General features: G+C 37.8%; 4 protein-coding genes and 1 long non-coding RNA gene across 5 annotated transcripts; 3 read left to right on the top strand and 2 right to left on the bottom strand.

Moving 5' to 3' along the window:
• The first annotated feature begins 12,577 nt into the window (after positions 1 to 12,577).
• LOC139193319 (uncharacterized) lies at positions 12,578 to 14,014 on the top strand. Its single transcript, XM_070816310.1, has 3 exons — positions 12,578 to 12,764; positions 13,080 to 13,166; positions 13,593 to 14,014. The coding sequence occupies exons 1-3, from the start codon at positions 12,578 to 12,580 to the stop codon at positions 14,012 to 14,014; spliced, it is 696 nt and encodes a 231-aa protein (XP_070672411.1).
• A 10,392-nt stretch (positions 14,015 to 24,406) lies between these two features.
• On the bottom strand, positions 24,407 to 26,893 carry LOC139193836 (uncharacterized). The gene is made up of 5 exons (XR_011578342.1): positions 26,661 to 26,893; positions 26,418 to 26,577; positions 26,244 to 26,312; positions 25,487 to 25,545; positions 24,407 to 24,595 (listed from the first exon to the last, which is right to left on the bottom strand). It is a non-coding gene; the product is annotated as an uncharacterized lncRNA (long non-coding RNA).
• A 7,551-nt stretch (positions 26,894 to 34,444) lies between these two features.
• Positions 34,445 to 40,290, top strand: LOC103425938 (protein DETOXIFICATION 40-like). Its single transcript, XM_008364035.4, has 7 exons — positions 34,445 to 34,848; positions 35,361 to 35,992; positions 38,769 to 38,825; positions 39,160 to 39,398; positions 39,484 to 39,602; positions 39,800 to 39,886; positions 40,113 to 40,290. Exons 1-7 carry the CDS (start codon positions 34,507 to 34,509, stop codon positions 40,155 to 40,157), a joined length of 1,521 nt encoding a protein of 506 aa, XP_008362257.3. The 5' UTR covers positions 34,445 to 34,506; the 3' UTR covers positions 40,158 to 40,290.
• A 6,366-nt stretch (positions 40,291 to 46,656) lies between these two features.
• LOC103404812 (large ribosomal subunit protein uL6c-like) lies at positions 46,657 to 48,918 on the bottom strand. The gene is made up of 3 exons (XM_008343778.4): positions 48,786 to 48,918; positions 47,544 to 47,846; positions 46,657 to 47,114 (listed from the first exon to the last, which is right to left on the bottom strand). Exons 1-3 carry the CDS (start codon positions 48,821 to 48,823, stop codon positions 46,778 to 46,780), a joined length of 678 nt encoding a protein of 225 aa, XP_008342000.3. The 5' UTR covers positions 48,824 to 48,918; the 3' UTR covers positions 46,657 to 46,777.
• A 673-nt stretch (positions 48,919 to 49,591) lies between these two features.
• On the top strand, positions 49,592 to 54,563 carry LOC103404811 (glutamate receptor 3.7-like). Its single transcript, XM_008343777.4, has 6 exons — positions 49,592 to 50,272; positions 51,076 to 52,421; positions 52,645 to 52,922; positions 53,114 to 53,145; positions 53,410 to 53,816; positions 53,974 to 54,563. The coding sequence occupies exons 1-6, from the start codon at positions 50,017 to 50,019 to the stop codon at positions 54,391 to 54,393; spliced, it is 2,739 nt and encodes a 912-aa protein (XP_008341999.3). The 5' UTR covers positions 49,592 to 50,016; the 3' UTR covers positions 54,394 to 54,563.
• Positions 54,564 to 54,989: the final 426 nt, after the last annotated feature.

Here is a 54,989-nt window from a genome sequence, read left to right as displayed (position 1 = left end):
GATGAGTTCATTTTTCACATTTCATCACTTTATTGGTGATAATAAGAGCAAGGTGTGTAGGCACATTGTAGCAAGTGTCGAATGACACAAAGTACGTTGAACCCTTTCAAAACACAGTTGGCTTATGTATGAATGTGTTGGAATGTATGATTGAACGAATATACTGTGAAGCTGTTCGTTTATTTGTATAGTTTTGTTGACATATACTTAGACTTTGTTTCATGTTGGAAGCATTCATGTTGAAGCTTTGAACCCGAGTGTTTCATTGCTAGGAATGTAAGAGGATTAGGATCGAATGTTTCAAAGCGTCTGCATGACTGTTTGCCGCTTGAGGAATTTGGGTGATCTGGTAGTGGAAGTGCTTGAGAAACAATTGTTTTTCTGCCATATATGCTGCCATGGAGCTATCCTTAGCGTCAAAGTTGTTGGTAACCTGGTTAACCACCAATTAGGAGTCACTGAAGATATTAATTCGTTTAACCCCAAGGTGTTTGTCCAAACGTAAGCCTGCTAGGAGAGCTTTATATTCGACCTCATTGTTCGACTCCTTGAATTTGAAACGAAGAGCATACTCCATCGCCACTTTGTCAGGGGTCATAAGAACTAGTCCTGCTCCACAACCCTGTTGGTTGGACGAGCCATCAACATATAGACTCTATGCTGGGGCTGTTGGTTATATTTTTTGAGCTTCCGAGGGTAATGCAACCATTTCTTTAGGCGTAGAAACAATGTCAACAGGATATGTGAAGTCGGCGATGAAGTCTGCCACTGCTTGACCCTTCTCAGTTGGCTTTGGTTGTTAGGAGATGTTAAACTCACCCAATGCTATCGCCCATTTGATCATTCGCCCGGAAGTGTCAGGACTTTGGAGTATCTGTCGAAAAGGATGATTGGTAAGCACGATGATGGAGTGTGGTTTGAAGTAAGGGCGAAGTCTTCGAGCATACATGACCAATGCTAGAGCCAATTTCAGTAGAGGGGCTTTACTCATGTAGTCTTTAAGGTTCTTGAATGCCTTAGCATATTCATCAGTCCATGTAATGTACTTCTTACTTCCATTAAGTGCTTTAAAGAAAGGAGAACATCTGTCTGTGGCCTTAGAGATGAACCTAGTTAAGGCTGCCACCTTGCCAGTAAGGCTCTGAATGTATTTTGAAGTTACCGATTCCTTTATGTCGAGGATTGCTTTGATCTTCTCGGGATTAGCCTCAATGCTTCATTGGCTTATCATGAAGCCTAAAAATTTGCTAGAGCCTACGCCGAAGGCACATTTGTTGGGGTTCAACCTCATTCGATACCTCTTCAGAATGGTGAAAGTTTCAGATAGGTTGGTGATGTGTTGGTTAACATGTTTGCTCTTGACTAGCATACCATCAACGTAAACTTCCATGCTTTTCCCAATCTATTCGGCGAAGATTGAATTGACCAGTCTCTGATAAGTCGCTCCTGCATTCTTTAGGCCAAAAGGCATGACTTTATAGCAATATAGTCCCCTGTCAGTAGTGAAGGCTGTGTGTTCTTGGTCCGGAGGGTTCATAAGGATTTGGTTGTATCCTGAGTAAGCATCCATGAAGCTCAGGAGTTCACACTCTGCCGTAGAGTCTATAAGTCTGTCTATAAGAGGAAAAGGAAAGTTATCCTTCGGGCATCCTTTGTTTATGTCGGTGTAGTTGACACACATTCTCCATAAGACCTTTTGGAGCATGAGGCTTTCTTTGGTTGGATTTTTCTTAACAAGGACCACATTTGCTACCCATGTTGGGTAATTGACTTCACGGATGAAGCCTATGCCTTTGAGTTTTTCAACTTTTGCCTTCATTGCTTCATATCGTTCATCGTCATAAGATCTTCGCTTCTGTCTCACTGGCTTGGTCTTGGGGTCAATACTCAAGTGATGACATATGATATCGGGAAAGATGCCTGGCATGTCCTCGTATGACCAGACGAAGACCTCAGTGTTCTTTTGCAAAAAAGAGATCAATGCCAACCGAATATGTGGTGACAAGGTGGTGCCAATCTTCACCATGTGATCTGGATAATCTTTTGAGATAGAAACCTTTTCCAACTCTTTAGCGGGTTGTGCTTGCTCGGTGAAAGAGTCGTCTCGAGGATTGTCAGGTTGACTGTTGCCACCGTGAAGATCCAAGTTGGCTTTGTCTGGGCTGGTCTTTATGACTTGGTCATGTATAGAAAATGTTTCCTTGGGCACATGCAGGTGTTGTTGCTTGACCGAAGTGTTGTAACATGACCGTGCACTAAGTTGATCTCCTCTGATGTAACCATTGCCATAGGGGGTTGGAAATTTCATCAACAACATATGTGTGGATACCATGGCCTTGAGATCATTGATGCCTGTGCGTCCAAAGATGACATTGTATGCCATTGGGCAATCAAGCACCAGGAAGTTAGTGGTAATGGTAGCTGTGTAAGGGCCTGTACCAATGGTGAAAGGTAAGTGTATGCTCCCTAAAGGTTGCACGATATCACCGGAAAAGCTTATCAAAGGAGAAATTGAGCGATTGAGCAAGTGTTCAGCTACATTAAATGCCCTGAAAGCTTCACTAAACATGATATTGACCGAAGCCCCTGTGTCTAACAGGATTTGTCGTACTTCAAAGTTGGCTATGTGAGCCTCCACGATTAGTGGGTCGTTGTGAGGGTAGATGATACCTCTTTCTTCCTCAGGGTAGAAACATATTAGATCCCAGTTAAGCTTTTGATACTTGCCTCCCCTGATTTCTTCCACGTGAAACACTTGGTGGCCAGGCCTTAAAGCTCATTCGTTGCTTTTCATGGCCCTATTGGAAGATTCAGATATGACTGTGTCGCCGTTTATGGAATATATCACATTCACTTGTCGTTGGTTACAGTTATCCCTTGAAGGGTGAAGAAAGAATCGATCAATTTTTCCTTCACGCGCCAAAGCTTCAATATGATCACGAAGGATGATACACTTCTCACCGTTATGGCCGTTATGCTCGTGGTAGCAGCATAACGTGCTCATGTTCTTCGTGGGCTTGTAACCCGACTGCCTTGGTATTGGTTTCGGTATCAAGTGTGCTATGCTGGGGTAAATGGCCACGCATGTGGCGTTCAAAGGTGTGTATGTCTCATACCTCGGGGTAGGGCCTGTCCTGACACGTGCTTGGCCCACTAGGTTGACTGCCTGGGGGCGGGCATTATCGTGGTGATACCCTTGGTTATCACGATAGTGTCCCTTACTTCTTTTACTAAAATGAGACTGGTGAGGATGGAAATCTTTCCTTTTGCCCTGAGGTTGATATGTCTATTGACTTGGCGAAGTATTAAGTAAGGCAGGGGGAGGCACCGCTGCCATTTGGAAGGTCGAGGTCTTTTCATTTGGTTGGATTTGGCTTCCACTCCATACTTGTTGATAAGGGGTGGCTGTGGGGGGTTTCCCTTTATATGTCTTTACCTCGGTGGAGGCATGGTTGTAAGCATGTGCCATCACCTCAGAGTAAGTCTTCTAAGTGTTGGCATTGATCATGTACTTGAAGAAACAATCACGTAGGCCTGCCATGAAGGCCTTGAGGGCAGTCTTGTCGTCTGCCTCGACACAACGGGAATACTCTTGGCTGAAACGGCCATTATACATACGTAATGACTCGTCTAGCTTCTGGCGATTAATGTACAAGTCATCCGTAGAGTGCAAGCGATCAGTTTGAAAAATATGTTGAGAAACAAACAGTTTCCTCAATTCCTCAAATGAGTCTACCGTCTCAGGTGGAAGATGGCAATACCAGTTTAAAGCTCCGCTAGAGAGGGTTGAGGGGAAGAGAAGACATCACTCTTCGTCAGTGTGCATCCGGTATGCCATGGTGGACTCAAAGAGGTTAAGGTGTTCAATCGGGTCATCCTTTCCAGTATAGAGTTGCAAGCCAAGCTTCTACTTTGTCTTTGCTTGGAAGGGGTGTCGAGGATTCTCCTTGTAAGAGGGCCAGACCTAGGTTGGTTCCAATCAGGTATCTCAACTTGTCGTTCGACCTTCAACTTGTTTACTTCCTTAAGGAGCTGTAGGACAAGAGGGTCCTGAGTAGAGTCATGTACCATTGGAGCTTTCTTTCGTAAATCTCCATCTCCTATTGGAAGCATAAAGGTTTGATCAAGAGCATGTGATTTTTCCCTGGACTCGTCGTACTAACTTCCAAGGTATGTCTGTCGGAACATCTCTGAGTCCCTTATACCTTCGTGGTCCTCTAGGACTTGTTTCCCCTTCCCCAAATTGGTAGCCGACTTGGGATATGAGAGGGGACCGAGTCTTTCAGAGACCCTTGGGTCATTGATCTTCGAGCTTACGTGGATGAGATTGTCTCGACGTTGCTTTAGGAAGTCTCGACAGTTGTGAAAGATGACTTTCGATCCTTCCACTCTTTCTGTAAGACGATGCCTTCCTTCATTCCTTTTTCTTCGGGTCGAAGTAGCTGGGTTGAGAGAAGTCTCATGTTGGTTGCCATTTTGATGAGTAGCTCGCTCCTCAACGGGAATACCCATGTCGAGGGCAAATGACCCTCCGTGTTGGGGGGCACCCAGTTGATGGTTGACTTCCACAGGGGTGATGAGCTTATGTGTTTTAGTATATCTAGCCTCGTGGAGCATCTCGAAAACCTTCTCATACTGCTCTTGGAGGATCTCATTCTTCATCGTTATCTAGTTATTCTGAGCCTCCTGCTCATCGACTTTAGCCTGAAGAGCAAACTTCTTTTGTTCATTCTTTCATTGCTTCGCACTAGGTGCAAGAGGGGTGTCATTCTGTGTGTTGTGGCTTCCTTCGCTCCCCATGTTGGAAAGGGATGCCTGGTCAAAAGAGAGTGTACAAATGGTGGAAACCAGCTTAACAAAGCTGAAGAGAATGAGAATAAGTGTCGTTCCCACAAACGGTGCCAAATGTTGATGCACAAAATCAGTGAGGACTTTGGTACAACAGAAAGTGTTAAGTTTGTGACCTTCGCTAGATTGCTCCAGTCACTAGTGTGGATAAGTATGTAAATGGATAGAGACAGTGAAGCAAACACAAGATGTACGTGGTTCACCCAGATTGGCTACATCCACGGAGTAGAGGAGTTCTCATTAATTGTGAAGGGTTTACACAAGTACATAGTTTCAAGCTCTCCTTTAGTGATTACTAGTGAATGATTTAATACAAATGGCATTAGGACATATTGTGAAAGAATGATCTCTATTTATAGAAGAGAGTTTCTAGTTTCATTCTGACATTGACACGTGTCGTGTTGTGATTGGCTTCTGATGTTGACACGTGTCGTGCTATGATTGGCTTCTGATATCGACACGTGTCGCGCTGTGATTGGCCTCCTGGTTAGAGGGAAACTCTTCTGGGTCCTTGACGGTATAACGTTGACCGGGGCTCAGTAGTTTCGGGATTTGTCAAGTATGGTACAAACACCTTATATAAATTAGGATCCAAATACCCTAACTCCTCAATTGTCACATTTTTCCTAGTTTGCAAAATCTTTTCCTCATTGGCTTGCTTGGAAGAAGGAGGCAATGTTTTAATAGAATGAGGTTAGCTTGAAAACCTATAATAATTTAAATTGAAGATTGGTAAAATAGGGAGATAAAAATAATTTTTTTTTAAAAGAAAATTTTAACCACACGATGATTCTCATTCTATGAGAATGAATGGACTCACACTGATTTGTACGTATTCAATTCTGGAATGTTGGATCTATAAAGAAAAGTGTTGAACCAGTGCTGTTCAAGATGATGTTGTTTGTGCATTAAACAAAAGTAAAGACATAAAAAGGTAAAAATTATGTAATCTAGCTGAACAAAATTTGTAAACTGTAGGTTATAGAATTTAAGATTGTTCTATAGATTTTAGATATTGTGTATCACAATAAATCATATCTAATTCAAAAAGGACAGGATGAAAATTAAGTTTCTTGTATCAAAAACAACATGTGCAATATGTTTATTATGGTAATAACATCCTTTTTGCAAACATGATGTGGATCTCTCATCAGCTGTATTACTCTTTTATGTGAGAAGCTATCTTTGATTATGATTAACTGAAATATATTTATTAATATCTAGAAAGAAAAACTGCTAATTTATACTTGCAATGATCTTCCAAGAATGAAATTAATAGGAAGACAACAGGTTAGATACACAAATGATAATTTGTGTTAACATAACATCATAAGATAACATTTTTTTGTTGTGCATACGTAGGGAAATGAGACATTAATGCAGTTAATGTTTTAACACACTTCTCATAAAATAAAATCACCTAACATGGTTTTGCAAGCGTAGAGAAACAAAACAAAAGTCAATTTAATAGCTACACAGATTAGAAAGAAAATAGAAAACAAATAATTTTTTTATTAAAGTAAATACCTGCAAACAGTTTAACCCTTAAGCTTGTAAAAACAACAATGATTGGTTGGGGTAGCTGTACTAATGAAAGAGCAGAAAAGTCATGTGCAACATCTGACCATAGTGTAATCTTACCCTCTTCATTTCTGTAAAACAACAAAAGCCAAAAAGAAAAAAAAAATTTAAAACTCACGAAAATCTTAACTTTTTATTTAAAATTCTTGAAACTATTTTTTACAGAAGAATATGACCATTAGACAATTGAGATGGAATTGAGAGGTAAAAAACTTTTAAATTTTATCATGGACATGAAATGACTAGATGTTTTGTATGACCAAATCACATTTGTGATCAATTCTCTGATTGATCTGTATTGATTCTAGAGGCTGGACTACAACTAGGTGCCCAATAACATCTTCAAATTTGAAAAAAACCAAATTGGTAAGTTCATAAGAAAACGTTGAATAAAATAAGCACTAACACATATTAATACGCTTATTATGCATATCATTACCTGTCAATATATCAAGCTTGTTTAACCGAGGATACAATCTGTTATAATCTTGCAAGAAAAATTTGTGTCGTGGAATAGGCGGAAAGACACTTGCAACCTTCTTAAAAACTATCTTGGAAGTGAATATGATGTGGATGTCATGCGGGACAACTATATACTGAGCTCTTGTCTTGTTAGTACGAAAATTCCTGATTTCATAGCAATCACATGCTTCAATCTTTGGAACTATTATTTCATAATCTATTTCATTAGAAGACGCTTTGATAGCTTGTTGCTTGACAATTAAAGAGATCAAAAAATAAGAAGAAAACAAACATTGAAAACATTGTGGATAAGCAAATTGTTCTAACTTTTATAGTTGAAATAACATGGAATTAGGCATACATGACAAATATTAAATAGCAACATGGATAGTAAATAGCAACAGTAAATTAACAACAGTAACTAACAGTATGAAGGAGATGAATACGTGTAAAAAAAAACCGTGCAGTCCATAGAGTAAACGCAAAAACGAATGTATGATTTGACAACATAAAATCGGAGAATAAAGAGTTTAGAAATAAATTGTACACAATGTTTAATACAGAGAGTATAAAAACTATATCATGTGCTTTAAAACAAATAATTCATTCTTAACATAAAAGATCAATGTCTATAAACTAATTTCATCAAAAAATTATCACTAACCTTTTCATCAACCAACATACAATGCATGCCTATATATTTGTCGCCCATGCCTAGATACTTCGGTCTCCATATCCTACAAACACGTACTTTAATTATGAAAACCTTTTTATATGCCACCAATTGATCAAGCAGAGTTGGACCTTTCCATTTAATCTATACAAACGAAATACAAATTCTATAAATTTATAAATGGCGTAGGGAAAAAGTTTAAAATACTAGCCACACTATAATATCCATTTTTATCAATATTATAAACAGATAGAGAAACTATAATTGAAATCTACTGAGAACAGTTATCCAACAATAATAGTCAAATCAAAACACATACAATCACTAAATCAGTTGTCAAGTCTTTTTTGATTAATAGAATAGTCAAAATTTATTGTTCGTGGATCCTATCAAATTTCATTAAACGTTGAGATGATTTTCATGCAAGAAATAATCAACATTAAATAGGCATGTCCAGAACACCATAACCTAGTTAATAAAATGAAAAATACGGATACAAACGTTATATTACGAATAAATCCCTATGAGAAACAAAAACTTGAAAATCATGATATCTAAATACTTGCCAAAAATTATCATTGTGTGCAAAAAATAAAGAGAATTTATTAGCGATGGGCTAACAGAGGAAACACTTGTTAGTTTTTCCTATAACCAAATAACAAGACCATTTAATTATTAGATGGAATTCATTCATGTCATTAAAACCAAGATAAAGAGTATTTTTAGACTTTATCAACAAATTGGCAAAGGGTACTAAATCTTATTAGCTCTTATTCAAGCAAACTAACGAACAAATTATAATTAAAAATTTATGACTCATAAGCTAAACTAATGCATGACTCCATCTAAAGGAACAACGATCATCAGTTGTTTCTAGTTTTATCCAGACACTTTAGTTTACACCACACCAAATTTAATCACCACAATAATATAGTCAGAGAGCCAACTAAAAAACTTACATGCCATATAACAATAGCAAGCTAAACAGCTTGAAAAAAAACAAAGGTCAACACCACCAGTAAATGTAAATATTCACAGCCTAGTGAAATCTAAACCATAATTGATTTATCGATGACATGACATATTAAAGTATGAGTTAATACAAAGAAGCAAAAGACAATTGGGAACCCTCATTAACCTACATTACACTTAATTAAACCGCAATAACAATATAGCTACACGGTCAGTCATAGATTGGATTGGACCAAACATAACTGGATGCGAATAAACCAAAAATAATTAGTTGCCTCTGGTTTTATCTGAAGACTTTAAATTATGCTTTACATGACTTATCCACCACAATAACACAACTGCAAAATAAACATAAAAATGAATCCAGTATACAGTAATAGGAAATTCATGAATTTTCTAAAAAGGAAAGATCAAAGCAAACAACCAAATTTGGAAAAAAAAAGACAAACAAAGAACAATCTCCAATTTATCAGGTGTAGAATAATTTAAACATTCACTCACAAACCACAATTTCAACATTAAAAGCAAGCAAATTGAGATATGTTCACAACAATTCATTCTTGATCATAATGGTTATCATCGATGTAATTAATCTTTTACACGGGAAAAAGAAAAAAGCAAGTGCTTGCCAATCCAAAAAGTGAATGACAATAAAGCAATGCATTAGGAAACGTTAATTATGACTTCTTTTGTGCCCATAGATGTGGAGCCAAAAATAATCACAAGGTGACATGTGGATTCTTGGGTAAAAGAGGACAAAAATACGTTTGAGGCATACTAGGATTCCTACGCACGAGCAACGGGCAATCATCCCTAAACCAAGTCAAAAGTGCCCAAAGGAAGGTAACAAATTCATAGTTATCTCATCCATCCTCATCTTAGGTAATTACTTCATAACCTACAAATTATTTCATATAAATAGAGATTAATTGGCTAATTAATGGATTAATTCCTAATTAATCCATTAATCACCAATTTAATCACCCATTATATCAAATAAACCACCCAAAACCACATCAATGGCCGGCCATCCCCATCTAAAAAGGGATCCATCCTATTTCCTACCTTTCCTTACCCTTTTCTCCCCCTTTTAGCTAATTATTTAGTTATTCTTTATAACCTTTTCATAACCTAATTATCAATTTATTCTAAATAAATATGTAACCACCAATTTATTCTTTAAGGTTTAATTAGCCAATAAATTGGCTAATTAAACCAAAATCTCAACCACAAAAACTCCTTCAGGGGCCGGCCATTCCTTGAAAAAAAATGGCCAAGCCTAGCTCTATAAATAGGCTCCTATTTTCACCAAAAACTGATTCCAACACTTTGGCAAAAATCCCAAAATTCTCTAAACACTCTTTCTCTCTAAATTCTAACTTTGGCATCGGAGGTTCTTCGACCAAAGCCCCCATTCATCGTGGGCGTGTGAGGTCTTGGCCTTAACCTAAGATGTTAATTGTTTTGTAGGTGTAAAATTGTCCAAGATCAAGGAGGAAGAAATTTGCATCCACTATAGATACCTTATGATTGATGGTGAATCAATATGAAAGTAGCTATAGATTAGTCATGGTGATTTCAAAATGGATAACGAAGAGCCATTCATTTGAATGAAAGTAGCTGCTGTTAAATTGCAGTAGGAGAAGTGTAAGATACACTCTTAGGTTTTTTACTATAGCAGAAGAAATCTAATATACACTTATATTACGCTTCTCTTGCTATATTATATTAGGTTTCTCACACTTTAATTTACACTATATAATAAACTGTGCTATTTAAAGCAGTGGCGAAGCCACATGAAGGTAAGGAGTGGCGGCCGCCACTCCCTTTGCCGGAAAAACAAGATTGGAGCGCTGGTTCAGCCCCTCCCCTCGCCGAAAAACCCACTAGTTTTGCTTCTATTGCTCCCTTTCTCCAGTGTGTTTGGTTCTGCTCTGCGCAGCAGAGCCAAGTTTTTATTTTTTTATTTTTAAACATCCAGATCCTGGTGAAAAAAAAAAAACAAAACGAAATGGCTCTGTTTCGTATAAGTTGGAAAAAAAAAGATAAAATTATATAGGGGGATCACATGCCCCCTATTCCGCTCAATCTATCTCCATGTCATTTTCCCTTTTTCAATCTCCAATCAGAGTAGCCGCTGCCCCCCAATTCGAAGTAGAAAACGGAAGGAAATTCCCACCCGTCAGCACCCACCGTTTGGCCTTTTGCTGCCACGCCAGCCACCAACCACTACAACAGCTACTCTTTAACCGCCAGCTTCCCGCCTTCAAAGCTACTGTTTAGGTAAATTTTTTAATTCCTGAAATTTATAATCCCTAACCTTAATTAATTATTTAAAACGAATTTTGTTTAATTGGTAAAGAGTCATATGGTAATGATATGGTTCAATAATCAATAATCATTGATATGATTCTATGATTATTTATATGAAATTATGAAATTATTTTTTAGGGTAAAAATTAAAATTTGAATTCTCGATTATTGATTAATTAATTGAATTATCACATAATGTATTATGTATACAATTATTCATATGATTAGTTGAATTGAATTTTATTTATTGAATAATTTGTATGCTTATTGGTATTGATTAATTGAATTGTTGGTTGGATTAGTTATTATGCATACTAGTATAGTCTACTCTAGGACTAAGAGTCTAAGAACTTTGGTTCTTTCCATTTTACAGTTACGTAATGGAACGATTCTATAAGAAACAATGCTTAAATCCTCCTTCAAAGATTTCGGGTAGTCATTCTCCTTCAAATATTCCGAATAGTCCTCCTTCTCCTTCAAAATATTCCAAGAAATCCATTTTCGAATATTCCGAGTAGGTCACAACAAAGTGAGGCCACTGAGTTGGATGCAATATTGGCTAATCTTCCTGTAGACCCTGGACATAGACATCGAATGCTTGATTATCCACCTAATTATCGTGAACCAATTCGTAGACACTATCTCCAAAATGATCATTGTCAACATAAAGACCACATCATGCCAAGAAAAGTTAGCGACAAACGATGTTTTATCATCGGTTGGTTTGATAAGTTTAAGTGGTTGGAGTATAGTATATCAAAAGATGTTGCATTTTGCCATTATTGCTATCTTTTCAAATGTGATTTTGATCGAATGGGTAGCACTGGAAATGATGTCTTCACTGAGAAATGGTTTACAAATTGGAAGAAAGAACCCGAAAATCTTCGAGTCCATGAGGGAGGTGTTGGAAGTCTTCATAATAAAGCTGTACAACAAGCTAGAGATTTGATGACACAAAAACAACACATTGAAACATTTGTGATTAAGCAAACCGATGAAGTTCGCATTAATTATCATACTTTATTGAGTGCCGCACTTGAGTGCACAAGATGGTTATTGGGACAAGGTTTGCCTTTTCATGGCCACGATGAATTGTTGAAATCAATCAATAAGGGTAATTATTTGAAGCGTATGCGTTTTCTTTCTAAGCATAATGAGAAAGTTAGGAATGTTGTGTTTGAGAATGCTCCCAAGAATCTTAAGTATACTTCATCCGATATTCAAAAAGATCTTGTTTGTGCTTGTGCCATTGAAACTATAGATGCAATCACTACAGTTATGTGTTGATGCACAAAACCGGAGGGGTCTTGGAACAGCGTAAATCCGACAGTGAATCTGCAGGAAAGTAAAGAACACAAGATGTATCATGGTTCACCCCAATGTTTGGGCTACATCCACACTGATGTTGATTGTATTTCTCTGTAACTATATGTATGGCTTACAAGCTCAAGGGGAGTCCCCCTGAGGAAGAGAGTGTTGTTGTGTTTGTGAGGGTATTGCACTCTGTTGGGTTCACAGAGTCCGCTTTGTGAGGGGGGGGAGGAGTCCCCTTTTATAGAATAAGGGGCTCTTCCGTTTACATAATTATGGGCTGGGTAATAAGGCCCAAATGTCGAGGCCCAATGTGTCAAGGTCTGAGGCCCAATATGTGTGGTACCAACAATATGGAAGGTGCATTTTTTTTCTCTTTTGGTTGATGGATCACGTGATGCTTCAACTAAAGAGCAAATGACAGTGGTATTGCATTATGCGAACAAAAAAGGAGAAGCAATTGAAAAGTTTTTGGATGTGCAACATGTCTCCTCTACAACTAGTAGTTCGCTTGAAGAGGCTATTGAGAGATTATTTGCTACAACAAACTTGAGTATGTCCAAGTTACGGGGACAAGGCTATGATGGAGCTAGTAATATGAAAGGTGAGCTAAATGGCCTTAAAACAAAGATTTTGAACAAGTATCCTCAAACATTTTATGTTTATTGTTTTGCACACCAACATCAACTAGCTCTTATAGCCGTTGCAAAGGGAATTGAGGGAAACAACGATGCTAGTATTTTGGTCAATACTATTGGATCATAGTGTAAGTGTCATGATGCATTTAGAGAGAAACAACTAGAACAAATTAAGAAAGCTCTTGATATTGGTGATCTTGAAACAAGTAGAGGGTTAAATCAAGAGAGTAGTCTCATGCATCATTGTGATACACGTTGAAACTCACATTATGGTCCTATAGTTAGTATTATTGCCATGTTTGAAGCCGTGGTGGAGGTGCTTGAATGGATTAAAGATGATACCAACCAAGACAATTTCAATGAAGCAAGTAAGTTATTCCAATACATACAAACTTTTGATTTTGTGTTTCATCTTTTTTTGATGAGACTCATATTGGAAATTACAAATGAGTTATCATAAGCATTGCAAAAGAAAAATCAATATATTGTGAATGTGATGGTGTTAGTGGAAGTATGCAAGCAAAGATTATAATCCTTAAGAGATGATGATCTTGGGGACTTGCTTGATGATGTACAAAAGTTTTGTGAAGAGCATGATATTGTCGTTCCTAACATGGAGGATTTGCATTTCGTACCCGGAAAATCAAGGCGTAAATCTCCAAGACTCACAAACTTCCATTACTATCGTGTACACCTCTATTTTCAAGTCCTTGATATGCAATTAAAGGAATTGAATGATCGCTTCAATGAGGTAAACATCTAGTTGCTTCTTTGTATGGCATGTTTGAGTCCAGTGAACAATTTTGCATCTTTTGACAAAGCAAAAATTGTTCGCCTATCCCAACTTTATCCTCAAGATTTTGATTGTATGGACCTCATGAATCTTCCAATTCAACTTGACAATTACATTCATAATATGAAGATGCATAGTGAGTTTTCATCATTGAGAGAAATTTGTGATCTTGCAAAAGAGTTGGTGAAAACCAGGAGGTGTGCAAGTTATATGTTAGTGTATAAGCTTCTTACATTGGCTTTGGTGTTACCGATTGCAACCGCTTCAGTGGAGAGAGCTTTTTCTGCTATGAAGATTGTGAAAACACCATTGGGTAACAATATGGGAGATCAATGGTTAAGTGATAGCATGCTTGTTTATATTGAGAGAGATGTATTTGCTTTTATTGATAATGAGCCTATATGCGACGTTTTCATGATATGAAACCTCGCTAACAATAATTGTAATTTGTTTGTATTGATAAATTATGGAAGACATTACTATATAAAAGAATTTGGTTTTTTCTATTATTTTGAACCTTGCAATCTTTTAACTTCGCCCTTCCCCCCATCAATTCCTGGCTTCACCATTGTATATAAGTCTAATATATACTATGTTTATACCATATTTAGGGCATCCGTATTTAGATCTCGTACAAATACTCAGGGGACTTAAATGTAATTATGATAAAGGAAGGGGCAAATATGTAATAAGTGAGGGGCCCTTATTTTATAAAAGGGCCTCTTCACCCTCACAAACCCTAAGCCTCTCCTATCTAGAGCAAAGCTCTCACACTCTCTCCCTCACAAATACTTTCAGAGAAATACAATCAGTGTGGACGTAGCCCAAACCTTGGGGTGAACCACGATACATCTTGTGTTATTTACTTTACTTGCAGATTCACGGTCGGATTTATGTTGTTCCAAGACCTCCGGTTTTGTGCATCAACATTTGGCGCCGTCTGTGGGAATCGACACAAAAAGTTATGTTGGTTCTCTCTCAATTTTTCACCTCCACCGTGGATCTGCAAAACCCAAGAGACAACCAAAACTCTCTGCATCTCTTTTGCTTTTGATATCTTTCACCTCTTCAAACAAAACACTACAAACTCTCTCTCTCTCTCTCTCTACCATCATTTGTCAGTTACAATCACACTCTTTCATGACGGAAGAGGAGGGGAGGAAATACCATAATCCAATAAAAAAAAAACCCCCAAAATCAAACTACGCGGTAAACTGGCATAAAAAATATGGAGGGAAGAAGCGACGCCGTAATCGAAACCAAATGATGGTGCTTCGGCAGCCTAGAACAAATGGAGGAGAAGATCCTGATCCACCCCGCCTTGTCCAACGACACGCGTCCATAGTGAACTCAGTGGAAGTCGAGCTCACCAATATGAACCTTAAATCCATCTCTGCCAGATCCGTGCCCGACCCGCACACGCTACTAAGGTCCTCTCACCTCCTCGGCCCCAAAGTTATCTAGGTGATTTTCAATCACTTTACGAAGAATGGCAGAATGAAACTAGGGAGAGACTTGACGGGGTCGAAGCTCTCGACGATGGAGAGGTACTCGAGCCGAAGGTGGCCACTGTGACCGGAGAACCCGACCCGGAACGAGAGCCCATTCGCGGCTTCTACTGGATCCATTTTTGGGCTCCGGGGTTAGAGCGTTTCAAGGGTTCATAAACCATTCGAACACCCGTGGGCCATCAAGATGGGTCGTGTGGGTCATCAAGATGGGTTGCGTTGGCCAACACCAGATCAGAAACAGGGGAGTTGCCAAGGACGTGGAGGCAGTTTTTTCACGGCGGTAGAGCGGTTTATGTTCCTTGAGAACGAGTCTAGGAGCACCAATCTGTGTGGCAATTCTTCTTCAACCAGGTGAACCATCCGCATAACCAGAAGCACCAATATTTGGGCTTATGGGCTTATCTTGTGAGGCAATTCTTCTTCAACAATCTGCACGATCGGTTAAGCACACACCCGTTTCTCAGTCTAATCAAGAAGAAATGGTTAACCTTTCGGTTAATTCTTGCTCTGAAGCAGTACCATGATAAAGGGTATGTCACGGTGATATTAAGTGTGAGAATGTGTTGGTGACTTTTTAGAATTGGCTCTACCTTGCTGACTTTGCATCTTTCAAACCCACCTCTATATTGGCACTTCATGGAGGGGTTAGCCGCCGTCTCCCACTCGTCTTCTTCTTCCTCTTCTTTCACTTGCCCTCCCTGCACCTGCGATTGCTCTTCTCAGCCTCTCATCTCCATTCCCATTAGTCTCAGCAACATTTCATTTGCAGCGTGCTCCGGACGCACCAACTCCAGGAGCACCATGTTTTCCAAGGCAGCAGTTGCCTGCTCTGATGCATAGATTTCCCACCCCACTTGTCCCAGGCTTTCCACCACATGCCATGTACAAAGTTGAACCTGTAGGCATTGCTGCTCCCACTCCTCCATTGCTTTTGTCGGCAAAGCAGAAAAGGAAAAAAGACACTCCACATGATTTCTTGTCTGCCATCTACAAAAGGGAAAAGAATATTTCAGAAACAGAAAAGCAAAAAGAAAAAGGGAAAAAGAAAAGTGAGAATGGAAAGGCACGACCAAAGCAAGTGGGCTTGCAAGCAAAAGATACCTTACAAAACAAGGTGGACAGAGAAGGAGCGGGGAGATCAAGAAAAGCATAAAAAAAACAAAACAAAACAAAAGTAGAAAAGAAAAGAGAAAGCAAAAGCAAGGAATAAACACCACACCAGAATGATGTGATTTACTTTTCTTGTTTTTGTATGATGTGAATTATTTTTCTTATCTTTCGGAGACATCTGTATAAACTCCATCATAGGGTAATAAAAAAAAGGCAAAGCCCAAAATAAATGGGCTGGAATGTTGTGTGGAGGGTGAAGACCCATAAGCACAAAATAGCACCAACCAAGTGATCAAAGTACGCCCAGTACTAAAAAATTATTCGGCAACCTGCCCCTATTACCACCAACCAGGTGATCAAAAGTACGCCCAGTACTTCAAATTATACATGAGCATTACTCATGTCAATCATACATAAACATTCATGAGCATTACTCATATCAATCATACATAAACATTCATGAGCATCACTCATGTCAACATTCATGAGCATCACTCATGTCAACATTCATGAGCATCACTCATGTCAACATCTATGAGCATCACTCATGTCAACATCCATGAGCATCACTCATATCAATCAACATAAACATTCATGAGCATCACTCATGTCAATCAGCTTCAAAAGCTTTATTTACAAAAGCTCTAGCTTCAAAAGCTTCATTTACAGAGCTCCAGCTTCAAAAGCTTCATTTATAAAAGCTCTAGCTTCAAAAGCTTAATTTACAGAGCTCTAGCTTCAAAAGCTTCATTTACAAAGCTCTAGCTGCAAAAGCTTCATTTACAGAGCTCCAGCTTCAAAAGCTTCATTTACAGAGCTCCAGCTTCAAAAGCTTCATTTATAAAAGCTCTAGCTTCAAAAGCTTCATTTACAGAGCTTTAGCTTTAAAAGCTTCATTTACAAAGCTCTAGCTTCAAAAACTTCATTTACAGAGTTCCAGCTTCAAAGCTTCATTTGCAAAGCTTTACCTACAAAGCTTCAATGCAGGGTATACAAATACCGCATCCGAACAACCGCCACTTCGGCCCATACATGGATTCAATTTGAAGTCTCCAGCCAACAGACTCTATTGACCGAAGACTTGGGGGACTACATTATGTACCATATATTGGGCCTCAACTGGGCCTTATGAAAAATACTTGGGGGACTCTAACCCATCATTCATGTATTGAGGAGCGAGCCCTTATTCTATAAAAGGGACTCCCTCACCACCATTAGAGAGCATCAACTCTAGCCCATATTAATGTTTTGAGGAGCAAGCCCTTATTCTATAAAAGGGACTCTCTCACCATCATTAGAGAGCATCAACTCTAGCACATTAGTCATGTATTGAGGAGCAAGCCCTTATTCTATAAAAGAGACTCCCTCATCATCATTAGAGAGCATTGCCGCCTACTGAGCAACCGCCTCGCCGCGAGCATCAACTCTAGCCCATCACTTATGTATGGAGGAGTGAGCCCTTATTATATAAAAGGGACTCCCTCACCTTCAACGCCACAAGCCAAGCCAACCAAGGCAATATAAGCCACGAGCCGAGTAGCTCGCAGCATGTGCTACTTCTAGTTGAGCATCATTTCAGATTGAGCACCGCCTCATATCGAGCATCAGTTCAAGACAACATCTAGTTACTTCGGCCCACACATAGACTGAATTTCAAGTCTCCAGCCAAAAGACTCTCTTGACTGAAGACTTGGGGGACTACTGTTTATACCATATTTAGGGCCTCCGTATTTAGATCTCGTACAAATACTCAGGGGACTTAAATGTAATTATGTGATAAAGGAAGGGGCAAATATGTAATAAGTGGGGAGCCCTTATTCTATAAAATGGCCTTCTCACCCTCACAAACCTTAAGTTTCTCCTATCTAGAGCAAAGCTCTCACGCTCTCTCCCTCACAAATACTCTCAGAGAAATACAATCAGTGTGGATGTAGCCCAAACCTTGGGGTGAACCACGATACATCTTGTGTTATTTACTTTACTTGCAGATTTACGGTCGGATTTACGTTGTTCCAAGACCTCCGATTTTGTGCATCAACATACTATATCACACACTTTTAATAATACAGAGTCTATATTAACATATCACACAATATTATTCTCTTACTATAAAAAAAATATTTAAATCATAATATAGGATGACCATATTAATTTACACTCTTAAGCCACCTGTTAAATTTTCTGGCTATATTTTTTTACAACAACAATAATATAGTCAGAGACCCATCCAAAGAAACAAAGGATAATTAACCATCATTTTTCTCATTTAAACACATTAAGCCACATCACACTAAATCCAACCATCACAATAAGACAGTCAAATATCCAACACCAAAATCTGCATACTACATAAGAACACCAACTCAACTAATTTCCAAAAATTGAAAAATCAAGAGCAATAACAAACGAAAACATTCACACTTCAATGAAATAAAAATCACTACTTTAACACAAAAACCAAACCGATCTACGCATAAAAAATGCAAAAAACAAATTGAAAGAAAAAACACACTATCACCATAGCACAATTTCTAAACAGAAGCAAAACCAACCAGCCAAAAAAAAAAACATAAAATTGGATGCTCCAACGAAAGAACATTATAGACGGTAGAATAACATCACAGTTCCAAGAAAAAAACAAAAGCTCAAAAACAAAACAAAATGAAAGGCAAAAAAGCACAACAAAAATAAGAACCAAACTTACAAACCCAGATTTGCAAGCAGCAATACAGAAATGGGAGAAAATGCAGAAGTCGAAAGCAAAAGAAAGGGAAATAAGATAGCAAATGTGCAAGAAAGAAAAGAGAAATAAAAGAGGAGTTGAAAAGTCAAAGGCAAGGGATGATTAACATATGGGAAAATGTAAACCAAAAGCAACGAAAACATCTTTCCAGCATCACTAACAGGTGGAATGAAAACTAAGAAGAGGGCAAAATTGGTAAATCACTATACAACCTGAAAAAAAAAATCGAAAACATGAAGGAAACAATGGGCGAAACGGGAAGCCCATTGTTAATGAACAGTAATCTTCACCATCTTTTAGAAGAGAGGAATATATCCCGAATTCAAATTAAGAGCACACTTACTGGTTGTGTACTTGTTTGGCTTTCCCATACAAAGATGAGATCATATGATTTTAATTAAGCCTCTTGCTTATAGCAATCATGTATAATTCACATTTTCGTCCATAGAAAAATGCATGAAATAGCATCAGACATGTTTTTGCTCTCAGATCTGCAACAAACTTAGCCCCATACATATATTGCACTAAGAATTTCTTTCTCTCCAACCATCCTAGGGATGAACTGACTGGCTCCTAATTTGTTAGTCTCAATGATTTTGAAGATTCTAGGTCCAACTGGATGTTTCCAAATGCCTAGGTATATATTAGCCATCCTTCACATACACCATAATTCTCTCAAAGGATGTTAAATTGCCTCGTCTCTTGCATGTAAAATGTGAGAGTTAAACGATTCACATAGGTTGTTCAACAATGTATCACACGAAAGTGTGGTGCAAAATAAAACTCGACTTCCCTCGAATGATACTTCATATTATAAAATGACAACCAATTGCATATTTGGGTCCCACTAGTGTGAAATGTTGCTCATGCATCAACCTAGAAATAGATACCAAGCTTGCTATATCATCACTTTAATGGTAAAAAAGATGAGGACAAAATTTGATACAAATTTAGAATTTTTATGTGTAATATGAGAAAATTGAAACTCCACGATCGATTTTATCTGAGAAAGATAATACTTCTCTTATTCCATGTTGGGAGGAAATCCATCATTCCCCACTAATGTGACATTGTTCCACTGTATAAACATCATAACTGGAATTATTCATTCTCTAAATGCTTGTTGTCCTCAATTTGACGCCACCTTAGCGACTCTTATAGGATACTCAGGTAAATCCTCTGGGATGCTCTCTTTGAATGCAAATCCTAAAAAACACCGCCTCTCAGATGTAGAGAAGATCTTAGAGGGTCAAGGAGCAAATGAGAATATTCAAAAGATTTGATCATTTCGACCAGAAAACCTTACTAAAGCCTCTTGCCCCGGTACATAGGTTGATATATTTTAGAGCATAGTGGTTTCTTCAAAATTACTTACTGCTTGTAAAAAAGTCGATCCCGTCAATTAGTATTGTGACCAAGTTTTCTAGAATGCCATGTTAGATGCTACTAGAACAATTGCCACGATTGATCCATGAATAAGGTTCTTAGAGGACTTTCAAACTGCAAAGTAAATAAAGGTCAGCATAAAAATTGGAAAAAGAAAGACAACTAAGTAACTTGTACTTCGTTAAGTATTCGAAAGAATATGACTTAAGGAACCATTTATTTTACGGAATTATCAACCATATGCTGACTTATAAATCTTCAACGTATGGTTCAATGTGTCCTCTGGTTTTTCCCAACATGACAAATGTTGTGAAAGAATGTGCAAATGTGATAAGCAATAAGACAGCGTGCTGCAGCGCAATGGATAGTTATGTTTCCCAATTGCAAGAACAGGGCTTAATTACAAACTTGCAGGCCTTGAATTGTGCAGCATCACTTGGAGAGAAGTTGCAGAAAGCTAGTGGGTCCACTGTTTACAATCTTTGTCATATAAACCTCAAGGACTTCTTTCTTCAAGGTCCGCGTTGTTATATCTGGTTGAATGAACGAATTGTTCGGGCAGGAAATTAATTGGAGAGGGTCCCTGGCTCGAGTACACAGCTCTCCGAGGAGTTGGCACTTTGGTTGGTTGTCGGGCTCCTGCTTGTTGAAAGGCTACAAGAGGAGGACATAGTTAGTTCTGAAAGGTTCCTTTGTGGGGCCTAAAGTGTAGGCTTGACGCTCGCAATAAAAACTAAGTGCTTAGGCGTGCCACTGCCATCTCAATATGGTAGATATATAACAAGTGTGTTTAAGTCGATTACTTGTGCCCGAGTTATTCTGCTTGTTATCAAAGAATTGTCGTAGATGAGTTAAGTCCACATTAAGTTTTTTTCTGTGCCTTGAGATCAAGGACTTTTAGTTCGTTATCTTATATGCTTTTATAGGGTGGAAGTCCAAATCTGACTAAGCCATCGATTTAGTTCCCATTCAGTCTTTTATGATAGCAAAACCACTAAGTAAACCAGATATGAGAACTAATGGAACTTTTGATCATCAAATGATTGGAAATGACTTGAATACATACTGGAGAATACATCATAATACCCGATCTATTAGTTGAAAGACAAGACAAAGAAAGTCGGGAAAGATTTCACCTTGTCGAGCAAGGTCAAACGTCTTGCAGCCTATTTTCTTTGTGGTTACAGAGGGTTGTGTGCTAAAAGGGAACGAATGATAAATAAGTTTACACGAGGAGATCGATACTACGACATCTAGAAAAGGTAGCAGAGCTTTTACAACTGACAAAAGATGTCTGTCTAAGGGAACTATTGCTAAAAAGGGGTTGGAAGGCATGAACTGGCTCGAGAGCAGAGTTTGTATGCTTGTTTGTTTGATAGGTTGAGTGTCCTTGTCTCTAGGCCTTGTCTTCCCTTTTATAGGCATTTGGCCTTAGCTGTTGCAGGCCTTGCCCGAAAGCACTTTAGTGAGTCATCATCATTTTTACATGTTCTGCCATTAGAAAGTGCTTTTGGGCTGAGAGTAGTTGATTTCCATCGGTTGTCACTTCTCTTGTAAGCACATAGCCTTTGCATTAATGAGGAGCCGTCATATTATCTTGAGATGGATGGTTGGGCTTGGTGTTGGGCCTCGGGCAAGTCTCCTCATGTTAGTTCATTTGGGCTTTATTTCCTTTAAGTCCAAAGTTCAAATATTAACCCAAACACGAATGCCATGTGTATATAATCTTACTGTGATGTATTTTCGCTTCGACTCAACTCTCTTGATTGGCAACTTGCAACTTTACTATGAGGATGAGCTCAAGATAATTTTAACGTGTCATAGAAAACAAGTGAAAGTATGTAAGGCTAACTATTTAGTTTGTAGTATCATCTAGGCCTTTTCTTTTTATGGGATTAATCTGAACAAGTACTTAAGCATATAATTCTCAATGAATCCGCTAACCAATTCTATACTAACAAATTTATCTCTTAAGAAATCCTTCTTTTTCGTTCTTGCTTTGCTATCCGATGTCTTTTATGCTCTAAAATTTTGTGAATTCCATTTATACTGTCAATAGAGTATGGCTTCCTGAAAGAGTTTAAACTAGGGTTTTAGAGACTGACTGCATAAGCTCAACTCAATTAATTATGAGTGAGTTTTGTACTTCATTATATAGGCTTTACAAGATTACAATGAATCTGTTATAGAGATTACAATGGAATTCAAATTACAGAAATACATATCAGAAAGCCAAGATACACGATGATGATAGAGTCATGTTGAAGGAGAACTGTGATTCTTCTCAATCCGTTGAAGACATGTGTTATCCAAACTCTGTTGTGGAGTAGTTGAACGGGAACCATATAATGCGGACTGTGTTTGCTGAGTTGACAAGGATTGCTGACGTGGAGAGCATGTAGAATCATTAGGTTTATCACTGCCTTCTGCTAGCTTGCCTTTGGATGCGACTTATGATAAAACTTCAGGAATCAGCTTCATTTGTGATCTTAACAACAATATTGCGGCTCCATGGCCGTCTTTGTCTTTTGAATCTCCACCATCTTGCAAGAAGAGTATGCAAGAAATGTGTTTATTTTTACTCTCTTTTTTCTATACTCCTTATGTTTTTTTTTCTTTTACAGCCACACATTTTACACTGCTTTTCATTTGACTTGTTCCGAAACTTGGTGGGGTTGCGGCTACAAGAGTTCCAGCAGTACACACAGCAACATATGCACAGAGTGGTAAGTGACTGATCCAAAATTCCAAATTTATCTTTCTGTTATGAACTTAAATCCTGTTTGATGATCATTCAATTTTAGTTTTTATTTTTTGTGCTAGAGATTGAGGGAAAGTAAATGGAAGAAGAAATAGAAAAAGAAGAGTGGAGGGAGGGAGGGTCGTGGAAGGGACGATGGGAAATGAAAAAGAATGCATGGAACAAAAACTCGAAACTTGAACAACTTAAAATTGTTTACGGTTTCTGATTTTAGCTTTAACTTTTATAACATTCCATATACATTTCTTCCATGCATGTCTCACCATCCCTTCTATCTATAGCAAAAAAACTAAAAACGAACTAGGGGCTTGTTTGTAAGTGTGGAGCAAAATATAATCCGAAAAATTATGGAGCTGACACGTGGATTATTTCTTGAGAAGGACAAGACTACCCCTATTAAATGAGCGACGATTCAAGGTACTCCTGTCCGTAAGAAAAGTCAAAGGTATTTATGATAGAATAATTCTTTATGAGAAATTTTATTTGAACTCAACTTTTTTATCTATACACCCAACTAACAAATTTTTCCCACTAAATTTTCAAATTTGCCCTTAAATAAATAAGAATAAGAAAAGAAGTATTGAAATATTTATCTCTACACCCAATAACCTAAACTCACATCACCACTACATTGATGCTCTTGTTTTCTATCTCTTTGGATCTAACTAATCAGAAAATAAAAAGGAGCCGGGTGGGGGGATCTCTTTCCCACTTTTCATGAGAATAATAGTATTAATTTACTTTTTGTAAATCAATATATGAAGAAAAAAGTGCGTATGCATACGATGCAGAGGGGATCGCTAAACCCTAAGGCTTCCTATGTGCTTGGTCCAAAGTTCTTACAGTGATTAAAAGAAAGAATGACTTTTGCAGCTAAAATTTGCTTTAAGCCTCACATTGGGACTCCTCCACTCTTAATTTGTTGATTTAAGTGTTGATGGAGTTTAGGTTGGATTCGTTAGAAATAACGGAGGCGTGCAATGGTGGCGGTGGGGTTTATTGGGTGTAGAGATCCAATTTAGACTTCAATTTTATTTATTTTTATTTGTTTAAGGACAAATTCGGAAGTTTAATGGAGAGAAAATATTAGTTGGGTGTAGAGAGAAAAATTTTAGGTCCAAATAAAATTTCCCATTCTTTATTCTTATCATAAATACATTCTTAATCAGAGAAGACTTTTTTCAAGTAAGTAATCCTAATTCTATTTATTTAGGATATCTACCTAATTACTCCAAGATATTTATTTACACATATATCTTGGAATATTCCCACTAAAATACCACCCTAGGGCCGGCCACCCCTAATGACACACCCCGTCCTGAAGGAGGGCATGCTGGCCGTCACGTGAGAGTGACGTAACCATTTGCACAGTACGGAAGCTTTAATTATACAATTTAATATTTGATATACCCGAAGGTGAGTCCTAATTTTGTCCAATCTGTCAGAACACCGTCGAATTCCTCGTAGTCACCACACCTTTGTGATTCCTGAACCTGGAGGGGCGCAAAACCAAAATTGAGTGGGTCAGTAAAACAATTCTTTTCCAAATCCAAACATTTCTCAAAACGTTGTAACCCCTCTCCGTAAAACCTGTATACTTTCCCAGAAATGTAAAATATAAATATACATATATATTCTCAATACTTCAATTCATTAACTCAACATTTTTTTCTTTATCAATCATGTCATGCCATGTCTAATTCAACAGTTAAGTATAGATGCATCAACAATAATCATATCAGGTGCAAGAAAGTAATCAACCGGAGGCCCTCTAATAGCCTGTACGGTTGAACCTAGAGCTCAAAATCTATCACTCTCACTCTGCCGGAGTCACCTCTGTGACCCGTCCGGCCTTCTGCACACAAGTTACGCTCTAGTGCTTCTCATAAATCATCTGTGCACATAATCTAAGGTCACCCACCAGTCGGAATCTAACACTCTCGCGACTGGCCTGTCGTACCCACTCCGCGTGGACTGTACGACTAGCATCTACTTGGATCCAAGGCGAGCGTGCGATGCGGTGAATACTATAAGCACTAAACTATGGTGCAGGATTTGAGCTCAATATACATCAACATCATCATAACAGAAATAAATACTCACCTGTGCGTCCACCGCACCATTTCATACATATGCATCATATATCAATTCTTACCTGTGCGTCCACCGCACCAATTCATACATATGCATCATATATTAATTCATGCATGGCATTTCAACTCACATTTCTGTATACTTTTCATATCAATTCTATGCATGGTATTTCACTTCCCGTTTTTCCACATAACTCATATGCATTTCATTTTAAACATATTTTCATTTCAATTCAATTTCTGGGAAACGTCAAGTATATATATATACGGAAAACAAAACTGCCCACTCACCTGGAGTTCGTCCAACAACTCCCTAGCACCACACATCAAGGCGTCATGACGATCGCCGCCTAGAATAGTAATCAAATCCAGGCTCAGAATTCATATCGATAGAATATATAACTTATATAAAATACGTCACTACGTTGATCGATCCGGAAGATCTGCCACTCAGATTTTAAATCCATAACTTCCAGAGGTCCACATTATACCTCTAGGACAACATCCTAAAATTTCATTACCATCCAACGGTCGGATCTCCGTCAATTTCCAAAACTAAGTGACGGTTAACATTTTATATTATGGACTTACAATTCCAATTCCGGAAGATCCGTAACTCGGATTCCCAATCCGTAAGTTCCAATAATCCTCAAATATTACGTATTACAACGTATCAAAGTTTTGTGATGATCCAACGGTCGGATCATCAATTCACATTTTCACCTAATGTGAAAACTATAAAACGTTATTCGAACACCTAACCAACAATCCTCAATAACTTTCTCATACGGTGTTCAATTTAGGTATATGAATATACCACAGTGATCTACTCGACGTCACGGACGTCGACATATTTTTAAAATAATTTTATTTTTATTTTTTTATTTTTACTGTAGCACCTTCTTCTTCCTTGGGTCGCCGGACTGGTTTTTCCGGCGGCCGTTTTCTGGGCAGTTTTTCAAATTGCCATAACTTTGTCATTTCTCAACGAAATCAAGTGATTAAAAAATGAAAGTTGTAGCCCTTGAAGAGCAAAAGAGAATGGTACCTTGCACAACACCTAGTTCACCGTGGTTTGGCCGGAAACTTCCTCGAAAGCCTCGGAGGTCGCCGGAAACTGGGTATTTTTCAAATGAGTATAACTTCTTCAATACGCAACTAAATTGAGTGAAACAAAAAAGAAAGTTGTAGTACTTGACGAGACGAAGAGATTTATACCTACCTCGACTCCTAACTCGCCGGGGATTCGCCGGAAAACGCCTCGAAAGCTCCTGCCAAACTTTGAACTTGTCGATCTCCGTGTTCTTACGTCCAAAAACTTCCAACGAAGCACTCCGAGCTTCCTTGGGACCTCACTAAGCCCGCTGTGATCTTGTTTTAGCCTAAAACGTAGTCATTTAGAAGATCATGAACAGTACCATTTCACGGGAACTTTGAAACTAGGGTTTTTCGAAGCAAAACTTACCTGAAATTGGTGTCTACGTGATCGTGGAAGTTCCAGGAGTCCAAATGTGGTCTTATCTTGGACGTTTGTTTATGTTTTAGGTGGTTTTGGGTGAGGTTGAGCGTCGGAGAGGAAGAGAGAGAACTGAGAGTGAGAGAGAGTCGTGAGGGAAGAGAGATAGAGAGACAAGGTACGGGAATTGGGGAAGGTTTTGAGGGATGTGGGGATCCCACGTGTCCAACTCAATCCAAATTGTTAAATTTTCGCCCCTTAGTCCCGTTTAAGGGCATTTTCGTCTTTTCATGTCCTCGGAATTAAAATTCCGGGACGGGCTGTGACAATCTTCCCTCCTTATAGAATTTCGTCCCCGAAATTCCAGCAACCAACTAAATCAACCATACTCCAACAATAGCTTCGGGTAAATCTTTCTCATCCGATTCTCTTTCTCCCACATACTTTTCTACTGAATGATTTCCTTCACAAAGCTTTTACTACTTACTCTGTCTTAATTCTCAGGACCTTCTTTTTCCAATCCAAAGTCGTCCTTGGTTCCTTATCAAGTCGAATCCAATTTAATTCTCAATAGTTGCACCATAATTCCATGAGACGACTCTGCCACCTAGTGACAACGCATCGAACACAAAATACATTAAGTACCGTTGCCCTGTCTGGGAAAAAGTTATTACTCAGCACTGGAGTAATTGTACTAACTTGGTACATTGACCAACTATCACTTCAAATTCGATCATAACCATCCTATGTACAAGGAAACTTGTACACATAATCCAAAGTAATATCTTTCCATTTCCACTGCGAAACAGAAAATAGTTATCTCAATCCAAAGGTTTATCTCTTTCTGCCTCAATCTGCTGACCAAATAAAACTGTCGAATGGTATGATAAATCTTATTACTTTTGGAATATTGCTGAAGTTAAACAATGTACTTCGTCCAAAATTGCTTGCTTTAAATCCTTAGCATTAGGCACATACTTTTTGTTTTCTTGTATCCACATACCATTTGATTCACGAATCATGTACTCATTCTTTTTCCCTTCTTTCTCTGCCTTGGTTAATTCTTAAATTTCCTCGTCAAACATTTAAGTTTCGAGTACGACCTTACCAAACAGGCCTAACTTGAAATTTAACAAGTATAACTTCTTCTCGATCTTTCATTCTTAACTTTACTTTAGTTGGTTTCCAATCCACAAGAAGATAATCATGGCAAGCGTACCAGATATTAATTCTTACTACAATCTTCTTATCAAGTGTTTCAGCTACAACAATTCACGATCACCCTGGTCGTACAATCATGTTCATTAAACAATTCAATTTACCTTTGCTACCTCAGATCAAAATCCTTCCAAGTAATGGATATTGAAGACTTTTTGGATTCGTAAAAATCTTGCATTCTTACCAAATATAATGCCTTCATAACTTCACAGCAAGAATGGTAATCATGACTTCCAAATCACCAGTAGGGTAATTCATCTCATGAGGTTCCATTTGTCGTGAAACATATACAATCACCCTAACATTTGCATCAACATGCCTCCAATACCATTCAAGAAACATCACTAAAAATTTATGATTACCACTATTCTTTGGGAATACCAAAATACGTGCATGAGTGAGGAAATACTTCAGTTGTTGAATCCTTTGCTCACAATTTTCCTTCCCACTCATACATAACCTCTTTTCTCAACAGTCTCGTCAATGACAAAGCAATGACTAAAAAATCTTTCACAACCATCCAAGATAGCCTGGTAAGCTAAGAAATTCCGAATCTCAATTACAGCTCGTGGTTGTTCCAATTCCTCAATTTCTGCTATCTTTTAAGGATTCACTTGAATACCTTAAGAATATATAACAATCTCATAATGCCACCTGATTCATTTAACTTTAGCCTTTGCTAAACTTAGCATACAACCAACATTCTCTCAATCTTTGCTTCATCGACTTAATACGTTTACATGCTCTGCTCTGGCTCAGAATATGCCAGAATATCTTCAATGAAAATGATATCTATTTATCAAGGCATTATTGGAATACTTCATCCATCAACTCATAAAACCGCATGAGTATACACATAGCCTCACCAAACTTCATAAAGACTATAACAAGTCCAGAAAACCATCTTATGATCAATGTCACTTATAATATTCAATTGGTAGTAACCAGATCTCAATTCAATCTTTGAATCTTATAAGCATCTTTGAACTGATCAAAGGAGCGTCAATACACCACAATGGATAACGGTTCTCATTCGTTACCCGATTCCATTATCTATAATCAATGAACAATCTCTAAGTCCATTTCCTTTCTCACCAACAAACTGGTGCTCCTCAACAGTGTTGTACTAGGTTGAATAAAACTTTTATCAACCAATTCTCTCAACTGAATTTCCAATTCCCTTAACTCATCATGAACCAATCTCCAATATAAATTTATGCCTGGCAACAAATCAATAATGAACCTCATATCTCTGCCTGAAGACAATCCAGGTATACTTTCAGGGAAGACATCAAGAAAAGTCTAACCCTTTCGACATTATTCACACTACTCCAAACAACATCATTTAGCACCACATGAGCTAAGTATTTTTGACAGCCTTTCAAAACAATCTCTTTGCTTTCACAACATAAATAATGGCTGAACTCACTTCACTTTGCATGCCCACTCATTAAGGTAACCTCTGATCATCCAGATCGATGGAAAGTGACTGGTTTCCCGTAACAATCCATCTAGTCACAATTATAACCAACCAATCTAGTGGAAATAATTTAACCGACACAATACATACTTTATTATTACTGAACATTCTAAATAAGTACAACACTAACATAAAATAATCTACCGGTTTGCTTGCTTAACGAATCCACGAATGAGTTATTAATATTACGGTCTGCAGCCCGCAATACTGATAAATCATCGTTATCTCGATAAGTAGGCAACCACTCTCAAAGATATAACATTACTATTTTGTTACTCAATGCAAAATACATACACTCGTCTCAACTACATTTATTTACTACTCTCTAGGTAATAATATACATAATAAGAAATATATCAGCCGAAGTCAACTAGAATGACCAATACGGCTGATTCAACTCTTATCTCAATAATACGTCGGCCGGATCCACTCCGCGTGGTCGGTACGGCCGAGCCTATAACTCACCAATTTCTCATGTGTCAACCGAATCCACTTCTCATGGTCTGTACGGCTGAACATATAACTCATCAAATCTCTCTGTACTCACGGTCAATCCGACCAAACTACTAAATCCATAACTCTGCTGAATCAACACTATGATATCATGGAAAATTGTTGAGTACAACTGATTCTAGGGACGATTCACAATTCTGTGTCCCCTCTGTTCACATAAACACATTCATTAATTTCACATTTCCCAAAGTGTTAATTTTGTACCGGCTGCACAAGGTACATTTCCTTTACTCGAGACACCTTGTCTCAAATATCTGGGATTACCAGTATATCCATCACTTTTATTCTGACCAGCGACATTAAAACCTCAGCTGGAAGAATTAACTCTAGCTTCACTTCTTTCGAAGCTCTGAATCTTTCTATATCCTTGATATGACGAATCATTAACTTTATCGTCTTCTTTTGATTCCCATTCATTTCTTATTCTTCTTCACTCTAGCTGATCACATTCTCAGAGTCCTCAAGGCTCAACAACATCTTGTATACTCTTGGTAAGAAGTATAATGGATAGTGGTCACCCAAAATACCACTTCCCTTTTTGCCACCCAGCTTAAAACAACATAACACCTCCACCAATAACAACCATATCTGGATGGAACGAGGCAAGTCTGAAAACTTTCTATAATATCCCTCGATCATCACCTTCCTTGTCTCATATTTGTAAACTCTTGTTTACTACCATCGATAAATGCCGGAGGGATAAACTTTTCCTTAAACAAGTCCTTAAACAATTTTAAATCGGCTATTCCTCCGGTGACACTCCTGTTTCCACCAGGATACAAATTCATACCCAAAACCAGGTAGTCGTCTCGACCCCCTGTCAGAAGGAAATTTCCTTTAACTTGCATATTCCGAAACATCTTTTCCAAACGGTTAAACCGTCACTTCGTTCCCTCAGGTTCATCATTTCATAAGGTGATTCAAGTTCAACTCATTACCCATCTTAAAATGTCCATTTTGATAATATACTGAATCACCATAGTAATAGTTTCCCCTAACCCGCTAAATCAGGGAGACTAAGTTCCTCTAACTAAGTGGCTTGCTACGAGGCAGTGTAGTTCTGACAGAATTCACTAGAACTTCTCAAAATGTCCAAGATTGCAACCATGCTCTGATACCAACTGACACACCCCGTCCCGAAGGAGGGCATGCTGGCCGTCACGTGAGAGTGACGTAACCATTTGCACAGTACGGAAGCTTTAATTATACAATTTAATATTTGATATACCCGAAGGTGAGTCCTAATTTTGTCCAATCTGTCAGAACACCGTCGAATTCCTCGTAGTCACCACACCTTTGTGATTCCTGAACCTGTAGGGGCGCAAAACCAAAATTGAGTGGGTCAGTAAAACAATTCTTTTCCAAATCCAAACATTTCTCAAAACGTTGTAACCCCTCTCCGTAAAACCTGTATACTTTCCCAGAAATGTAAAATATAAATATACATATATATTCTCAATACTTCAATTCATTAACTCAACATTTTTTTCTTTATCAATCATGTCATGCCATGTCTAATTCAACAGTTAAGTATAGATGCATCAACAATAATCATATCAGGTGCAAGAAAGTAATCAACCGGAGGCCCTCTAATAGCCTGTACGGTTGAACCTAGAGCTCAAAATCTATCACTCTCACTCTGCCGGAGTCACCTCTGTGACCCGTCCGGCCTTCTGCACACAAGTTACGCTCTAGTGCTTCTCATAAATCATCTGTGCACATAATCTAAGGTCACCCACCAGTCGGAATCTCACTAACACTCTCGCGACTGGCCTGTCGTACCCACTCCGCGTGGACTGTACGACTAGCATCTACTTGGATCCAAGGCGAGCGTGCGATGCGGTGAATACTATAAGCACTAAACTATGGTGCAGGATTTGAGCTCAATATACATCAACATCATCATAACAGAAATAAATACTCACCTGTGCGTCCACCGCACCATTTCATACATATGCATCATATATCAATTCTTACCTGTGCGTCCACCGCACCAATTCATACATATGCATCATATATTAATTCATGCATGGCATTTCAACTCACATTTCTGTATACATTTCATATCAATTCTATGCATGGTATTTCACTTCCCGTTTTTCCACATAACTCATATGCATTTCATTTTAAACATATTTTCATTTCAATTCAATTTCTGGGAAACGTCAAGTATATATATATACGGAAAACAAAACTGCCCACTCACCTGGAGTTCGTCCAACAACTCCCTAGCACCACACATCAAGGCGTCATGACGATCGCCGCCTAGAATAGTAATCAAATCCAGGCTCAGAATTCATATCGATAGAATATATAACTTATATAAAATACGTCACTACGTTGATCGATCCGGAAGATCTGCCACTCAGATTTTAAATCCATAACTTCCAGAGGTCCACATTATACCTCTAGGACAACATCCTAAAATTTCATTACCATCCAACGGTCGGATCTCCGTCAATTTCCAAAACTAAGTGACGGTTAACATTTTATATTATGGACTTACAATTCCAATTCCGGAAGATCCGTAACTCGGATTCCCAATCCGTAAGTTCCAATAATCCTCAAATATTAAATTGTATAATTAAAGCTTCCGTACTGTGCAAATGGTTACGTCACTCTCACGTGACGGCCAGCATGCCCTCCTTCGGGTGTGTCACCTAAACCTAGAGGGCCGGCCCACTTCCTTCTTCTCTCCTATAAATACCCACTTTATCTCCAAAATTCAGGAGGATTTTTGCTATCCACAAACTCCTAAACACATTCTTTTTAGAATTCTAACTTCGGCATCAGAGATTTTTCTACCAAAGCCCCTCATTCATCGTGGGCACGTGAGACTTTTGGTCTTAATCTTAGGTGTTATTATTTTGCAGGTGCATTTTCGTCAAATGAAGAAACAGCAGAAATTTGCATCAACAATAAGTACTCTTAAAATGACCGAAAGAGCTTTTGGTGAAAGTGTTTTTTGGAAGTAGCACCAGTTATGTGCTTCTTGCAAGAAGGAAGAACTTCAAGTGCTTTTTTCAAGATTCACTTGCATTTTTACTAACGATTTGGTTTCAAAAACAATTTTACTACTTCCAAACGAACTCATAGAATAGGCCCTAGTGTTACTTGCAAGACTTCCTCTTGTCACAATACACGTTTCTGCTTGATGTTGAACAAGATGTTGACATGGCTTAATCGTAACCGTTTAAATAGAAGAGAAGGGAATGGGAAAGAAATTAGGAGGGGAGAGAATTCTACTCCTTCCTTACTTTCCTCATTGGTGGTTCTAGAGATTATTACTTGAAGCTCGACTACAAATACCAGAGATTTTCTGCTTCTTTTACAATTATATAATAATAGCTTTTACCCACCTCCATTGCGCATGTGATCTGATGTGAACTTGACATCCATGAGTTAAAGATATGGTCAATTCCTGATAGAAGGAAGAAACTTACATGAAACGGAATCACTACCATATTCTACAATATTCCTTTTATAAGTCATTTCCAATGATCTAGGCACGTTTTGTTTTGGTCAGCAAGTATTTTCCACATCCCCAAATTATTGGTGAGAAGTAGGAAGAAACTCGCCAAAAAAGGAAGAAGAAAGGAACACTTTCTCTTTGGTTTTTTGCGTGTAGTTATTCATTATGGAAGACCCCTAGGTAGCTGGAAATGCAAAAGAGCAACTTTGTTCTTTGCCTTCACACTTTAGAAAGTCCAAATTGTGAGACATTAAAATACAAATACAGAAAACAATATATGAAGTATGAACACCTACTATACCATGTTGAACTTGGTTTCCAACACATGGGCATATGAATTGAATGTTGTTAACAAGATACAATTTTGTATTAAAGGTCGAACTTTCACCCCCATACTCATTAAGGAGGGAATTCGATTCTGACTCATTGGTCTAATTCATATTTGCTTAAAAGCTGAATATTAAAAATACAATTTTGTACTAAGCTTTTAAATAATATAGGTCGAATATTTATCCCATAGTGATTAAAGAGAAAGGGTCCAAATCTGATCAACTAGTCGAACTCATATTTGTTTGAACGCTGAATAGTAAGCTTTCAAACTTAAGAAATAGAAGAAAAGTTTATCAAGTATATAAATAATCCAATTTGTGCATGTTAGGAATATAACTTTCACACATTTTTTCTTTTTCATGTCACTCATGTTTAATTTTGGTATTTGAATCGAATGAAAAGAAGAGTTAAGGAACAAAACTAGAAAGTGATTTTGATAAGTCTGAATAGAATTAAGGAACAATAAATAATAGTGATGTGTAGAGAAAGAAAAGAAAAACAAATACATATCACTTTCTATAAATAAACCGAGAGTGTGCCATGGTAGAACATGAATGCAGAAAAATCATTTATCTTTTGTTTTATTACATTATTACCACGTTAAATTTTTTTGTTCGATCCCAAGCCATGTGTTCCACGCCTCTCTACATATGTTTTGAATGTTTTTGGCTCACAAATCAAAACTTGCAACTTCCACCACGTTGGCTCCCTTGTCCAGATCTCACCCATCTCATTTGTCACGTACCCCATAACCCTCATTTATATCTCTTCCTTATTCCTACTTTATATTTGCCTCCCCACTCTTCCCACACACCTAGAAGACTCCACAAAAAACTCCACAAATGGCAAATAATGAGCTCCAGCATCCTCTGCTGGAATCCTACCATCCCCTTCCGCCAACCTCTACCCAATCCTCAAAACATTCTCACGATGAGGACGCGAGCCGCGAGCTCGAACAAGTACTATCCGACACCGACAAGCCGTTTTCTCAGCGGCTCAAACCCGCCCTTTGGATCGAGTCCAAGCTCCTCGTCATCCTCGCCGCCCCCGCCATCATCGTGTACGTGATCAACTATGTCATGTCCATGTCCACCCAAATTTTTTCCGGCCACCTTGGTAATCTCGAGCTCGCCGCCTCCTCCCTCGGGAACAATGGCATCCAAATGTTCGCCTATGGTCTTTTGGTATGTAACGGAATTATTAACAGAATGTCACATCATTTGGCAATCAAAATTTGATAAATAAGTTTAGTGATCATAGCGTATTTGCATCTCTTTTTTCAGAAAACAAAATTAGTGAATAAATTTTGATAAATTTTGCTGAATACTCTTAGTCCTCGTTTGGTATCTTAGATTGAATAAATCACTACGTTAAATATACTTGAATAAATCACTACGTTAAATATACGTAGCAGGAAGAAACAAATGTTAACATGTCTCTTTTGGTATCTTGGGTCAAATAACTCCCTAGATCCGAAGAAACATATGTCCAACTTTCAAGTTTTATCTAAAGTTGAACTGGGAAATGCTCAGGAAGGAAACTGAAGAGATAAGTTTCCTTTCGACTAATCCATCTTCTACGTTTAATTTGAAAAATTTAAGAGTTCGCATCAATTTCTTTATCAACATACAAGTAAATCTAATGAGTTGGCCTTAATTCCGACATCTGTCTTACTTTTTGTTCTTTTACCGAACAGTTAGGTATGGGAAGCGCAGTGGAAACCCTATGTGGACAAGCATATGGTGCCCAAAAGTACGAAATGTTGGGCATATACCTGCAAAGGTCAACAGTCCTCCTATTTTTCCCTGGTGTACTTCTCACCATTATTTACATCTTCTCCGAACCCATCTTACTTTTACTCGGCGAATCTCCAAGCATTGCTTCTTCAGCTGCAGTTTACGTGTACGGACTGATCCCTCAGATCTTTGCCTACGTTGTCAACTTCCCGATCCAAAAGTTCATGCAAGCGCAAAGCATAGTAGCCCCAAGTGCTTACATATCGACTGGAACCCTAGTTATTCACATTGTGCTCAGCTGGGTTGCTGTGTACACACTAGGGCTGGGTTTGCTGGGTGCGTCGCTGGTGCTGAGTTTATCGTGGTGGATCACTGTGGTGGCACAGTTCGTGTACATTGTGAAGAGTGACAGGTGTAAGCACACGTGGACAGGGTTTTCGTGGCAAGCCTTTAGCGGATTGTATAGTTTTTTCAAGTTGTCTGTGGCATCTGCTGTCATGCTTTGCCTTGAGACGTGGTACTTTCAGATTCTTGTTTTGCTTGCTGGGTTGCTGGAAAACCCTGAGTTGGCCCTTGACTCTCTCTCTATCTGGTAAGCCGTAGTTAAAAGTGCTTTTACTTTTTGTCGAAAAAGTGATTTTATTATGGATTGAGAGGACCTGAATTATCTGCCTTCTCAATCTCATACCCTTTTCATCATTTTTTATTTATGTGGTTACGTTTAAACCATATCAACATTTTATATTCTTATTGCTTTTTGTCTTATTATTTTAAAAAAAAAAACTTAATATAAAATGTTGACGTGGTTTAACCGTGATCACAGAAATAAGAGGGAATGAGAAGGGTATGAGATAGGTGAGGGCAGATAATCCAGGTCCGGACTGAGATTAACTTCAAATCTTTATGATCTTTGTGTCCTTAAACCCGTGAGTCGCAAGATTTGGATCACGTCATTTACCCATCTCAATCGCCACTTTACAAAAAATGAGTTTTAACAAAACACTTCCGGTACTGTTCACTTTTAACAAAAAATCACATTTTTACCTTTAACTAGCACTATTCACTTTACCTTTAAAAGGGGCTTTTCGTTAAAAGAGAAGTTTTTTTGAACTTTTCGTTAGTTTTCTTTTATAAGTCACTACTGACGATTGGTCGGACCGTGAGGAAAATGATCATCTCTGGATCTTCTTTGTGAGGATCCGGAAGATTAATCAATTATGTTCGTTAACCGTATATCGTACGGTCAAAAATTATTTTAAATTTAAATTTTAAAATTGAATATAAATAATACCTAACAAAATATGATACAATGAACGAACATGAGTGATTAATCATCTAAATCCTCACAAAAATGATCCGGAAAGAATCCTTTTCCGAACCTTGATATAGCTAATTATTTACACTGACCACAAGAAAAACTTTAAAGGGACAAAGTATATTGTTTTGTTTTTTGTTGATAATTAAACACGGCAAACAGGCGGCCCAACGAAATGTCTGGATGCCAATTAATATAGGGGTGTGATATCCACACATCCTATTTTACTTCTTACATATCTTTTTAATTTTCGACAGTCGGATCAGATGAATTGAAGAAAATCAACAGACATAAATTATGAAGGAGTGTGTGAAAAGTAAAATGGAGTGTATGGAAAGCACACCCCTTAATATATATGCATTGATATTTTCAAATAGATAATAGAAAAACAGAAGATGAGGTATGCACACTGCACACAACACATTTATTTTATTTTCTACATTTTTATTTAGTTGTGTCTATAAATTATTTTTTATATTTAATTTAAAACTAAAAAATAAACGAGGGAGTGTAAAAAGTTAAAAAGTGTGCAAAATTTATTTTTTTATTGTTTTTTTAACTAACAATCTACAATCATGATCAGTGTGATTCATGAGGTCAAGACTTTGGGTCACATGTTCTCGATGATTATTTTGATCTAGTGTCTTTTAATTTTTACTTTGTTAGGTATCTCGAATTAAAATTAGTGGATGACAATTATTGATATAAAATAAAGAAAAATTAGTAAGATCTAATATTCATATTTATTTCATTCATGTGCATTAAAGCGCAACCAACATGAATTAATTATTTTCTTTTTGTGTGATCACGTGATTGATTGATGACTGTAAATTCATTACAAGATTTATTGAGATTGATACGTCTATTATTGGGTACACGTCTATATACGAGCGGCCCTAGTAGTATCGTTTTGTCTATCTATATTGCAATTAGGATTGGATGGCGTGCTTATGCTTAAGTGTTGACATCTAGCCTTACATTTTGGTTAGAATTTGTACATATGTGGGTAGAAAGACCTAGCTTACATTTTGGATTGAATTTGCAAATTTGTGGGCAGCCACCTTTTGGACAATAGTAATCGCTGGCTAGATAGAAGATGTGAACGAATTGGGTAGAAACTTTATTTGGGGGCCTCAGTCTAATTTCATACCCAGGTGGCACTTGTTATTATACGATAAATATTCTTGTCCTTTATGCATATTACCCAAATTGTGTTTTGTCTCTTTCCTAATAAGTTCTTTCATGGTGCACAAAAATGGAAAGTTGTCAGCCAAGCATATGTATGTGGGTCTAAATCATACATACTATACGTAATGGATATAGTACATGAAATGTGTCTAACCATCAATCTCGCCATCACATGAAGGCGGTGTATACAACCCGATTTTATGTCTTTATTCTTTGTTTTCTCAGGTCTTTTACTTTTAGCCAATTTTTTGGACCACTAGCCCTAAAATGTGTCTAACCATCAATCTAGACATCACATGAAGGATACAGTCTGATTTCATGAGCAAGTTAAAAGATGATTGAGACTAGGTTGAATTCGTTTCATTTGTATACATGGTTTTGTTTGATGGGCGAACTATGACATGTTTATTTACCTGTAAATATAGTTGAGTAAGAAATTAGAAGACTTAGGAATGTGTCCTGCTTGGCCATGACGTATGAGACTAGGTTGAATCCAATCACCTAGAGTCATTTTGTATACCTGGTCTGATTTGGTGGTGGGTCATGACACGACTGAGAGTAGGTTAAATCCAGTTCCATAGAGGCTAGAGTCATATACCTTGGAGAGGGGATTTATTTTCTCTGTAGGACATTTTATTTAATGTTCCACTCCCTCTTCTATTTAAGAGCATCAAGCGTGGGACAACAAAACAATAATTCCTTACAATTGCAATCGTCATGTCACGCTCTCTCCGAGCTACCGCATCGAAGGTGGTTAATAATTGATGTGCTAGTTTATCAGAACCAACCACCAACTCTGCGTAGATACCTAATTTTGTGTGCCTCTAATTAAGTTTGACATCAGGGTTTTTTTTATCAATTGCAGCATGACAATCAATGGATGGGTCTTCATGATCTCAGTTGGGTTAAATGCAGCGGCAAGGTCAGGATCATGCCCATGCATATTACATACATGTCCCTTCTGAAAGGGATCCCGTTTCACAGTAGCTAGAGCAGAATTCGTATTGATAACCAAATTGAAATTATATCAACAACTGTACAATCAATTATCGGAAGTATCAGTACTATGAACGATATTGATGACCAATACAGTTAGGATATGATTGTCGATATAAATTCCGCTCCAACTGTGGTGGATTTGAACTCCTCTTACGAAGGGTCCTGTACATATATGGATAGGTAACATAACTTTTTTAGGTAGAGAACATAGTATTATTAAAACTTACTTTTTGCTTTTCATGATTTACTGCAAGCAGTGTGAGAGTGAGTAATGAGCTTGGAGCTGGACATCCAAAGTCTACAGCATTTTCAGTTGTGGTGGTGACTACAGTCTCTTTCATTATCTCAGTCTTCGCAGCCATAGTTGTTCTTTTACTGCGTCATAAGTTGAGCTACGCCTTCACCGAAGGTGAAGCCGTGGCTGCTGCTGTATCTGATCTCTGCCCGCTTCTCGCCCTCACCCTCCTCCTTAATGGAGTCCAGCCAGTCTTGTCCGGTAAATATAAATTGGAGCATCAATCTATGAACTTTACGCTTACTAAATGAAATATATGCTAATGAATGTCACTGCTTGAATTCAGGTGTTGCTGTTGGGTGTGGATGGCAGGCTTTTGTTGCGTATGTGAATGTAGGATGTTATTACGTGGTTGGAGTACCTTTTGGTGCGCTTCTAGGGTTTTACTTCAAGCTCGGCGCTAAGGTAAAAAAAAACTAACATCAAACTGAAAAATCTCGGACGGGATTGTATATTTTCGTGTTCTCGTCACTAAGCTAATCTAATCACATGATACGGGTGTTTATTTACATTAATTATCGTACTATGTTATACACTAATGTGATCGTGAATGTATGATACAAATGATGATGACAGTAACAATTACGTGTGATAATTTTTAGGGAATATGGTTAGGAATGGTGTGGGGCACATTGATGCAAACACTCATCCTACTGTGGGTCACCATTCGGACTGATTGGAACAAAGAGGTATCAAATTTGAATACCAGTCTTCTTCTTTTTTTCTTTTTTTTTTCTTTTTTTTATTATTATTTTTTATAATTTTTAGAGGTTTATCTTGCATGAGTTATTAATATTACAAGTGATCTTCTTAAAAATTTGATATAATCGTCTTACTGATTTGACGGTGTCGAGTAGAAGGGGCGTCGCTTAATAGATAAAAGTTATAAATTTGATTTTTTTAATTGAATTGCAGGTGGAAGAGGCAAAGAAAAGGTTGAATAAGTGGGATGTGAACTAGTCTCTGAAGTAGTGAGAAAACATATATGAAAGAAGGAACATTCATCTTGGGGTCGATTATGATTTGATTAATGATACATAAAAACATGTATCGCATAACAATTTAATCATTATTATTATCTTCCATGATTTTACCTTTCACGGCTACTTAATTTAAGAAAATGCTAGGAAGACCAAATTTTTAAACTAAAAGTTACAAATTAAATGATGTGTCACCAATAAGAAACAAACACCCTTCAAATGAAGCAAGAAGAATAGAGAAGAAATAGCTAGAGAGAGAAAGAGAATAATCACAACTGCAACATTCTAACCCTTGCAGAATGATGCATTTCATTCATATACATGCTTCTCTTACATCAGTCATTACATAAGCCCCTGTGATTATGACACATGGCAGTTACAAGGCATGTGAGCCATTGAAATGAATAACTGATCTAAGACCCTACACTTAGCATATGAGCTCAAGCTATCACAACATAAAACAGTTATACATCTAATAAGTAAATCATTTACTAACAAGAAATTAGTAAGCAATTTACTTTTCAACACTCCCTTCGAAATTGCTAACTGATTTCACACCAAGTAGACTTCTCAGGTAGTTGAACCTATCTTTGGGAACAGCCTTTGTGAAAATATCAGCAATATGTTCTTCACTCTTGCAGTAAACCAAATTGATCACACCTTCTTGAATTGCATCCTTAATGAAGTGAAACTTTCTGCCAATGTGTTTGGTTCCTTGGTGAAACACAGGGTTCTTAGACATAGCTATAGCATATGTGTTATCACATAATAGAGGAGTTGCAGTTAGGGGTGGGCACTTGGAACCGAAAACCGAAATCGAAACACGAATCGAATCAAACCGCACCAAACGGTTTGGTTTTGCGGTTTTGAAACGGTTTCGGTTTCAAAATCGAACCGCGGCACACAAAACGGTTTGGTTTCGGTTTTGGGTTTTCAAAACCGCACCGAAACCAAAACCGCACCATATAATAAATAAATGTTATATAACTTATATTTTCAACTTTTCAACTAGGTTATAACTTATAGGTTTGTATTAAGGCAAACTTAACCTTTCAATTGGGGTTGTAAAGTATTGTGATTGGTGATCAAGTTCAATTTTAGTAGATGTGATGCATAAGGATTTAAAGTTTAAATCCTTTGATGCATTGGATGTTGTCTCAATTTTAGTAGTTGTCATTTGTTGCAGTTTTGGTACAAGTTTGGTACAAGTTAGCTGCACTTTTGGTGCAGATTTTTGGTTCTGTTTTGTGCAGTTTTTTGGTGCAGTTTTGGGGCTGTTTTGGTGCAGTTTTTGGTGCTGTTTTGGTGCTGTTTTTTATGCAGTTTTGCTGCATTATTTTTTGGTGCAATTTTATGCAGTTTTGTGCAGTTTTTGCTGGTGTTTTTTATGTAGTTTTGCTGCAATTTTACTGCATATTCATTAATTAATATACGAGGAAACTAAGACCATCTTATGCATAAATAGGTGTATATTTTAAATTATACATTTTTTTCTCAAAAACCAAACCGAAACCGTTTGAAACCGCACCGCACCAAACCGAACGGTTTGGTTTCATTTCGGTTTTGGCTTCAAAACCGCACCGCAAAATGTTTCGGTTTCGGTTGTGGTTTCATTCGAAACTGCACAAAACCGCACCACGCCCACCCCTAGTTGCAGTAGCTTGCTCTTCTCCAAAGTCTTCAAGCACAAATCTAAGCTAATGGCATATGTGTGTTTGCTTCAGCTGCACTGACATACTCAGCTTTTGCAGTTGAAAGTACCACACTGTGCTGTTTAACTGAGGCCCATGAGAATGCCCCACTTCCAATTAAAATGCATACTCTGAGGTACTTTTCATATCATCCTTAGATTCACTCTAGTCATTATCACAGTAACCAATCAATAGAGCAGACTTTCGAATCACATACTCAATTCCAAAGTCAATTGCCCCTTAGATATACCTTAAGACTCCTTTAACAGCTCCATAATGCTTATTGGATGGCTTATGCATGAACCGTGCAAGCAAACTAGCAAAGAACAAAATATCTGGTATGGTTGCTGTCAAATATAGCAAATTCCCAACAATTTTTCTGTATAAATTCTCATCTGCGGATTCACTGTCATCATCTCTTCTTAGTTTGTCAGTTGCAACCAATGGAGTGCTCACTGGCTTGCAGTCTTTGAGCCTAAATTTGTCTAAGAGAGTCAAAGCATTTATTTTTTTTGGTGTATAAATATGCTCCCTTCAGTTTGAGTTATCCCCATTCCAAGAAAATGGTGAAGTAATCCCAAATCTGACATCTCATATTTGCTCATCATCTCAAACTTGAATTCATTCATCATTTCATCACTGCTCCCTGTGTATACTATGTCATCTACATAGATTGACACAATTAGAGTACCAACACCTTCTTTGGTTCTCACATATAAAGTTACTTCACTTGAGCTTCTATGAAAGCCACAATGAATTAAATATGTATCAGTTTCACCATACCAGGCCCTTGGTGTCTGTTTTAGGCCATAGAGAGCCTTTCTAGCCTATACACTTTGTCTTCAGCCTTCTCAATCACAAAACCATCAGGTTGGTCCACATATACCTCATCCTCAAGAACACCATTCAGAAAAACTGATTTAACATCCAATTGCCACAATCTCCAACCTTTATGTGCAGCAAGTGCAATTAGTGTCCTAATGGTATATAACCTTGCCACTGGGCAAATGTTTCATTGAAATCAACCTCTGGTTTCTGTGTGTACGTGCTTTGTGTTCCCAATTCATCTTTGTTTTGTAGATCCACTTTACTCCTATAATAGGTTTGTTGCTTGGCCTGTTAACTAACTCCCAAGTAGAATTTTTTTTTTCTATCATCAACATTTCTTTAGTCATAGCCTTTTTCCAAGCTTCATCTTTGACTGCTTCACTAAAATCTTCAGGTTCAATGATACTCATCTTGCATTGAGCATACACATCATTCAAGCTCTTCTATTTCAGTGGAGTTTGATTATAAGGTTTTGAAGTTGAAACTGGAGAACCAAGAGAACTAGCTTTCTGAGGTGTATGTAGATCACTAGATGTATGAGATCTCAAAGGAGATTGCATCAACTGAGTTGAATTACTTGACTCAATCAAGCTCAGTTATGCTTATGATTTCTTCAGCATTCCAAGGAATAAAGAATTGCACTACCTCATTAGTTTCTCAGTCCCACATTGCTTTCTCATCGAATATTACACTTCTTGATAGCTCAACCTTCTGAGTTCTCAAGTTGAAAACCCTATATCCCTTTTCACAACTACCATATCTAACAAATATTTCATTCTCACTTGTTTCCTCCAATGCTTTTTCTATGAAGGAATGTGAATGTAACATAAAGAACCAAATATCCTCAAGTGTTTAACACCTGACTTTCTTCCACTAAAAGCCTCAAATGGAGTTATGTTGTTCAAAGCACTCGTTGGACATCGATTTTGCAAGTACACAGTTGTGGTCACAGCTTCAGCCCAGAACTTCAAGGGATTTTTTATCATACATCATAGTCCTAGCCATTTCAATCACGGTCCTATTTTTTTCTCTCTACAACCCCATTTTGTTGTGGATAATAGGCAACTGTTAACTACCTTTCTAGTCTCATAGCTTCACAAAACTTAGAAAACTCTAGGGATGTATATTCCTCACCCCTATCACATATGAGCTTCTTAATTTGGTAGCCACTCTACAACTCAGCCATGGATTTAAACCTTTTGAAAATGCAGAAAACTTGTGACTTGTGTTGCAAGAAAAACACCCAACACATTCTAATGTGATCATCGATAGATGTAAGGAAGAATTTGTTGCCCCCAAGAGTGGTGATCTGTATTGAACCACAAATATCAGAATGGATAAGTTCTAGAGGCTGTGATGCTTTCTAAGTCTTTCCCTTGTCAAACGGTTCCATGTGACCCTTCCCTGTAGCATATCCAAAGTAAACATGCTCAAAGACTTATAGTCTAGGTAAACCCCACACCATATCTTTGTCTTGAAGGAGCATTAAACTGATGTAGTTTAGATGTCCAAATCTTCTATGCCACATCCAAGATGACTCTTCAATAGTTGCTTTATTAGCCATGTTGGGATTGACCTATTTAAGACTTAGGGGAAAACATCTGTTTCCTTTCATTGGGACATTTGCAATCAAATCTTCCATCTGTCTCTCTCCATAAATATCAACCATGAAATCACCAAACACAAGCCAATATCCACGTTCTACCATATGCCCTACACTCAATAAATTCTCATATAATCCAGGTACAATCATAACCTCTTTGATATACCTAGTCACACCTTTCATTTCTATAACTAGAGTACCATTGCATATTGATTGTACTAAATCTTTATAACCCATTTTAAGTTTACACTTCACAGTCTTATCAACATCAATAAGCAATTACTCATGAGAGATTATGTGATTAGTACATGCACTGTCTACATACCATATGTTCATATTTCTCCCAATAGTAACAAAATGGCAGGCATAAAACATGGTTGCAGATTTTGATACCTGATTTGCAAAGCTTGCAAGCTTTCTGGCCTTGTTTGGTTGATCACAGTCTTTGATAAGATGACCAAATCGATTGCATCCATGGCACTTTGGCTTCCCTTTAAACTAGCACTCACCATAGTGTAGCTTATCACAGTGCTTGCATTTCCTTTTAGACATATTAGATTTTCCTTATTAATCATATTTGACACCTTGATTTGCAGCATATTGGGGTTTTGGATCCCATTTCTTGCCCTTTGATTTCCAATTCTTCTTTGGTTTAAAGTTGCCAAAAGAAGAACTAGATTGAGCTCCCTTTGGATTCACATTCATACTAGCGAATGCTCTCTCAATAGAACCCTCAGCATGTTTATGAAGGTGATGTGTAAATCCTCTCAAAGCAGCAATAACTTATTGCACTTCAATGGCTTCAATATCCTTAGTTTGTTCAATCACAACAAGATCAAATTCTTTAGTCAGGCTTATGAGCAATTTATGAACCAATCGCTTTCTGTGTAAATCTTCACCGAAGCCTTTCATCAGATTCACCAACTCGAGAAGACGAGTGAGATACACAGACAAGGTTTCATCATCCTTCATCCTTGTGTACTCAAAATCACTGCGTAGACCCTGTAATTTGATGGATCTCACTTATTTATCGCTATGAAATTCTTGGTGCATAATATCCCAAGCACCATTTAAAGTCTTTTCATTTGAGATTCTGGGAAAAATATCCTCTGAAACAGCTCATTGAATGAAACTAGTGCTTTAGCATCCTTCATTAGCTTATCACTCAGAGAAGTTTTCTTTGAACCCGATGAGCCTTCATCTTCAACCTTCTTACCCTTCGATTATGAGATTTCAAGTCCATTTTCAACTAAATCCCAGATTCCATGAGATTTTAAAATGGTTCTCATTCGGATCTTCCAAAATTCATAGATGTCACCATTGAATATTGGAGCCCGGAGATCACCACCGCTCTACCTAGCCATTTGAGAACTGAATCGATGAACTGAGCTAAAATTTTCACGTTGGATTTTCAAGCACATCACTCACATACTCGACGCCTTGATTCCAAATAGAACCTAGGCTCGCGATACCATGTTGAGATTTGGATAGTATTCCATTGATGAATACTTGGATTTCGAATGAAGCAAGAAGAATAGAGAAGAAATAGCTAGAGAGAGAAAGAGAATAATCACAACTGCAACATTCTAACCCTTGCAGAATAATGCATTTCATTCATATACATGCTTCTCTTACATCAGTCATCATAACCATTCAAATACATAAGCCCTTGTGATTATGACACATGGCAGTTGCAAGGCATGTGAGCCATCGAAATGAATAACTGATCTAAGACCCTACACTTGGCATATGAGCTCAAGTTATCACAACAGAAAACAGTTATACAAAAGGACAAAAGAGAAATCTAATAAGTAAATCATTTACTAACAAGAAATTAGTAAGCAATTCACTTTTCAACAAATTAATAATCTAATCATCTACAACTACATCATTTGATTTGTAAATTTAGTTTAAAAATTGATCTCCCAGCACTACCCCTTAATTTATAGTAGCTTTCCGTTAAGACATGACAAAATCATGCACAACCTCATGCAACGACATGAACACACAACATAGATTCAATGTTCGGGTTGAGCATTAACTGGTAGAGCAGTCAAAAAGGGCCATGTTTGGGATAAGAAACAATATCATTGTATTTTGTTTTATTTTCTAAGCTATCAACTATATAATTTGGTAAGCTTCTTCTAAAATTTTATCATGTAATATGGTTACGTAATGAACTTATTTGGTACAATGCATTTTATCTAGATTTTTAATTAAAATAAATAAATTATTATTATATTTATAATTCTTAACGGGGGAAAAGGTTTGTGTCGATCTGTTAAGAAATCGGGATATGTCCAACATGACCTGTTTGCGAGGTCTAACTTTCCAGCATCTACCTTGGGGGAAAAAAATGAAACAACATCAACCAGCGATGAATTGCTTACGGTAATGTCAGTTCATTCGATAATTCTGACACATATTTGACAAGCACGAATGTGAAGATACAAAAATAATGAAACAATCTAAAGGCTATTACTTCTTCTTCCCTGCTTTTCCCTCCTTCCTTCTTATGATTTCATCAGCATATTTGACACCCTTACCTTTGTATGGTTCCGGGGGTCTCCATTTCCTGATCGAAGCAGCAAACTGACCGATAGCACTCTTGTCATATCCGCTAACAACGATTCTGGTGTTTTCTTCAACCTTCACTTGTATGCCATCAGGAATATCCATCCTAACTGGATGGGAGAACCCAAGACTTAGTACCAAGATCTTTCCTTCTAAAGTAGCTCGATAACCGACACCTACCAGTTGCAGCCTCTTCTCAAATCCTTTTGACACTCCTACCACCATGTTGTCCGTAAGTGTCCTAAGGAAATTATTCAAAGAAGCACATAAGGGATAGTAGAAAGAGACTATAAAACTTTTCGTAAATCTCATTTAAGTAAATTATTCGAAGAGGCATGTAAAGGGTCAGTAGGACGAGAGTCCCTAACTTTTCGTAAATCTAAAGCGCAACTTGCATGTGCCCTGCTTACTTGGCCAAGCACCAAAATTTAGATTGTACATATAAGCTTTTGAAACATCAAATAACTTGTATCGAATTGAATGCAACGACCATACTTATAAGAAACATACACTTTAAATACCAATGTTATAGCTTTTCCTTCATAAGAAACAACATGATACTTGGACTCCAAGAGATCACCAGAAAACCATAATTGAAGGAACAAACCATGAAGATGAGAAGACTGATTTTTTACTCAAAATAGATGGCTGAAGGATGAAAGAAATGTACCTGAACAGCCCGTGCATCTGATTTGCCCTTCTAGTCTCTACTGCCTTTCTGACCCTTAGAGTCCCAGAATCCTCCTTCTGAACGAGCACTTCTCGCGGGTAAGTTAGTGAAAGCTGCCCCAATGGTCCCTTTACTGCCAAAGCCTGACCTTCCAATGTGATTGTCACATTGGATGGCACTTCAATTGGCTGCTTTCCAATTCGTGATTCCTTGCACTCTATCGTCTTCTTCAAAAACCCAACACGAGGTACACTACAAACAGTGAATCCCTTTCTCTCGCCCAAGAAAGCCGACCGCAAATTGCTGAAAAATGGCAGAAAACGCAGTTCACCAAATCAGAAATAAACCACCCTAATTCATGAATTTACCATTAAGAACTCAGGTAAAAAACAGTCCGATACTAGCTAGTCAATGTAATGGAAAGTGCAAAAAGTAATTTCTTATGTTCCATTGGGTTTCTGAAATTCATAAAAGTTTCGACCTTTTCCAAACACTGGGGAACAAAGGAACGGAAGCTTCAAAACATAAGAACACAAACTAATCATTAGTTTCTTAAGTTCCACTGGGTTTCAGAAAAATTCACGAATACAGTTCAAGTTTGGACATTTTCCAAAATTTGAAACCCGAGAACAATGTAAAGGAAACTTCAAAAACATAACAACGCAGTCTAACATTAATTTCTTATGTTGAATCCGGTTCAAGTTCAGACCTTTCCCCAAATTGGAGACCTGAGATACCACCACTGGCCTCAGCTGAGGCAAAAGCACTAAAATATGGAGCCTTGAGCATTAAAACCACATAAAAATTATATTCACTCCCCACAATGGTATTCTCTGCTTCTCTTGCTCCATGTTTGCATTGGATTTGTTAATTGCATTTTAATTTTCCTACCTTTCGACGTGTGGGTATGGTGGGGGAGTGGCTGGCCATGAAATCGAAACGGCAGCAATTGAAATGTGAAATTAAGGTAAGGTTACAGGCTACTGTCTTCTACCTCCAGATTAAATTCTACATGCTTAAAACAGTTTTCTATTTAATAGAATAAACTAACCGGAAATAATCAAATCCGAAATGCTCACAACCCATAATTTAATCTTCTTGAAAAATGCTTCAAATTGTCAGAAAGATTCAAACTTTACAAATCATTACCAGTAATTTTGACCCCAAAAGGGAAGGAACAGAAAGCAAATGCTTGAATTAGTGAGCAGAACAGTAAAAATTAAAACTAAATTGCGAAGTTACCTGGTTTGGAAAGGTGAGGAAGTGAGTGAGGAAGCCATTGTTTTCAAGAGCTTGAGAGCATCAGCTGCTAACCTTTTTGTCCTCTGCTTCTCTGCACGATGAAGAGAAACGGACGGATCTTTTGTTATCCAGTTCCCACATCCCACCCGCTTGCTACAATGACAAAACTACCCTTTCAACTTGGGTTCTCCCAAGCCCAACTCGTAAGGTCCATGTAAGAGCCCAAAAGATTAAAACTTTTTCAAATACACGGCATTTCATGCGAAGGGATCCCCATTTTATTAAAAAAAATGGATTAGTTGTGAGATCCACTCAACATCAAATTTAACATATAAACAGTTTATTTTGAAAGTCTCTATTCATTATATAATCCTTGCAAAAATTTAATTCAATTCGAAATCATTTGTTTATTTAATTGCACGGTGAAATTTTAATGTTTTCTTATAACAAAATCTTCATCAATTTCTTTGAACACAATTAGATGTCTCTAATATTTTCGATTTGGCAAATATTTTGTAAGGATGATCTATGTGGTCCAATTTGAAAAATAAACAATTTAGGTCGTTAAAGTTCGATGACGTGTGAATCTTCCCACAGCTAAATTCCATTTTTTAAAATGAAAAAAAAGGGAAATCCACTTCTCTAAAGGCCTCTTTCAAATACAATACCCTTTAGAGGTTGTACACCAAAACCTTAACCCTCAATATTTTCTAGACAATTTCATACATTGGCAAAATGACTAAAAAGTCCAAACCTTTCTATACTTTTCTTAGAAAATAAAGGAAAAGACGTTGCAAGTGGACCTTAATATACTTTTATTACATTGTGCGATTCTTGTTTTTCATAAAGGTAGAAAATTATGCTCACCGTCTGACGCACATCCAAACTCAATTATTCAGCGACCACAAACTCCTCCTTCCTTCAGCAGTGGACGTGTAAATTTTCACTTCTGTGAAGTTGAACTGAAATTTCTCTGGGAATCAGTAGTTTGTAGGTGAAATTTACCAACTTTCTATGGTTTTTCAGTTCATCAACGAGTTCTCTCAACTGGGTAGTCCACTGATCAAGCGATAAAGCTTTCCTTTTTAATCTTTATCCAAAGTTTGCTGAATATGCCATGTGTTTTCATGCCTTGAATGCCATTTTTATTGACTATACGGAGCTTTCGGGACATGGGTTTTAGAAAAGTTTGAGATTTTACTGTGAGGAGTTACTGCAGTGGGGGAAAAAAATGAGGGTTGCTGTAGTTTTGCCACTGCAATTTCTGATATGGGTTTTCCTCACTGGCTGTTTTTACTGCCAGAGGCCTTCAGTGGTGAATGTTGGAGCAATTTTTACATTCAACTCGGTTATTGGTAGAGTTGCAAAGACAGCCATGGAAGCTGCTCTATCTGATATTAATGCAGATTCAAGAATACTCAGTGGGACGGAGCTGAAGTTGCATATGGAGGATGCAAATTCTAGTGTGTTCTTGGGATCCGTTGAAGGTACTTAAATGATCTGTATTCTTATTTTTGTAGATGACTATCATTACTTGTTACAGTTTAGAGCTGTTGTGGTTGTTCTTTTCTTGGGTCAACTTTGAGTTTTAGCAACTTTATGGTGCTTTCGGACTAGGGACTTTCAAATTTGTTAGGAATGTACAACAAAAATTAGATAGAGGTATTCGAAAACAACTAGATGCAATACATTTGTCAGAACTTTCAAATGATTCCTTGAAAGGTGTCATTCGAAAATCGTTTGTTTAGTGTCCTTGAAGTGTTTTAGTAGTAGTTTTGTAGTGCTTGAGTAGTTCATTGCTAGTGTTCTTGTAGTACCACTTAATTGAGTCTGGGGTTCCTGTGTCCAAACCGTGTCCGAGGCGTGTCAGCCTGTCAGGGTGTCCGACACACACTTTGGGGTTTCGGAGTGTCCGAGCGACATAGCTAGTGAGTCGTAAGACGATTTATAGGATATTCTCAGGTTGCTAGGACTCCATATTATATGGAAACCTCTCTCCTTTGTTGCAGGTTTGAAGTTCCAAAACACATGTGCAATCAATCGCTAATTTCCACACCTCTGCTCTGACTAGTTGTAGATTTCTTTCACTATTATTAGCCCTTCATTAGCTCATTCCATGTCTTTCATATTCATTTTCAATGGCACTACGTCTCATTGTAAAGTTAATTCCCTTTTAATATCTCCACATGCTGCGCTTCTTATCCTCGCTTGGGATGTTGGATATTGAACTTTGCTCAGAGTTGCAAACTATCTAACCCACTTTTCTTAATGGCTCATTTTTTGGGAGCAGCTTTTCAGGTGCTTGACAAAAGTATAGTAGCCATAATTGGACCACAGTCCTCTTCAATAGCTCATATGATCTCTGAAATTGCTAATGGTCTCCAAGTACCTCTTATCTCATATGCTGCCACTGATCCTACTCTCTCTGCTCTCCAATTCCCATTCTTTCTCCGAACCACACAAAGCGATGCTCACCAAATGGCTGCTATGGCTGGTTTAATTAATTTTTATGGGTGGAAGGAGGTTATTGCTGTCTTTGTGGATGATGATTATGGGAGGAATGCAATATCTTCTTTACATGATGAACTTGACAAAATAATGTCAAGGATTTCTTATAAGTTGGCGTTGCCTGTTGATTTTAATCTAAGTGACATTGCTGATTTGCTCAATAAATCCAAATTGCTTGGCCCTCGTGTCTATATTGTTCATGTGGATCCTGATCCCAGGTTGAGAATCTTTACTGTCGCCAAAGAACTTCATATGATGACAAGCAATTATGTGTGGTTTGCAACAGATTGGCTTTCTTCTACAGTAGATTCATTCGCTCCAATGAATCGTACTTCACTCGCTGTCCTTCAAGGTGTAGTTACTCTTCGTAAGCATATCCCAGAGTCAAGGCAAAAGCGTGCATTTATGACTAGGTGGAAAAAAATGCAGCAAGACGGTTTAGCAATATCCGAGTTAAATGTCTATGGACTTTATGCTTATGACACAGTTTGGGCTGTTGCACAATCGATTGAAAATTATATAAATGAATACAGAAATATCTCATTCTCTGTCATTGATAAATTACATGTCATGAAACCATCTCAAATTCAGCTAGGCAAGCTTAAAGTCTTTGATGGTGGATCTCTTCTTCGTGAGAAGCTATTGGAGACAAAAATGAGTGGTTTAACTGGTCACATTGAATTTGATCATGAAAGAAGCCGTGCTATTGGGACTTATGATATCATTAATATTGATCAGATGACAATTCATACGGTTGGGTTTTGGACTAATTATTCAGGTTTATCAGTTTCTCCCCCAGAAACTCATAAAAGGAGAAGAAGTAGCTATTCTCCACTGGATCAGAAGCTTGGCAATATCACGTGGCCAGGTGGAAATACAGAAAGACCACGCGGTTGGGAGATTGCAGATAATGAAAAACCGTTGAGAATTGGAGTTCCAAAAAGAGTGAGCTTTGTTGAATTTGTTACAGAACTGAACAACAGCCATAAAATCGAAGGATACTGTATTGATGTGTTCAATGAAGCACGGAAGTTAATCCCATATGATGTTCCTCACAGATTTGAACCTTTTGGTGATGGTCAGTCCAATCCCAGTTATAATGAGCTTGTGAAGATGGTTGCAGAAAAGGTAAGTAAACTTTACACAGTTTTGATTTGGAGTCGAAAAAACACTTAAAATGTGACTGGTTTTTGGGGTGATATTACCTGCCAATGCATGGAAACATGATGTGAATATGAGTCAAAACATGCAGATAGCTCAGAAGAATCTAATGTCAAGTACCGAAAACTTTAAATAGATGATGGCATGACCGCAGTATCTATCTCATCTTCTAATTGAAATTTTGCACCAGGTGTTTGATGCAGCTGTTGGGGACATTGCAATTGTGAAAAACCGTACAGTGATGGTGGATTTTTCTCAGCCCTATGCTACGACCGGGCTAGTGATAGTGGCTCCTATTGACAATTCGAAGTCAAATGCTTGGGTTTTTCTCAAACCATTTTCATTGGAGATGTGGTGTGTCACTGCATCTTTCTTTGTGATAATTGCTGTGGTAATGTGGATTCTTGAGCATCGAGTCAACAAAGATTTTCGGGGTCCCCCTAAGAGGCAGATCGTTACAATGTTTCTGTAAGTTTTCTGTATTTGTAAATGGAGTCCTTTACAATTCTTTTTGAAAATTAATACCTTGAGTACTTTATCATTACTGCAAATGATTATTATTATGTACCTTTAACTTAACCGATCATGTTACACTTAAAGATCCACTTACATTCACAGGAGACTAGGTTCTGACATCAATTAACCCTTTCATATTGCAGGTTCAGCTTCTCAACACTTTTTAAGAAAAACCGTAAGCAAACTTTTCGAATCTGCAATCTAGTATTTCTTAGTAAAATGAATCCCAAAAGTTAGCATGTTCTTCCTAAAGTTCACATCTTTTAGATTACTACGTACTTTTCCAGTTGCATATTGTTTATAAATAGTTTAACAGTATGTAATCATTTCCTCATGAGTTTATGTATTCTTATTGAAAGAACAAAGAAAATTAGCCTGTACTACTCCTGTTCTACCATCCCTTCAAATAGTAAAGTATTTACATTCTTATCAATCACAGAAGAAGATACCGTGAGCCCGCTTGGGCGGATGGTGATGGTGGTATGGCTTTTCCTATTGATGGTGATCACATCAAGCTATACTGCAAGCTTGACTTCAATCCTTACAGTTCAGCAGCTTTCGTCACCCATCACTGGAATTGATAGTTTGATTGCAAGCAATTGGCCTATAGGGTACCAAGTAGGGTCATTTGCTTATGGCTATCTGACTGATGGCCTCTACATTCCTAGGTCAAGACTTGTTCCACTAGGCTCCCCAGAAGAGTATGAAAATGCACTGCGGAAAGGACCGGATGATGGAGGGGTGGCAGCTATTATAGATGAGCTTACTTATGTTGAATTATTTCTTTCAAGTCAAACTGATTTCGGAATTATTGGGCAACCATTTACGAGGAGCGGATGGGGGTTTGTAAGTACCTTTGTCTTTCACATTAGATATTACGTTTCTGATGTTGTTGCACACTTAATCAAACATCTGAATTCTAAAATGATTATTGTCTGTAAGTTTTGGTCACTGAATATTGTGTTATGGCCTTTTTCTTATCTTTATTCACTATATGAATTAGGCTTTTCCAAGAGATTCTCCCCTTGCTATTGACATGTCCACTGCAATCTTGAAACTTTCGGAGAATGGAGCACTTCAGAAGATTCACGAGAAATGGTTCTGCAAGACGGGCTGTCTTAATAAGAATCTGGACTCTGATGAGTCTAACCAACTCTACTTGATCAGCTTCTGGGGTCTATACCTATTATGTGGCAGCGTCACTCTCGCTGCGCTTATAATCTTTCTGCTAAGAGCAGTTCACCAATTTGTGCGCTACAAGAAACAGCACGCAAACCTGCTGTCATCTTCTTTATCCTCAAGCTCATGGAGTTCTCGATGGTCTCAGGTCCTGGTCAACTTTGTTGACTTCATTGACGAGAAGGAAGAAGCTATCAAAAAAATGTTTGCTCAGGGTGACAGTACTCAAGGTCAGGTTAGCTGATAAATGTCTAGATCATGAAAGAACAAGCTTACTTATGTTGGTTTAAGTTGAGAATTCTGATAGTTAACAGAGACTACAGAGTAATTTTATTTGATTTTATCAGTTTTTGAGCATTTACTGTATATATCACTTTCTTCCCCTATTGCTTCATTGAGAAATACTTCTCTTAACATTTGAGTTAATTACAAAATATACCGAGTCTTGACGTCGCTTACAAAATGGGACACAATGCTTTTATTTTTTCACTTTACCCACTGAGGTCGCACTTGGTTCGATGGCAAGTGCCTTCGCCCATGAGCGGTAGGTCTTGGGTTCGAGACTTGGGAGCAGCCTCTCCATAAATGGAGGTAAGGCTAGCCGACATTCACCTCTCCCAGACCCTGCGTAAAGCGGGAGCCTTGTGCACTGGGTACGACCCACTGAAGTAGTAAAGCGTTAATAATTCAAGGCATTTTTGTTCACAACTGCAAAACCTCATGAGCGTATTTTTTAATTAGTTATAAAATTATCTTGGATTATGGATTTTGCTGGCAATTTTGAAATTTTCCATTAGGTTTTGTCAGAAAAATTGTTAAGAGAGATGGGTTTCCATTGTA

The sequence above is a fragment of the Malus domestica genome, chromosome 17, assembly GCF_042453785.1.
Source record: "Malus domestica chromosome 17, GDT2T_hap1".
In the NCBI taxonomy this organism is placed as follows: domain Eukaryota; kingdom Viridiplantae; phylum Streptophyta; class Magnoliopsida; order Rosales; family Rosaceae; genus Malus; species Malus domestica.
The sequence above is the reverse complement of the archived record's forward strand: the minus strand, read 5'-3'. Positions and strand labels throughout refer to the sequence as shown.

Coding starts and splice junctions, on each gene's coding strand:
- LOC103404811 (XM_008343777.4), top strand. CDS start 50,017: ATGAGGGTTGCTGTAGTTTTGCCACTGCAATTTCTGATATGGGTTTTC. Junction 52,422..52,644: donor TGAAGATGGTTGCAGAAAAG/GTAAGTAAACTT, acceptor ATTTTGCACCAG/GTGTTTGATGCAGCTGTTGG. Junction 52,923..53,113: donor CAGATCGTTACAATGTTTCT/GTAAGTTTTCTG, acceptor TTCATATTGCAG/GTTCAGCTTCTCAACACTTT.
- LOC103404812 (XM_008343778.4), bottom strand. CDS start 48,823: ATGGCTTCCTCACTCACTTCCTCACCTTTCCAAACCAG. Junction 47,847..48,785: donor TCCTCACCTTTCCAAACCAG/GTAACTTCGCAA, acceptor GCCATTTTTCAG/CAATTTGCGGTCGGCTTTCT. Junction 47,115..47,543: donor CAGATGCACGGGCTGTTCAG/GTACATTTCTTT, acceptor TAATTTCCTTAG/GACACTTACGGACAACATGG.
- LOC139193319 (XM_070816310.1), top strand. CDS start 12,578: ATGACAGTGGTATTGCATTATGCGAACAAAAAAGGAGAAGCAATTGAA. Junction 12,765..13,079: donor TGGAGCTAGTAATATGAAAG/GTGAGCTAAATG, acceptor ATGGTCCTATAG/TTAGTATTATTGCCATGTTT. Junction 13,167..13,592: donor AGACAATTTCAATGAAGCAA/GTAAGTTATTCC, acceptor GTTTGAGTCCAG/TGAACAATTTTGCATCTTTT.
- LOC103425938 (XM_008364035.4), top strand. CDS start 34,507: ATGGCAAATAATGAGCTCCAGCATCCTCTGCTGGAATCCTACCATCCC. Junction 39,603..39,799: donor ACTTCAAGCTCGGCGCTAAG/GTAAAAAAAAAC, acceptor GATAATTTTTAG/GGAATATGGTTAGGAATGGT. Junction 39,887..40,112: donor GGACTGATTGGAACAAAGAG/GTATCAAATTTG, acceptor ATTGAATTGCAG/GTGGAAGAGGCAAAGAAAAG.